The sequence below is a fragment of the Oryzias latipes genome, chromosome 15 (genome assembly GCF_002234675.1).
Source record: "Oryzias latipes chromosome 15, ASM223467v1".
In the NCBI taxonomy this organism is placed as follows: domain Eukaryota; kingdom Metazoa; phylum Chordata; class Actinopteri; order Beloniformes; family Adrianichthyidae; genus Oryzias; species Oryzias latipes.
The window spans coordinates 6,437,930-6,498,877 of NC_019873.2; the positions used below are offsets into that span (position 1 = coordinate 6,437,930).

The following is a 60,948-nucleotide window of genomic DNA, read 5'->3' on the forward strand; positions in this document are numbered from 1 at the left end:
AAACAACAACAACAAAAATGAACAAAAAAAAAAAAAAAACCTGCTATTTTACTATTATGTGTTTAAATGGGGGGTTGACTTGTCTATATACTGTTGAAATAGTCAATAAATGGTTGCCATGTTTCAAAAAAAAGGTTTTCTTGCTGTTTCAATGAAAATTTAATCTTTTCTAAATGTAAGTATTGCATTATGTTTCTTATCAAATTAAGATATGTGGTTAAGATAACATGGTTTAAGTGTCTTTTTTTGTTTTATTTTCAGCTTTTTTTTTAATCTATGCATTTATCATTTCTGTATTGAGTTTGACAAATCTGCGTACATTCTTTATTGCTTTGACTGCAATATTTGAAATAAATCAAATCAATGAATCAATCAATAGTTGGGTTTACTGATGACAAAGTGATTGTGAGACGGACGCGGCGCTCTGTCAAAATGTCTGTTTTTGGTTACGAGTTGCAAACCATGTAGGTGTTCTATAAATAAGCTAACATGGATACCGTGCAGGGGCGTCGGACTGGGGCTTTTTATGTGTTACTAACAAGGTTGGGAGTTACAGGTACTGTAAAGAATACACTATCATGGCTAACGCTTTTAATAGCGACTCGTCGCATTTCGGGCAGACACTCGGCAGAATTGCAGGTTACTCCCCTAGGGCGGGTCAGTTAATTAACCCACCTGCTTAGTGTCCTATTTAAGTCAGGTGTGCAATTGTTCATTCTCTCTTACCTTCAGCGCTCATTCTTTGCAGTTCCCTGTGCTCGCTGTTCTCTTTTCACTGTCCCACCGGTCCCTGTCGGATCTTGTTGGATCTTCATCCTTTTCGCAGCAGCGCTGGGGTCCTCTTCGCCGATTCACCGTGTTCGTTGTTCTCCTTCTGCGTCATGGTGTCCTCCCCCGTTCTTCTGTTTGTTGGTTCCCCCCTTCTTACGGGGGGGGGGGACATCCGTCTCCCCGCGTCTGCCCCTGTGTTTCGGCTTCCGGCTCGTGGCGCGTCTTCGGATCCGCGGCTCTCGTGTCGCGTGCCTGCGTGTCGCGTTGGGTGTCTACGGAGCAGTGTCCTGCCTCAGTCGGGTTGTCTGTGGCGATCGATCTGGAGATGTCTCGGCGTTTTTGGGTGCCGTAGTCGCCGGAATGCTTGGTGAGCGGCGTGCGTTGGCTTCGGCTTCTGTGCTGTGTTTTCTTCCGGGTTTTCCTGCTGTCGCTGTCGTCTGTGACGTCACGCTCCTAAGGACCCTGGGACTTGCAGTTCTCTATAAGGCACAGTGCGTTTTCAGACTCTGGTCCGGTTTCTGCTGTCTGGGCTATTATTCAGTGGCGGCTATTTGTTTTGCTTTCTTTGAAGCTGTGTACAATTGCTAGTTGACCTGTATTTGGATGGGTTGGTTTATTGGTAGGTCTCTTTAGTGTGAGGGGGAGAGGAGGTAAAGTGGCGAGTGTTCCCCTGGCTTTCGGCGGAACTAAATTCTGCCCCGTTGTGTGTGCGTCTGTCAGTTTGCGCATGGCCTGTCCACTCACGCACACTGGTGTTTTGTTTTGTTTTTTGGCGTTCTGGTTGTGTGTTCTTTGGTTGTTTGGGGATTTGTCGTGGGGGGGTTCATGATGGGCTTTTCCCAGGGGCCGTTTCTGTTTTGGATCGGCACTAAGGTGACACCCGAACGTTCATGTCGACGCGATTGTGTGGGAACTGTCGCGCCTCGGTTCCTCCGCTTTGATTTTGGCATCGGCGGCTTTTTTCCTCGTGTTCCTTCTGATTTTCGTTTTCGCTCGGCTGACTATGCCATCTCTATAAGTTGTTCTGTCAGACGTTTTGGATTTCGGTTCCGCTATATTCAAGGAAGACGGATGGGTCTCCGCCATCCGGATCATTTGTTTCTGCTCGGATCTTGGTTTTGATGCGCGCCTCTCTGTCCCTATGTAATCTTCGTGTTGTGCTGCACGTCGTTCATCCTGTCTTTGGAGTATCCGGACGTCCTTGGTTACTTCATTTCAGTGGTCTGTGCTTTGTTTCCACCTATTCCAGCACCTCTATTATCGGATGCAAGAATCAAATCCGGCCGAGCCGCACTCCGTTGCTACGTGCGATGTTGACCTTCCTCATCAACAATCTCCTTGGTTCTCGGTTATACTTCCCAGTGCCTGCTCCTCCGTGACCTTCCGCAGGTGCGTCCCTTTGGAACTTTTGAAGGTTACTTCTCTTACCACTGGTGTACATAAAATTTGGTGTTAAGTTTTTGTGCAGGTTCTGTATTTCACTGTCACTTCTCTGTTGGAATTTTTGATTATGGTGGTTTCCATTGTGCGATGACTCCACAATGGGACTTTTTCTTAACTTCTACCGAATTTCGCTTCTCAGTATTGTTCTTTTAAAAGCAGTGTTATTCCATTTTTTCTCAAGCATTTTAAAACTGATCAGTTTCTGAGTTATTTGTATGTTCTTTGCCAAGACTAATACTGGTTTTGTCTTTATCTATGCATCGCATCCTGAGCCTGCGAACGCCTACTCCCCGGTCAGCTGCTCCATTTCTGCCGATTTTCACCCCTGCATTCCCTGGTCTGGTGCTGCAACGATGACTGCTCAACGCACCTATTGCTGCACTGAAAGGGAAGAGGTGGTGGACCTCCTCTGCGTTCCAAGGACATTTCTGGCTTGAATCAATCTATGTCAGCGGCGGAATGAGTGTGAAATTCTTGGATTATAAATGTTGGAAGAAAATTATTTGTCAGGTGGAAGCCTAAAAAAAAAAAAAAAAAAAAAAAAAAAAAAAAAAATTAAGGATGTTCTTGGTTTGTATTGGTATGCGATGGAGCTACACAATTGGTACGTAAGTTCATTTATATGTTAGTGTAACGGAACTCGACTTCATGGAGGTTTGAGGGCGTTTAATTGGTATGCCAAATGGGAGAACTTTGTGGCCGTTAGGCTCGTTGTGGAATTGTCGTTGGGAGTTCGTAATAATGGAAGTTACTAAGCCTGCGTGAGTAGCATGCCTAATGGATGTTGTGGCGTCGAGCCCGTCATAGTGTGATGGCAGCTTAGATTAATGGATGTTACTGAGCTTGTGTGAATATTATGCCAGATGAAATGTTTATGGCCGTTAACCCCGTCATAGTATGAGATGGAAGCTTCGTATATGGGGTTATTTCAGCATGGCATAGAATGTCATGTATTGGATGTAAGTTTGTGTCATCCTAGGGTCGTTCATGGCGGCTAAAATTGAAGTTCCGCACAGCGTTTTGCGGACGTGGGCTTTACGTTCTAAAATCAGGTATGAGTACTTCTTCTGTCGGCTCCCATTTCATTTCTTTCCCTTTCTCTTTTAGGTAGTATGCTCCCCTGGTGAACGGGAGCGGCCCAACGGTCAATGGTGCCGGGGTAAACACATAGCAGATACACTAGATAGCATGTTCCCTTCGTAGAGTGGTTATCGAATGGGAGCGGCCCAAACGGTCAATGGTGCCGGGTAAACACATAGCAGATACACTTGATAGCATGTTCCCTTCGTAGAGTGGTTCTCGTATGGGAGCGGCCCAAACGGTCAATGGTGCCGGGTAAACACATAGCAGATACACTAGATAGCATGTTCCCTTCGTAGAGTGGTTCTCGAAGGGAGCGGCCAAACGGTCAATGGTGCCGGGTAAACACATAGCAGATACACTAGATAGCATGTTCCCTTCGTAGAGTGGTTCTCGAAGGGATCGGCCAAACGGTCAATGGTGCCGGGTAAACACATAGCAGATACACTAGATAGCATGTTCCCTTCGTAGAGTGGTTCTCGAAGGGAGCGGCCAAACGGTCAATGGTGCCGGGTAAACACATAGCAGATACACTAGATAGAATGTTCCCTTCGTAGAGTGGTTCTCGAAGGGATCGGCCAAACGGTCAATAGTGCCGGGTAAACACATAGCAGTCATACTGGAAAATGAAATGAAATGAAGTGAAAATGGAATGCCGCCGAAAACACACCTCATCTTATTTACACACTGATTATACATTCACATTTTCTTCTTCTGGATGATCTTGGGTTGGGGGTTTGTTACCCTAAAGCGTAAGGAAAATAATTATCCTAAGAGAAGTCCTTCCTCAAGTGGAAGCCGCGAATGATGAGTTTAAAATGCATGGTTTTTAAATTGAATCAGGTTGTGTAATCTCGTTTGCTCCCCTCCAGTCTTCTCTCTTTCTCTTCAGATAGTATGCTCCCCTGGTGAACGGGAGCGGCCCAACGGTCAATGGTGCCGGGGTAAACACATAGCAGATACACTAGATAGCATGTTCCCTTCGTAGAGTGGTTCTCGAAGGGAGCGGCCAAACGGTCAATGGTGCCGGGTAAACACATAGCAGATACACTAGATAGCATGTTCCCTTCGTAGAGTGGTTCTCGAAGGGAGCGGCCAAACGGTCAATGGTGCCGGGTAAACACATAGCAGATACACTAGATAGCATGTTCCCTTCGTAGAGTGGTTCTCGAAGGGAGCGGCCAAACGGTCAATGGTGCCGGGTAAACACATAGCAGATACACTAGATAGCATGTTCCCTTCGTAGAGTGGTTCTCGAAGGGAGCGGCCAAACGGTCAATGGTGCCGGGTAAACACATAGCAGATACACTAGATAGCATGTTCCCTTCGTAGAGTGGTTCTCGAAGGGAGCGGCCAAACGGTCAATGGTGCCGGGTAAACACATAGCAGATACACTAGATAGCATGTTCCCTTCGTAGAGTGGTTCTCGAAGGGATCGGCCAAACGGTCAATGGTGCCGGGTAAACACATAGCAGATACACTAGATAGCATGTTCCCTTCGTAGAGTGGTTCTTGAAGGGAGCGGCCAAACGGTCAATGGTGCCGGGTAAACACATAGCAGTCATACTGGAAAATGAAATGAAATGAAGTGAAAATGGAATGATGCCGAAAACACACCTCATCTTATTTACACACTGATTATACATTCACATTTACATTTTCTTCTTCTGGATGATCTTGGTGTTGGGGGTTGTTACCCGAAAGTGTATGGAAAAAAAATAAGTGTCTCAAGGAATTGAACGGAGCCTTATGCCAAAACGAAGTTGTGAATCAAATTGTGAATGTCAACCTAAAGATGTTGTGAAATAAATATTCTTCTGCAAGAGTTGTCTGACTGAAATAGCGACTCGTCGCATTTCGGGCAGACACTCGGCAGAATTGCAGGTTACTCCCCTAGGGCGGGTCAGTTAATTAACCCACCTGCTTAGTGTCCTATTTAAGTCAGGTGTGCAATTGTTCATTCTCTCTTACCTTCAGCGCTCATTCTTTGCCCCTCCCTCCTCCCCGGCTTCCACCTGTGGGCTCCGTTACGGGGGTTGTTACCCGAAAGTGTATGGAAAAAAAAATAAGTGTCTCAAGGAATTGAACGGAGCCTTATGCCAAAACGAAGTTGTGAATCAAATTGTGAATGTCAACCTAAAGATGTTGTGAAATAAATATTCTTCTGCAAGAGTTGTCTGACTGAAATGTGGCTAACATGTAGCGTGTTACAAAGAAGTTCTAGAATGACTGTTAAAGCATTTAAGTCAGGGTTAATGGTTGACAAAGTGTGGATTATCAGAAATTAACGCATGACGTGGAAGCCTGAACCCTCCGACCCCAAGCGGAGGATCGAATCAAATCAACCTTAATTCATATAGCACTTTTACAACACATGTCACTCAAAGTGCCTTGCATAAAATGTAATCAAATTTAAAAACAAAATGACATGACAAACAAATAATTAAGGACTAAAAACTGGTTAATATGAATTGCTTTTGTAAGCGACCATGGTATAAGCGGGTTAATTCGAAGTGTATGTTAGTACTTTTTAAAGCACTTTGCGTTTACGCGCTTCGCGTCGGACGATTCAGGCTTCCACGGCGTGCGGAAAGTAATAATGCATACTTTGTCGGCCATTAACCCTTACTTAATGCACACCCAGCAGCCAATCAGAATCCAGAATTCACCCGGACCATGGTATAATAAAGTCTGACCCGTACACACCAGTTATTCGCCAGCGTTTTTCGTCACGTTTTTTGTGTTCACACCCAGGCGATTTTCGCTGACGATGAGCCGAGCGAACATGCAATTTCATTCCCTGACATTAGATGGCGCTTAATGTAAACAGAAATACTCCTGTACACAAGGTGGCGCTGCGCAACTTTACGCTTCTTAAAGTCGCTTTTCACTGAGAAGAAGAGAGCAAGTTTTAACGCGCTTGTCAGAATAATACAAAGAAAACATGAATATTTCCATCACCAGTAGCTCCAACTGGTGCTTGGTTCGGGGATATTTTAGAATGTCCGTCATTATTTCTTCGCGGCTTTGTAGATGCAACTCGGCGTCTATCTTCTTCGCTGGTATGTGTGCTCAGCAAGGCAGTTTTGTGTTTAAGCGCCCCCAAGTTGTGTTTTACTGTAACTTCAAAAGCTCCAGACACGTGTGCAAAAGCGCCATTCTCATTGGTCGAATAGATTTCGACGCAACGCGTCGAAAAAAAAAAACGAACCCGAGGCGTTTTTTTTTTTTGACGCTTTGGCGCGTGGCGTTTTTTCGCGTCGGTGTGCACACACACATTGTTGCCCTTTTTTCAGTCCCGAGGCGTTAAACGTCGGCGAAAATCGCGGGCGAAATTCGTCCCGGTGTGAACAGGCCTTTACTTAGAATTCTGTGCCCTTCTAGTGACATGATGTGCCCTAATCATTGTCTACAAAAAGAGGACATAAATCTTTATTTTTGTTGTGTGTGACTTTACTGTTTTCCCTTGCAGCAGTAGTTGATGCTGCAGAGATGAGTCAGTGTCCTTCCTTAGCGGTTCACAGATGAAAACAAACGACTCTTTGGGTGAAAGCCAGGTTCTACACAGGTCCACTGGCTCATTAACCAGCATCTAGTTAACCTGCCCTATTTGCTGTGATAGAAAATGTCCCTGAGGTGCTAGTTCTGCTACTTTGTATTGTCCCAGAGAGGAAAAAGGCAGTTATTTTCACATTTGGTGATCTCACAAAAGCCTTTCTGTGCTGCTGGCTTTGTTAGACATTATTAATGCTTTAATGGAAACAGAGAGCATCTCTTAGTCAGTTCTTGTTGTCTTTATTCCAAACAAGAACAGGGAAAAAGTGTCACCACATTATAAAAGAATACTCCGTTCTTTCAAGATCCCCACAAAGGAAAGAAGTGGCCTTTTTTTGTGCGCATGAAACACCCACGGTGTATTTACTGTCAGCTTGTAGGCAGCAAACTTTCTAGAGGTAGCTACAATTTGCAGGAGGTGTTTGTTAAAGGAAAAGCTTTCATCAGCAAAGTGTATCTGTGGACACCTCTGTGGCGTCAGGTTGGGAAACAGGAGAAAGCCTGAAGAACAAACACAAGAAGTCACTTGTACTGAAATAAATAAATGGCTCATTTTTTTGTTAAAAACAAAAACAAAGAAAGGTTCAGTTTCTCTTACTCATGCTATCCAAACACGAACAAAAGCAAGAAGCATTTATGCTAAAAAAAAAAAAAAAAACGTAGCATTTAACTCAGACTTCTCGCCTTCAGATTATGTTTGCAGTGCAACAAAGAAAGGCTGAGGGGTTCAGCAAGTTTATGCACTACTGTACGGATGGCATTTCACCTGCTCTCTCAGCACAGGAAATCAATACAGCAGCACAGTTTAGAAGCCCACACACTGAATCCCTTCAGCAAACAATACTTATTTATTGATATGTTTGTTTCACGTGTGGGAGAAGCTGCTTCCCCAGCTGTGCAGCAGTCAAAACTGAGAAAGTGTTTAGTAATCAAAGGTTACAGAAAGGGCATCTAATGAAGTTGTTATTAAGACAAACAGCGGCTTTGCTAATATACTGACATGTATTATCTTTTGTAAAACATAAATGTATCGCCAAAAGTAAACAAAGTTGTTTGTCTTTTTTATTTGGAAGAATGCCTCCTGGTAATGACTCTTTATGTCATATATGACACATTTCCATGCACTGTTAATCTTCTAATCCAGACAAACACATTTGTGTAAATACATATAAGTGTGTAGTTGTTAATGCATAGCATTTACTGTATCATAAATAAATAATGTACTGCAGACTTATTGTTAAAAAAATGGTTTATAGTGAATCAGAAAGAGTTTTTTTTATTGCATTTGTATTACAAAAATGTCGTATTACAGCATGAAAAATAGTTCCTCTGTCATTTTTCGTTCATCAGCTTGTTCAATTGGACACGTGTGTTCATTGTTAACTTCTTTGTGTGCCGACAACAGATTCGTTCCGGGTGCGTTCTGTATGAGGTTCTTTTTGAGTGACTGATCTCTCGCCAGTCGAGGAAGGCACATTAGCAGCTGCATCCACATTTACCACATCCACCGTCTGAGCGCTAACACCATTCTGAGTTTAAATACTGGAGGATGGAACTTAGTTATGGGAACACGCATGTGCATTGACTAATGTATCCAAGAATGTGCTTTTGCTTAAAGGCAAGGATAGTGATTGGCTGACGGCAGTGGGTTTATTTTTATTGCCCCTATGTCCAAGACGGATCATCCCAGTCGTTGCTTTGAATCTGATTGGTGAAAAATAAAGCCTGACACGTGACAAACACGCTGACCCAACAACAAAATGCCAAAAAAGGACACAATGCTAATTGCTGCACACATTTGAGCTCTGATAAAGTGATATAGATTGTATTCTCGTTGTTCTTTTTTGATTATATCACACACACACACACATGCACACGTGGTTTTAAGGAAACTAAAAGAACAAGCGAAAATACTTTTTAACAGAGGGGTCGATGAGAAAGCGCCACCCTCTGAAACATACCTTCAGGGGCTTTTTGGGAACTGAATTTGGTACTTTCACTGGCATTTGTGTCAAATTCGGGAAATAGAGTTGCTCAGTAACTGTTGATTTAGGAGGCAGCGACTTGAAATTTCAATAACTGTTGCTTGAAAATACATTTCCCACGTTTGACAAACCATCCGTTGTGACGTGCAACAAAATCGACCAATAAGTGAAAGAGAAAATCCCATCAGCCTGTGAACGCTTGAGAAAATCTTGATTCATTGAACCCTTTAACACTGAAGCTGTCACCGGTGACACCTAAACAAGTGCTATGATTGCTGCACTTTAAATGTATTCAATGCACTAACATTTGAAGGGTTACGGTCGTAGAAAAAATGTAAACACTGCAACTTTGCTGTGAATTTTTGCCGCTCTGCAAAAACTATGTCCTAGAAAACGACACAGCTAAATCATAATTAAAAGACTACTGAGAACGCTTTTTACAATGAAAGTGGGACTTTAAACGACAGGTTTGTGGAAATGAGGAGACACATTCGTAGGTGATGCTGAGACGCGTGTCAAACGTTTTTTAAACAAAATAGAACAATTCTTCGTCCAGTTTGAGTGAGCGTTTACTCAAACGTGCTGGGAATAAGAAAAAAAACTTTTCTTTGTAAGGTGGGTGGAGGGGGGGCTGCAGGTCCTTTTTTTTATTCCTGCTTTTAAGGTAGACAAGATGATTATGCATTTCTTTTGTAGGCACCCAGGCGAAAGCAGAGAGTGCAGCCATGCCATCACAGTAATTTGGTGTTCAAACTGGAAAAAAGGGCTGGACTGAAGGAAAGATAAATCTTGACACTTGCTACAGGTAGGAGCAAAGAAAAGGGGGGGCCAAAAGAGACAGGTTTCAGTTTCTGTGTCTCGGAGTCCCTGTTGATGTCTTCATGCATGAGATGCCCTCAAATGGCTCTCTGAAATGCCCCCATCTGTAATTGTAGTCTGCTGGCTGCAGTGAAGACAGAAATGTCAGCGGGGCTTGATGGCAGATTGCCAGAGGAGCTTTTCTCAGACTCTGTGTGGGCTCTGCTTTTTGTTCTGATGTGTCCATGAAGACAGTTTGTAGACTTTGATGGTTGCTTCACATGTAATGATGCATGTCTTTAGGTGTGTGTTTGTTGTTTTGTTGGCATTGTCAAGTGAACTCACTTATTCTGCCCACAGTTTTGTTTTCTCCAGAAAACTTACAAATCATATAGTTCAAGTTGTTGATGTTGGAAGTTTTTTTTTATTGTTTTTTTTAAGATAAAATGCATATTGACTTTGCATTAATTTAATTATTTTATTATTATTTTTACCTAAATTCGAGGCCTTGCATAATGTTACATGTCCATGTTTTCATTCAATCATGAAAATGTTTTATTAATTCTTTGATCAAAACGCGCCACAGGACCCCTCAATGCATTGACTTAGGATCGAAACTGGCACGCGAACTGAATTTGGTGTGAACATAAGAGATCGCCCAGGCAACCCTGTGGAGGAGGCTGATTTTGGCCACTTGTATTCAGGACCTCGTTCTTCCAGTCATGACCTTGGTTGTCCCCGAATTCCCACCCTAACCCCTAACTACTAAAAAACTATATAGAGCAGGATTATGTAGTGCCGCGAATTTTAAAAGCAATTCAGGCACCACGCTCACTACTTTTTTTTTAACGCCGTGTGTGATGTCATCAAATTCACGAAGGTAAAATCTAATTAAAATGAGCGTTTTGTGACGATTATTTATGAGTCCACTGTATTCTGAAGATAAAAACATTGATGGTTTACCCCAAAAAAAAAACATTTAAATAAATTTTTTAGGTAAAAAAAAAACGATCCGACGCAATGCATTGCGGTCTATAGTCACAAATGTAGTAAGCATCAATGCACACTGCATTTTCGCACAGACTTCTGAGAAATTTCTAGGGCCCTTGATTTGGGAATTGTAGATTCGGACAGCATTACAAAATGGCGAATGTCCTATATAATGCACTATATAAGGGTTAGGGTGGGAATTCGGTCATACCCCCAGAGTTAATGACCGTAGGTGAGTAGTGGAACGAAGATTTACCGGTAAATTAAGAGCTTTGCTTTTTGGATCAGCTCTCTCTTCACCACAACAAATACTAATTTGTCTTTTCGTTTTTTTATGTAAACAATTTTAAGTGTCCTTTGAGGAATTTCATTTTGACAATCCATAAACACAGTTTAAAAAAACACTCTTTATCATCATGTGTTGTTACTTTGTTTTTTCAATAGTCTAGAACGGGGGAGCTGTCAATCAACTGGCTGCGCTAGAGAACTGTCCATGTCCCATGTAGCACACGACTCCGAAAAGTCTCACAGAAGTGGAGGCAAATAGAGAAGCTGAGAGCGCAGCCTCTTTCCGGCCTATCAAGGCCATTTATGCCCTTTTATTTAGAACACACACCACATTGAACAGTGCACAGGAGTCATCAACCTCTCCCCCTCCAACACTCATGGTGCAACATAAAGAACCAACATAACAGGAAGAATAAACTAAGGTGGAACAACAAAACTGCCACATGAAAAGAAACCTGGGCAAACAGAAACGCTCATGCTGAGCCCTAATAAGATCATCATCCCACATCCCACAATCGCCTGCTGCTAACAGACCTAAAATGCACATGACCGCCACTACAATTTCAACATTTCTGTCAACAAACATTTGCGTCATAGCCTGCGACACACGTTTCTACCAGCAGGGCTTTTTTATCTTTATTTTTTTTTTACTTTTAGCGGACCGCTAGGCAGGTGGCTGATGTAAATCCAACCAAAGTCAGTTCCGTGCATTGATCTCCTGCTACACAACACAGTTCGATGGCTGTCCAGGGGTGACGTTTTGCGTCACTTTGTCGTCTGTTTAGAACACGTGAAAAATTCCTGAAAGACCTGAACTAGCCGCAACTGGAAGATACTGTGGCTCGAAAAGCTGCACTTTTTGGTGGATATGACTGTGAAAACCCCCTAAACAGCTGAATGAAAGTCTGCAGGCGCTGCAAATGCTTGAAGATGTTCTGTCATTCGAGCGCAAGCTGACTGTCATGGGGCACGCACGTTCCATTTTATTGTTTTTTTGTTCGAATCCTCAAAATAAAAATTACATGAAAAATCGGATTTCTTTAATTTTATCAAAACCATGAAACATAATTCATTGATATTATAATGAAGTTAAACTTGCACAACAGAGCAGTCATGTGACGCGTTGTTCTCCGCAGAATGCACTGCAGGGCAAATAAACATTTAATCGTTAATAATGCTCATTATGTATTTGTAACAACTTAGTCATTTTGATAATAGGCTAATATAGCTAATATAGGTACATATTGCATGTGTTGCCTTCATTATAAGGCCTAAATAGGGCTTTTAATATTTTGCGGCTCCAGACATATTTTTTTGTTTGTTTTTTTCGTCCAATTTGGCTCTTTCAAGATTTTGGGTTGCCGACCCCTGGTCTAGAACATACGTGATTTACAATTAAACAATTTGATTATATTCCATTTAATTCTTGTCTATGAGAAAAAACAGAACAGAACAACAGGCAATTTCAAAGTCAGCTATGAGACAAACGAAAGTACAGGAGAAAATGGATTCAGTCAAGCATGAACATTGGATGTTTCAGTTGATTCTTTTCAATTTATTTATGGCCTAAAGTGTAATTAGTTTCATAAAATTTGTTCAAGGCGTGTAATTTCTTCCACGTTAAAGATTAAAAAGTAATACATGTTTCTCTACAGTAGAAAAAACTTTAGGATTATATACAAAATTACAGTAAACTTTTTGAATAAAATACTCAAACCATTGCAACAAGTTTTTCTGGTAATAAGCAGGTATTGATGTTTATCTTGGCATTAAAGGATTCAGAAATAAATCACCTTTAACTGGATTTTCAACATGGCAGAGAAACCTTTGGGGTTTCTTTTAATCTGGAGGACAAACTGTAAAAAAAGGATCCCTTACGGTTTGTCAAACGGCCTTCAATCCTATTGAACGACTTTTGATGGATCGTGGACAGATGAAATGTCTTTCTGAAAGCTGCCGTCGTCTCCACATCCATCTTTCCACGCCAACTGTTGGACCTTCACCTCCCTTAAAGGCCCCCTTAAATCATAGATGAAGGTGGAATTAGCAGAAGTTTGAACTGTCTAGTGTCTAAATGGGGGGTGGGGGGTCCTATACTTAAACTGTTAACTACTCTCCACAGCAATTCCGGCATTGATTTCCTCTGCTTGTTCATTCTAGTTCTTCCTGCCCTCTAAAGCCCTCTCTTGAGGAAGTGAGTGATTGTTTTACTTTGTGTGTAAGGATTTCTGTTACACAATTCCAAGGCTGTTCGTTTCTCTGAGCTGTAAAGATAAAACTCTTTCTCAGAAATTCACAGCAACAAACAAAAAAAGATGAAAAGAGAAGAACTGCAGTTTCCATTTGTTGTTTTTCCATGAAACCTGCAGCAGGGGGCAGCAAGAGAGTATGTTTCAGAGCTTTAGGCTTCCAAGCAGTGCAGAGAAAATCTTTGAAAAGTAAGGAGAATCTACTGAAACACCTAGGTCCCCAATGATCAGTAACAAAGAATGGATTTAGACGTGGAAAAAGTTTGCAAAAGGCCTCCAGTCGTACATTTGGTCCCTCCCTTTGGGGGCCTGGCCATCAGATAATCACTGGTTGTACCCGAATTCCTTCACTACACACTATATAGTGCAATAAATAATGCCCTATATAGTGCATTATATCGTGCGTTCGCCATTTTGTTGTGCTGTCCGAATCTACAATTCCAAAATCGAGTGCCCTAGAAATTTCCCATTAGTCTCTGCAAAAACCAGTGTGCATTGATGCTGACTAGATCAGCGAATAAAGACCACAATGCTTTGCGTCTGAACAAGTTTTGCAAAGAAAATGTATTTAAATGTATTTTTTTAATGTTTTCATCTTCAGAACTCAATGAATTCATAAATGATCGTCAGAAAATGCTCATATCAATTGGATTTTAACTTTGTGAAATCGATGATGTCATATTCGGCGTTTAAAAAAGAAAAGTAGTAAACATGGTGTCCAAAATGCTTCTAAACTCCGGGGCACTCAATAGTCCCCCACTATAAAGTTTTTTAGGGAATAGGGTGGGAATTGGGACACAGCTGTTGACTATAAAAGTGGTTTAGAGGTGGTTGGAATCCTTGCATGTTGGTCTGTAAATAAAAAATTGTTAAATAAATACAATACTTACCTGGCACTTGTCTACCTTCCTTAAAGGCCCAAAGTGTTTTAGAGTGTCTGAATTCCCACCTTAACCCCTAACTACTATAAAACTATAGTGCCCTGAGTTTTAAAAGCAATTCAGACACAATGCGCACGACGATAATTTATGAGTCCACTGTATCGAATTACATAAATGCCAAAAATTGAAAGGGCGTAAAGACAACTAAGCGCGCGTATTTAGAAACTGAGTGAGTGAACCTTAAAACTGTGATGGCGCAATTCTAACCAAGCGACCCCGTATTTTACAACTGAACGGCTGAAATCCTAACTGAGCAGTGATCCTGCTCGGTCAGTTCTCCTTTGCGCCCTCACTTGGATTTACGCTCAGTGTTAAGGGGGCGTTTTTGTCACTTGGGGGCAGGAACCTTTCTGGTTGATCTGATTGGCTGAAATTTGCATGTCAAGCTGCGGGGCGGGACTTTCATTTTGGGGCTTTAATAGAAAATGAACAGCGGCTGTAACGTGGAGTAAAAGCATTAAAACGGTAACAAATGCAGTGAATTTCACATGAGAAAAACTTACAGCACAAAAAAACCTGCTGCACTTTCTTACCTTAGTTTTGGGTCGTTGGTTAATGTTTTAATCCACGTTACATCCGCGTTTTTTTTTCTATGATTGCCTCTAACAGGGGGGGGGGGGACAAACAAGTTTGACACAAAGAGCCGACATTTCTAACTGTGATAGTCAAAGAGCCACAACACACACTGACCTGCCAGACACACACACAATTAAAGCCATATTATTTCTCATAACCCCTCCTCTCCTTGCAACAGCACTGGATTAAACGGAGCCGTTTCAGTTGAGTTTTTTTTCTGTATTTAACGTTAACACACATACCGGTGAAACGTGCACGCTGGTGTGTGTTTTAAAAAGGCAGCGAGCGCAAAACTGAGTTGGTTGTGATTTATTTTTTCAGTCATCAATCAGCATTTAAAATCCATCAAAGTCCTCATCTTCTGCATCTGGAACAGCTGGACTACATTTCTATCAAACACGCCAGCTTCCCTTTCCTCATCATCCGAGTCCCTCTCTTTGCTATGCGGATCCAAAGAACAGTGAAAGCAGACACCTCAGGCCAATTTTAAGTCCTGCAGTCCAGAAGTGTGGCGTAACTCGCTGGCGCTGCGTCCCGGTAAGGGGGGAGGAGGACAGCTTTTCACGGTCATCTGCTGGAAGTTGCAGCGCTGAGCCTCGAGTCGATCTTCCTACACAGGCCTTTCCTTATCCGCGGAAACTCAGCTGCTGCTGCTGCGTCTTCTTGTCTTTTCGGAGTTGGTTTTCCAGCGTCCTCACTTGTGAACCATGGATTCATTATTTTAAATTCTCTGGCAGCTGAGGTTCGATAAAATCTCCACAGATTCAGACTTCCTGCTTCAATAACTCTTCTGATCAACGTTCAAATGTGTCAGCAAGTATCTCAATCCTTTCGTATTAACACAGAGAGTGAACCACAAATGCATTTCTGAAGAAAAAAGATCGTTTTTTTTAATCAGAATTGTTCGCTTCAAACGGTGAATGCAGACATGCAGCAGCCGGCTGTCAAGGGACCATCAACAAAGTGCAACCTCTGTGAACTGTGAAACACCACTGGGTAAAAATCAATAATCTTACAAAAAAATCATAAAATGATCATAAAGCATATTCTTGTTACAATACATATTTTGTAGGAAAGTCCATCTTCATTTTATCTTGTTGCATATACTTTTTCAAATTTTAATAGATATGAATCATGACTAAAGTTATCAGTAACTTGACATGACCTTATTGTCATACTAAAATAAAGAATGTCAATAGTTCACTTTGTTTATTTATAGGAATTTTTCATATTTACAAATGGATCAGATTTGGTCAAAAATCCTCAATAGCTCTGAAGATGCCAGAATTTTTTTTTTTTGCATAATCTTTATTTTAGTAGGAAAATATAATATAATAAAATAAAATAAGGTCATGATTAGTCAGTACAGGAATTTTTGTGTCAGTAACTACAGCATCTTCAAAGCCATTGAGCATTTTTGACCATATCTGGTCAATATTTAAATATGAAAAATTCCTAACAATAAACAACGTGAATTATGACATAATCTTTGTTGCAGTAGGACAATAAGGTCATGATTAGTCAATACAGGAGGTTTGGTGACAGAAGCTTTAGTATCTTCAGAGCTATTGAGTATTTATGTTATGATTCATATCTCTATTAAATTTTAAAAACTATAAGCAATAAAATGGAGGTTGACTTTCTAACAAAATTTAGTATAATAAATAATAATGTAGCATGACTATGCTGACGAGTCTTCATTACCAGTTCATATAAATATAGACATTTATTCGCTTTTTAAAAGTTCACTGATTTTGACAGAATGCTGTTTCACAGAGGTTGCACTTTTTTGACGGTCCCTTGGCAGCCGGCTCGCTGCTCTGTCTGCATTCACAGCTTGAAACGAACATTTCTGATTAAAAGGCAATAAAAACGAACTTTTTTCTTTAAAAATGCTTTTGTAGTTCTCTCTCTGTGTTAATACAAAATGAGTGAGATACTTGCTGACACATTTGAACGTTTATCAGAAGAGTTATTGAAGCAGGAAGTCCGAATCTGTGAAGATCTAATTTAACCGAACTGCTGCTGGTCTATTCCCGTGTTCCTCCGCGTAGCTGATAGCTGCAGTTTAAACTATGCCTCATAATCGTGTGTCTTTGCATTTCCAGGGTTTCCAAACGAAGTTGTTCTGCATTATTCACATATCTGCTCCTTTGTACTATGGGGGGGGGGGGGGGGGGTGTCTTCTTTCACGGCCTTATGGTTGTGAAAGTACTGAATATAGAAAATATGATAAAAGGCAGAGAGCCGCACGCAGTTCAAGAGCCGCCTGCCCCCCCCCCCCGCACTGAAAAATGAAGGTCCCGCCCCTCTGCCTCGCCGATAGGCCATGCAAATTTCAGCCAATCAGATCAACCAGAAAGGTTCCTGCCCCAAAAGTGACAAAAACGCCCCCTTAACTCTGAGCGTAAATCCACATGAGCGCGCAAAAAGGAATTGACCGCGCAAGATCACTTCTCAGTTAGAATTGCGCCTGCGCGGTTTTAAGGTTCACTCACTCAGTTCCTAAATACGCCTGCTTAGTTGTCTTTACGCCCTTTCAGTTTATGGCAGATTTGTAATTCCATACCACTGTCTTATGAAGATAAAAACATTGATGGTTTATTAAAAAATACATTTTTTGGGTAAAAAATGTTCCGACGCAATGCATTGTGGTCTATATCAGTGTTTTTCAACCAGTGTGCCGCGGCACACTAGTGTGCCGTTGGAGATGGTCAAGTGTGCCGTGGGAAATTGCCCTCATTAATCATTAACTGATCTAAAAACATTTCCCATCTCCAGGAAATCAGCACTTTGTTCATCCAAACTGGCCCTGATAAAACACTGAGTAGTTAGGAATATAAAAGATCTTAAAATTACTTTTTCTTTGTGTTTATTTAATTCTATTAAAGACATTTTGATAAGAATGATGTTACCGCAATTTACCTGCAGCTATGACAGTTTGCGGAAAAGTCCCGCCCCTTTAACTGTCTCCACCAATCATTCTTGAAGGCTTAATCACATGTCATCAGTCTGACCAATCAGAAGTGGTTAAAGTCTTCACTTCCTTGTTCTTAATTCTGCTGATAAAGTCGCTCAGTTCTAACAAAAATACCAGCTAGGCTCTTCTTTAGCGGTGTAGCTTTCCACAGAGTCCGTTGTCAGACCGTGGAACAAGTGAACAATACAATGAAGCTCAGAGACGCGAGTCTTTCTGCAAGTTTTCGGCAGTTTACACACTACATCTCCCATGATGCATTGGCTTAAAGGGCCAGCGTCCTTGAGAAACGCCTTGAAACCACAACAAACAAACAGTTTCTAAATTTTCTAATTTAACTTTCATTTCATCTCTTAGAAAAAACAGCCGCAACTTCCTGCTTTTCCGGCCACAATTATCACAAAAATGCACGTGAGATTGCGGGCGGGGGGGGGGGGGGGGCTGTCGATCAATACAGACCATGAATTGCTGTTTTTTTTTTTTTTGGATGCTGGTGTCCCGCGGGATTTTTGTCAAGGTTAAAGTGTGCCGTGGCTCAAAAAAGGTTGAAAAACACTGGTCTATATTCACCAATCTAGTGAGCATCGATGCACATTGGTTTTTCGTAGAGACTTCTGGGAAATTTCTAATCTAGCCACAAGGGTTGCAAGCAAGTTACTTCTGTGCCGGTCCCAAGCCCGGATAAATAGAGAGGGTTGCGTCAGCAAGGGCATCCGGCGTAAAAATTGCCAAAATAACCATGCGAATCATCCACAACACTTTAGACATACCGGTTCGGTCGAGGCCCGGGTTAACAACGACCGCCACCGATGCTGTTAACCTACAGGGTGTCGGTGGAAATTTGACTACTGTTGGTCGAAGAAAGAGGGGAGGCAGAAGGGTCCGTGGCCAGAGAGAGAAGGGAAAAGGCAGGAACATAGGTTTGAAAATAGGGACTCTTAACGTTGGCACAATGACAGGGAAAGGCAGAGAGCTGGCAGACATGATGGAGAGAAGGAAGGTAGATGTACTGTGTGTGCAGGAGACAAAGTGGAAGGGCAGCAAGGCACGTAGTATTGGAGGAGGATACAAACTGTTCTATCATGGTGTTGATAGGAAGAGAAAAGGGGTAGGAGTGATTCTGAAGGGGGAGTTTGTAAACAGTGTTCTAGAGGTGAAAAGAGTCTCAGACAGGATGATGAGCATAAAGTTAGAAATTGAAGGGGTGATGGTGAATGTAGTCAGTGGGTATGCGCCACAGGTTGGCTGTGAGTTAGAAGTGAAGGAGAGATTCTGGAGTGAGTTGGATGAGGTCATAGAGAGTTTTCCCAGAGGAGAGAGAGTTGTTATTGGAGCAGACTTTAATGGGCATGTTGGTGAGGGCAACAGAGGTGATGAGGAGGTGATGGGCAGGTTTGGTGTGAAGGAAAGGAATCTGGAGGGACAGATGGTGGTGGACTTTGCGAAGAGGATGGAAATGGCTGTAGTCAACACTTACTTCCAGAAGAGAGAGGAACATAGAGTGACATACAGAAGTGGAGGTAGGAGTACTCAGGTGGACTACATCCTGTGTAGACGAGGTCATTTGAGAGAGGTTAATGACTGCAAAGTGGTGGTAGGAGAGAGTGTAGCCAGACAGCACCGCATGGTGGTGTGTAAGATGACTCTGGAGGTCAGGAAGAAGAAGATAGGGAAAACAAAAAAGAAGACCAAGTGGTGGAAGCTACAGAATGACGAAACTTGTGAGGAATTTAGGCAGAAGTTGAGACAGGTCCTGGGTGGTCAGGATGAGCTTCCAGATGACTGGGAAACTACAGCAGAGATTATCAGGTAAACAGGTAGGAAGGTGCTAGGTGTGTCATCTGGAAAGAGGAAAGACGGTAAAGACACTTGGTGGTGGAATGAGGAAGTACAGGAATGCGTCCAGAGGAAGAGGTTGGCTAAAAGGAAGTGGGATGTAGAAAGGACTGAGGAAGGTAGACAGGAGTACAAGGAAGCGCAGCGTAGAGTGAAGAGAGAGGTGGCAAAGGCCAAACAGAAAGCTTACGATGAGCTATATGACAGGCTAGACACAAAGGAAGGAGAGAAGGACTTGTACAGACTAGCCAGACAGAGAGACAGAGATGCGAAGGACGTGCAACAGATAAGGGTGATTAAGGACAGAGATGGAAAGGTGCTAACAAGAAAATGACAGGGAAAGAAGGGAGGAAGATGTGGTTGTTGCGGAGCACGAAGTAGCAGAGATTGGAAAGGATGAGGTTAGGAAAGCTCTAAAAAGGATGAAGAGCGGAAAGGCCGTTGGTCCTGATGACGTACCTGTGGAGGTATGGAAGTGCTTAGGAGAGACAGCAGTGAAATTTCTAAAGAGTTTGTTCAATAGGATTTTAGAGAGTGAGAAGATGCCTGAGGAATGGAGGAGAAGCGTTCTGGTCCCAATCTTTAAGAACAAGGGTGACACCCAGAACTGCAGCAACTATAGAGGAATAAAGTTGATGAGCCACACAATGAAGCTGTGGGAAAGAGTAGTGGAAGCCAGGCTTAGGAAGAAGGTGGAGATTTGTGAGCAGCAGTATGGTTTCATGCCCCGTAAGAGCACCACTGATGCCATTTTTGCTTTGAGAATGTTGATGGAAAAGTACAGAGATGGTCAGAAGGAGCTGCATTGTGTGTTCATAGATTTAGAGAAGGCGTATGACAGGGTGCCGAGGGAGGAGCTGTGGTACTGTATGAGGTCGTCTGGAGTGGCAGAGAAGTATGTCAGAGTAGTTCAGGACATGTATGAGAGAAGTATGACGGTGGTGAGATGTGCTGTAAGTCAGACAGAGGAGTTCAAGGTGGAGGTGGGACTACACCAAGGATCAGCTTTGAGTCCTTTTTTGTTTGCTATGCTGATGGACAGGCTGACAGACGAGGTAAGACAGGAATCTCCCTGGACAATGATGTTTGCGGATGACATTGTAATTTGCAGTGAGAGTAGAGAGCAGGTGGAGGAACAGCTGGAGAGGTGGAGGTTTGCTCTGGAAAGAAGAGGCATGAAGGTCAGTCGTAGTAAGACAGAATACATGTGTCTGAACGAGAGGGATCAAGGTAGAAGCGTTAGGTTACAGGGGGCTGAGGTGAAGAAGGTGCAGGAGTTTAAGTACTTGGGGTCAACAGTTCAGTGTGATGGGGAGTGTGGAAAAGAGGTGAGGAGGCGAGTGCAGGCAGGTTGGAGCGGGTGGAGGAAAGTGTCAGGAGTGTTGTGTGACAGAAGAGTCCCAGCAAGACTCAAAGGAAAGGTGTACAAGACAGTGGTGAGACCAGCTCTGCTCTATGGGTTAGAGACGGTAGCAGTGAGACAGAGACAAGAGGCTGAGATGGAGGTAGCGGAGATGAAGATGTTGAGGTTCTCCTTAGGAGTGACCAGGTTAGACAGGATAAGGAACGAGTACATCAGAGGGACGGCTCATGTTGCCTGTGTTAGCGACAAAGTCAGAGAAGCCAGACTGAGATGGTTTGGACATGTTCAGAGGAGGGATAGTGGATATATTGGTAGAAGTATGTTGGAGATGGAGCTGCCTGGCAGGAGGGCAAGAGGATGGCCAAAGAGGAGATATATGGATGTCTTAACAGAGGACATGAAGTTGGCTAATGTTAGGGTAGAAGATGTCCATGATAGAGTGAAGTGGAAAACGATGATTCGCTGTGGCGACCCCTGATGGGAAAAGCCGAAAGAGAAAGAAGACTTCTGGGAAATTTCTAGGGCATTCGATTTTGCAAAAGCAGATTAGGACAGCACTACAAAATGGCAAACACCCTTTATAGTGCACTATATAGGGGTTACGGTGCGAATTCGGTCATACCCACAGTTCCATTTACACACTGATGGCAGCCCCACTGCCGAACACTTTCACCAACCTCTAACCACCAGGAGCAATGTGTGTTCTCAGGAAAATAACAAAAAAAAAATCAAAGCAAGGAAGAGAAAAGTATGATGGGTTTAACACAAAAACATCATTCAGGTTCATGTGATTGTGATAAAGGAGATGAAGCAGTGAAATATGTTAAAAACCCTTCAGGATTTAGGAAGAAAACAAAAAGTAAATCAGGAAAAACATATAATACAAACATAAAAAATGTAAGTAATTTTTATTTTATTTTATTTTATTTTATTTTATTTTATTTTATTTTATTTTATTTTATTTTATTTTATTTTATTTTATTTTATTTTATTTTATTTTATTTTATTTTATTTTGTACTGCTGAACGCCGTTCCATACTCCGGCGACAATGCACTAAAACTGCCAGATATCGCCCGCCTAAAACCGAAAGACAAGGAAGACCACCAGGGGCAGTAGTGGTTCGCCAGTTTAGGTAAACTCACAGAAGAAGTTGACGTCCGAGGAGGGAATTTTAATTACAAAAAGCTCGGTAAACCGTGCATTTAACTCCATATTTATGTAACTTATCGTCTTTTTTCGCCGTTCTACCTGACATGAACAATATATTCCTAGTCTTAAAATGTCACGTGACATATACATGTATCTGACGCTAAAAGCTTAAGATAACCGGTGTTGCTAGCTAACTCGTGACAGTCAGACACAGTGAGGACGCAGTTGCTCTGTTAAATTTAACTGATCATAACCGTTTGTTGTAACTTTTTTATTAAGTGTATGACTTTTTAAAAGTAGTCTGTGTTCTTAAGAGACATGCGTGTAACTAGAGTCACTCTCACTTTATCTTCACTATCACTATCCTAGTATTGGGGGGGTGTTTACCCCCAAAGAAAGAGACTCGCATTTTTTTTTTTTTTAATGGATAGCAAGGTGTCTAAACTTGGATGTTTGTCATTGTGTCTCTGCACTCACTCAGTGTCACAGTGAGTGTAGTAAAACTCATGATCATGTTTACTTTCCTTTCATTTTCCCTCTACTCGATGTTTTAGTTTAGCTTAAACCAGTTCTTTTCTCTGGCCTTCATTACTGTAAAGGGATGAGTGAGGAAGACTCCAGGAGAGGTTCATCCAGGGGCGGTGGTAGAGGATGGAGAGGCAGCAGAGGAGGATGGAGAGGAGGAGGATGGAAGAACAGGCCATGGAGAGGAGGAGGATCCACAGGGGGTGGAAGAGGCTCTGCAGGAACTTGGAGAAGGGGTGTTGGAGGCGGAGGATCACCAAGTCCGACCTATAGTTCTCAGAGAGGTGTGTGCCATGTTTTCTTCACATTTTGATTTTACGAAGAAGGAAACTGCTTGAAGAAACGTTCATGTTGCAGAAGAAAGACACGGTTGACATCTGTGTTTGCTCCCTCTGTGGCTGTTTCCTGGTGACGCCAAGGGGTTTAAGCATTCTGCCCTCGTGTATATTCATACCTAAGCAGCGTTACCTGTGAAATGCCTCATGTTCTAAACATGTGGTGTGGAAAGCATGAGGAGGAAAAACCGACTTTTCCCTAACAAAGAGAAGAACCACAGGAGATGAGAATTTATGTTAGACTTCTGCAGAAGGAGAAGCCCGTCTGTCACAGCCCAAAGCTGTCACAGAGGAGTTCTGCCTTCCCAGTGTATCCAGTCTGGTTTTATTGGTTGATAATATAAAAGTGGGTCATTCAATCAAGCAGATCAAACAGTATGTCTGTTTGACGTCCTGTTTGATCATCTCTCAGCGTCACGCAGATGGTTTCAAAGTGATCCACTCCTCCTCGGATTTGACTCCTTGACTGCTTCTGGGGGCCCCAGAGGCGACATTGAATCTTGTGCTGTCACAAAACGGCTCCTAATAGTACAGAGTGAGGCGTTAATAATTGTATTCATAGATTTCCCTGTGGAGATTCACACAGGTTTTCCTTTCCGCTGATAGGAAATTCCCCCAAAAGATCATCTGGTCTGAAATTTTGTGAATCTTTATATTTTAAATCAGTTTGAATTGGAAAAAAAATCATGTTTTGTCTTAAAAGAACTGAGAAAAACTAAAGTTATGGCAGAACTAATATCTGCTTTATTTGCTAAGTTTCTTGATGTAAAATTAAATATATATATATATATATATATATATATATATATATATATATATATATATATATATATATATATATATATATATATATATATATATATAAAATTCTAATTTTACATACATATTTTATATTTTAATTTAATCCACTTGAAACACAGATATTTAGGCTTTAAAAATTATTCATTTGAATAATTTTGTTTTGGGTCAAAATGTGAGGAGTCTTTCCTAACATGACAATCTATAATATTCTACTGTATAAAATCTGTGAGGTAAAGATTTAGTATTATTCTTCACCCCTAAATATGAAATGGAGGTGTTTTCAGAAGCTGCTTTTTGTCCCCTTCAGTCCCTTTTCAGACCACTCTGGACGCCTCATGCCCATACAAAGGTTGGAGCCTCTACTTCACTGAAGGTATGTGCAGATGAAGATGTAACGCTCACATAAGGTTAAGGTCTTTTTCTCCCTTTAATGTTTATTTGAATTTGTAGGATTTATACAGAGCTCCCCCAGTGTGGAGAAGATCAAAGTATTTGAGAAATATTTCACCTCCAGGATTCATCTTTTTGACAAAGTCAGTCATATTTGATCTCGTTACTTTCCTCCACTGGCGGTCAGTCTCTGTTTGTAAACTTCCTGATGTGTTCAGGATGAGATCGAGCGCCAGGGCAGCGTGCTGGTGGACTACGCTGACCTGACCGGAGACCGAAGCGTGAGTCAAGCGCTCCCTGATGTGGTCACGGCACTGAAAGAGCAGCCGGAGGTGATGCTCAGCTGTTTGGGCTTGGCCATTCATCAGGTACACAATCTGGCTTTGTGTTTCACTTTTACACACAGTCATCCCTTCAAACTCTGACAAGCTGCGTGTGTGTTTCAGGTGTTGACAACAGATTTGGAGAAACAAGCTGCTGAGCTGCATGACGAAGAACTTCCCGTTTCTACACCAATCATCAATATTCCTCATATTAGTGCGAGGTAAAGCGAGCAGCAAAGCTGCTGTGTTGAACAGCTGGAGGACTGGAGCAAAGGTGTCGATTGTCTGCAGGCTGTACAACTACGAGCCCCTGACGCCGCTGCGCACGCTGCGCGCCAGTGTGTTCGGGCGGCTGGTTTGCGTGAAGGGAACAGTGGTCCGAGTCAGCAACATCAGGCCGCTGTGTACCAGGATGGCTTTCAGGTGCCAGACGTGCACCAGCGCCATGTCTCTGCCGCTGCAGCACGGAAAATATGCCACGCCCACCAAGGTGCACACTCGCATGTCTAAGGGTGCGGTCATGTCATGAGCATCTTAAATGTTTGGCCTTTTTCTTTTCTGTTCTCTCCATAGTGTATCCAACCTGGCTGTCGCAGCCGCTCGTTCGCCCCCCTCCGCAGCTCTGCTCTCACTCTCACGGTCGACTGGCAGATCATCAAGTAAGTGACGCTGTTGTCTGAACACCAACGTTCACATGAGGCCAAACATTTACAACTCAGACGAGTTTGGTTTGATGGGGTAGGCCACCATACATCTTATTTTCTAGATAATATTCAGTCTCACACCATACAGGAAAAGGTGGAGTAAGATTAGAGCAGCTAAACTTCTCCCCATTAAAGTCACACTCCAATCATCTTTTTTTTAAGTGTCCCAGTGGTCTTAGAATTATAATTATGCCCAGTTTTAGCCAAAATCCAAAAATGTGGATGTCGTTTTCTTAGACATATTTTCTGCAGAGCGGCAGGAGTTCTCCCCTCTGAAGTGTGGGTGGATCCTGAAACCTGCTTATCTGTGCAAATGAACTTGTTTTGTTTCTGTATCACAGTGGAGATGCTTTTACAATAGATCCAAAGGTGATGGGAATGCCACGGGAACTTCTAGGAAAATCTCTTTGCTCAAAAGCCTTTGAGAAAAGAACGATGGGACTTCTGCTGGTGTTTATGTTGGAGTTGATTGAAACTGTGGGTAAAGATGAGATGATGGGGAAACCTCTTTGAATTCTGAGCCTCTAACTGTAACTATTCCACTCTGTTTTCAGTCCTCACTGTGGGTTTTTCTGGCAAGTTGCATCTTTTTGCAACAGTTGTAGTCATTGTCTTGATTAAAAACAAACAATATAACTTTCCTTTACAAAGTAAATGTTTTTCCTCCCCATTTCAATGCAATTTTATTTATATAGCCCAATATTACAACAACAGTTGTCTCAATGGGCTTCATACCTATAATTTTAAAATGAACATGAAATTATAGAATTCCATGGGTAATGGCTAAACCAAACTAAACAGACTAAACTAAACTGGGCTTTTCTGCCCATTTGAAGTCTTTCTATAGTGGATCCTGTAATCAAATTCAGGGTTTACTGTCAGTGAAGTCCTGTTATTAAAGGAGTGCTTGTTTCTGCCTCAGGGTGCAGGAGTTGATGGGTGGAGAGCAGAGGGAAACTGGACGAATCCCGCGCACCGTCGAGTGTCATCTGACCTCCGACCTGTGCGACAGCTGCGTCCCTGGAGACACGGTTATTGTGACGGGGATTGTGCGCGTCAACAATGACGGTACAGACACTCATGCAGAGGAGCTGCAATAAACACTTTCTGGAAAAGAAACATGTTTTTGAAATGTTTTTACAAGTGTACAGTGTTCCCTCACCATATCCCAGTTCAGCTTTCGCAGTCTTGCTGTGCGGCAGGTTTCTTCCAGAGCGGTGTTGCACGCCTTTTTCCCTCTTTCTCTCCACAGTTTTCTGCGTCCGGATTGGCCGGAGACCTTGTCAGTCTTTCGGTTCCACGCCGTGTCTCTTCCACAAAGACGTCCAGTTTGCCAGTTGCATGAATCTGTGATCGCAATCAGAATTTTGGTTTTTTTCCTAAAATCCTGGACTTATTTTTTGACTTATTATTGATTTGATTTGAAATGGTTTATTTCAAACAATCAAAGCAAGAATAATGCCCAAAACAACCTTTGGGAGTTTAAACAAGCGAGAAAAGTGTGAAACTGTTCATGAGGCAGAGCCTTAAAACACCAGTAATCCTACTTGGCGGATATCCTCCATCACAGGACATTAAAGGAAGGTACCCCGCGATAAACGAGGGAACACTGTAGTTGTCTAACGTTCATACAGCACAATATACCTTCGCACTGCTCAACCATTATGGAGAAATTCTTCTTTAACAGCTGTCAGAGGTTCTGACAACAATCTGATGTTCTCTAACATTTCCTCTTGATGTGCAGCTACATGACTTCATCACAGATGTGTTGAACTTCTCTCCATGTCCTCTTTGGGTTCAGGCAGCTCCAGAGGAAACAAGGACCAGTGCATGTTTCTCCTCTACATTGATGCTACTTCAGTCAGCAACACCAAAGGTATCGTCTGTCAAATGCTGATGCAAACTCAATGGGTTTTCACCTTTCTGCCTTTTTGCTCCGTCCTTCAAGATGGATCTTAAGAAACTTAAGCTCCTCCTCCTGATGCAGGAGCTCTCCACACATCTGGTCAGGGCACACTTCTGTTTTCTGGTTGGAGCTTAGAGGAGATCATTCTTATTGCAGCTGCTTCACAGCAAACAGTACAGCATCGTCTGCATAAAGTAGAGATAAAGTTCTGTGGTCCCCGAACCAGACTCCCTCCGGCCCCTGGCAGCCCTTAGAGATTCGTCAGGACTCCTTCAGCTGGACAACATCCAGTGTTTCTCACAGTCACCAGCAGGTTTGTGGATCACCACCTCGACAGGCTCCAGAGACCTTACCACCTTAAGTGTGAACTGCAGCGTCAGCAATGGAGGTAGAAAAGTTGAACCAGACAAACTCGATGAGTCCAGCCTCTCTTGGCTAAAAGCTCTCCCAGATGTGGGAAGTGGGTGCGTGTTACAAAAGACGATGCTCTTAAACTCTCAGATGCCTCCTGGAGAGGTTTTTAGGGACTGCACCACCAAGAAGAAGTCTCAGGGAGAGGGCCCGGGACAGGCTGGAGGGACCCTGTCTCTTGACTGGTCTGGGAGGGCCTCAGGATTCCCCTGATAGAGAAAGGAGGACGTTTCTGTGGAAACGGAGGTCCGCTTAGACTGCTGGGAAATGATGGATGGGTGTGTTTTCACCTTCTGGTTGACAGGCAGTGAGTTTATTGTTTTAATTGCAGGTCAGTTGTCAAAGTCTGTTGGTGAGGAGTCCAGCGGGTCACTTGAAGATCGCTCAGGGGGAGAGGAGTTCAGTCTGAAGGAGCTGTATGCCGTCCAGGAGATCCAGTCACAGCCTGACTTACTGAGACTTCTTGTACAGTAAGTAGTTAACAATTACCTTAATATGAATCATTTATCAATAAAGTTGTATTCATGAATTGATTTAGTCTGATTAGAATGCATTCAGTTAGATTCTTGGTTCCTTTAACAATGTTTTTAAATCCTTTCATGCCTCCAACGTCTAACATTGATGTCTAAAGGAACCCAGTGGCGATGTAATGTAGATGTTTCTCTTAGTGACAGCAGCTGACGTCTGAGCTTTCTGTCTTTCAGCTCTCTGTGTCCTGCTATCTACGGCCATTCGGTGAGTTTTTCTCTGAAGGGTTTTACCTCTGAGGTCTTCGTGGTCGGTTTGACCCTCGGCTGTGGCCCGTGTACCTTCTCCGGATTCTGTTCCCGGAGTGTTGCGGTGTAATCTCGCGTCCTTGGTGCTCGTATGCCCTCAGCTGGTGAAGGCTGCTCTGGCTCTGGCGTTATTTGGGGGCAGACAGAAGCACATGGGCAAGAACAGCGTTCCGGTCAGAGGAGACCCTCACATCCTGATCGTGGGAGACCCCGGACTGGGAAAGAGCCAGATGTTACAGGTAACAGAGAGGAGGAAACTCGCACTTTGAAAGTTTTCCATAATGCTTTGACCCAAAATTCTGAATATTACCTGAAATGCTGCGTTTCCCTCGAACGCCATTCGCTTGTCAAGTTTTTGTCCGTCTTTTGACGCTCGTCCAAATATGTCCATTAACTTGACGCTCACGACTGATGTGGGAGGAGCTACTCTCTGAAGTTTTTAGCCTCCTCCCTAAATGGAAGCATTGACTGTATATCTAATTTACAATGCATGAAAGACACGGATGATGTCAAGAGATCAGGTTGATTTATTTTAAAGAGCTCTACAGAAACATCTGTAACCACGTCTCCACGTCTGGGTTCATGAGATCTTTCAGAGATTCTCCCAATACGGCGAGCTTCACCACTTACTGCTGGAGCTGCGTCTGAATGGCGACGCTTTCAGCGCTACTTCTGTCTCCCTGTGACCCAGTTTGACGACTTCCTGTCCCACATCAGTCCCAGGAGGAAAAATGGAAAATATGAATAAAGTTGGAGGATTTTCTTCATTGTTGTTTCGTTACAAATAAGAACATTTTTATAGAATTCAGATTCTCCTCCACGTTGGTTTTGGACTATCTGCTGATGACATCATCAACACATCACGGGCCAAAGCGGAGTCCCTGATTTGTTGATGCGATGCGTCTTCTTTGCCAAAGTTGAATTATTTGCACTCTGCCCACAACGCCGAAACGCGCTCCTGCCAGACCGCCGTGCCACACCTGACGCTCCGAACCCGCCGCACAACCTGTAAATGCATCTGTACATCGAACGCAGCATAAAAGGGTTTCAAGCTTAAAGTCATGTTCTTGTCTCTGCAGGCTGTGTGCAATGTTGCTCCAAGGGGCATTTATGTATGTGGTAACAGTACCAGCACAACAGGCAAGTTATGTCCTCATTAAAGGTTTGTGTTTTCTTCTTGTTAAAGTAAAGCCACGTGAGAAATTGACTGTGTCCAAATGACAAAAGAAAGCTTCTCTCTGAGAAACAGGAAATAGATGAACACCATGAAGCTGTTTATGTGCACATTTGGTTTTTCAAAAGGATCAAAGAAAGGGCAGACAGTCATAAGACTGAAAAAAATTGATTTTTCTTGCAGAAAAATTGCGAAGAAAGTCAACGTTTTTTTTGTGACAATAGTTTTTAGCATCCAAAGTTGCTCAGTTGCTGCAAACAAAAAGTTAAACAGAGGAATCACAGATTTTCTGGACCAAGAAACCAGAACTGAAGACTGGAATTAGATGTTATCAATGAATCAGAGTTTGAAATCTTTGTTTCACATAAGTGTCAAAATGGCGAAAGGATGACTCCACAGTGTGTGACATCAATGGTCAAGCACGGAGGAGGAAGTGTGATGATTTGGTGGGTCCAGAATTGTCACTTGTTCAGAGTTGGTCCTCCTGAACCAGAACTACCGCTGCGTTCTGCATCATCATCAGTTCTTTGGGGTCTGAACCCAGTTGGTCAGTAGCTCCTCCTACAACAAGAGATGAACCCATTTTTGTCTCATAAATCTGTTTGTTTTGTAAAACAAACAAAAATAAATCATTTAAACTTGACCTGAGCACCTGAGCAGGACTTTTGAACATGGTTGTAATCCTGCTGAAGTTCTGTTTTTGTCTTTTCTCTGCAGGTCTAACGGTCAGTTTGTCCAGAGACGCAGGAACAGGGGATTATGCACTGGAGGCTGGCGCCTTAGTGTTGGCTGATCAAGGTGGATAATACAGGAGCAGCTCTGGTTGTAGTTTGTACAGTTAATGTTTATATGGAACATTTAGTAATTACTGTTAAAGCTTTCTACAAAAACTGCCAAATCAGCGATTAGATTCCTCTTTTGTTGGGCCAAGTCACAACTGCAGCTCATCTTTTCCTGTTGATCGTATTTCTCTGTAGGTTTTTTTAGCCCAAGGTCTGGCCTAGGGCTTAAAGTTTTCAATAAAACCTGGTGAAATCAGCATTAAGCACTCGGCTACGTAGGTGCACTTTAGTTTTGAGGTCCCTTTTTTACTGCCAGCACAAAAACCTAAAAAAAACTCATTTCACTCAACCTTTTTTCGAGTTTTTCTTGTTCAGGTAGATTTCGTAACTATCCAACGAAAGAAGTCTTTTAATTTTCAAATGATGGATAGCCCTTGTGCTTTCCTATGGGGTCCAGATTAGGGTTGGGCGATGTCCCCTAAATTGGCCGTTGACGATGTTTGCTGTCAACCATCGGGATGGACGATGATATTGTCGGGGGGGCTATTTTTAATATTTCGCTCTTACATAATTGCTATTCGTTATTTTACTTTATTACTTTATTTTATTTTATTTCCCAACTAATGACTCATCCGCGATTATCCAGTATAAACTGAGGGAAGTGACTTTAACAAAAAAGTAACAAACAAACTAGAAAAGCAATGGTCCGCTCCCGCATTTAACTAGTCAAGTGGACCGGCGGAGCGCAGACTTACAGCTTTGTGTTTGAGGGGAAGGGGGGGGGGATGACCCCACCCTTACATTGACGTGTTCTCCCTACCATGACAAAGGTGGATAAAGGTGGAAAGATTTCATGTAATCCATGGACACCAGTGAAGATCACAAATCATTGAAGAAAAAAGGTTCAGAGCACTGTCTAGTGGGTCTAGATGACCCAACTCCCATCGTTAAAGTGCCTAGGATAGCACAAGGGTTACAAATGCATTCATTCATCCCAACAGAAGCAGTTTTGACTCTTGTCTTTGCGCCTCTGCGTCTGTCTCGTAGGTCTGTGTTGCATCGATGAGTTCGATAAGCTGGGGAACCAGCAGCAAGCTCTGCTGGAGGCCATGGAGCAGCAGTCTGTGAGTCTGGCGAAAGCCGGGATTGTCTCCTCTCTTCCTGCCAGAACATCAGTCGTGGCTGCCGCTAACCCTGTAGGAGGACATTACAACAGAGGAAAGACGGTCTCTGAAAACCTGAAGTGAGTTCAGGACAACTCTGACTAACTGCACAGCTTCTACCGGAACATGATGGTTTTTCCTGTGTTTGTCTGCAGGATGGGCTCTGCTCTCCTCTCCCGCTTCGATGTTGTGTTCCTCCTCCTGGACATCCCCGATGAGTCACATGACCGCTGCCTGTCGGAGCACGTCATGGCGAATAGAGCTGGGAAGGGCAGAAGCAGTGGCGCCGTGGTCACCAGGGCCAACGGTGAATCAGAGACCTCCATCCTGCTGCAGCACTCAGACATGCCGCTGTCTGAACGACTGCAGGTAAAATGTTTGTTTGGACAAATGACAAAGATCTTCACTTTTTTCCTTACTCGTTTAAATCTCTACGTAAGTTTTTTTATTAGAGGAAAAAAAACTTTACGGAGAAAAGAAGCTATACAATGAAGGAATAAATCAACATTTGAATTTATTCTGCTTGAGAAACTGCAGAAAAGTTCTCTTCCGATTCCATTCCTGTAGATTCCAGCAGGGGGCGGTAGAATAACTAAAAACCACACCAATTTGAAGCATCACCTTCAAACCAGCATATAAAAATGACCTCTCCCGTCCCAGACCTTGGAGTAATATAGATCAAAACCGGGACTGATGGCCTAAGTTTTAATCCTTGATAACCTTTCAAGATCATAAAAGCTCTTTGCTGTTAGCTTTTAAAGGAGCTAACAGCAGTCAGGCCTTCAGCACGGGACTTCAGAGGATCTCCTGTTTCTCCAGACTCACTGTTCCACGTCTGTTTGAAGGTCCCTGCAGGTCAAACTCTGGACCTGATTCCTGCATGCTTGTTAAGGAAGTACATCAGCTACGCTCGGCAGTATGTCCATCCCACTCTGTCCCCTGAAGCGGCCCAAACCCTCCAGGATTTCTATCTGTCCCTGAGATCTCAGGCCAGCTCAGCCGATTCCACGCCCATCACCACCCGACAGCTGGAGTCTCTCATCCGGCTGACTGAGGTAGGCTTCCACAATGGATCCTGTTGCTCCCAAACAGAAGATGAATGTTGCCGTACTGTAATTCTCTGGGGTAACGGTTTGCTTTTGTGCAGGCGAGGGCAAAACTAGAGCTCCGAGAAATGGCTACCAGGGGCGATGCGGAGGATGTGGTGGAAATCATGAAGCACAGGTAGCAGCAGCTGTCACTCTGTCTTTACACTCCACTCAGGAAGTTGAAGGTCCTTTTTAGTCAGTTTCTGGAATTGTGAACGATTTGTCACTGCAGTATGTTGCTGTTTTAAGGCTCTACTGCAGGGGTGTCCAATTCCAGGCCTCAAGGGCCGGTGTCCTATAAGTTTTCCAATCAACCTGCCGTTGAAGCTCCTTATTGGCTAAACACACCTGATCCAAGTAATCAGCAGCAGATGAGGCAGGGTTTCTGGAAAACCAGCAGGTTGCCGGCCCTTGAGGCCTGGATTTGGACACCCCTGTGCCCTAGTGTCTCCTACGTACTCCTGACCTGCAAAAAGATTCCAGTTTATTTACAGATTGGAGCTTAGAGGAGTGGATGCAAACAACAACCGAGAGAGTAGCAACAGCTTTTTTTTTACTATACCACACCTGCACATGACGTCACAGCGCCTGTAGGAACACACTTTCACCATTTTGAAAGTAAAATTATGGTAGTCGAGCAAAGAGCGTCACTGCCCCAGATGTTTGATGGTCCTTCTGTGTTGTTTCTGCCACAGATCAGAACAAACGTCTGGGGTCTCGTCTGATGGAGAAATCAGTGAGATAAGACGCATGAATCTGGAGTTTTTGAACCATGATGAGATTTGGTGCCCTTTCTCTACACCAAAGTCACAGATTTTACCCGTTGGACGTATCAAAATAATTTGTGCCTGACTGTGGACAACGATGCAAATGTGACATCACTGCAAAGGGTCTATAGAAATTCAAATTTGATGGAAAAAATGGGTTTTGTATGAACAGAAATATACAGATAGTGTTCTTTTATTGACGGGTATGCATCATTCTGCTAATTTTCTGTAGAATATTTAAACTTGGCTGATTCATTCTTTCCATTTTATTTGAAGTGTGTAATAGACGGTGGGCAAAAAAGTATTCAGTCAGCCACCAATTGTGCAAGTTCTCCCACTTAAAAAGATGAGAGAGGCCTGTAATTTTCATCATAGATAAACCTCAACTACAAGACAAAATGAGAGAAAAAAATCCAGAAAATCACATTGTCTGATTTTTAAAGACTTTATTTGTAAATTATGGTGAAAAATAGGTATTTGGTCACCAAAAACAAACAAGACCTGTAACTTCTGTAAGAGGATCCTCTGTCCTCCACTCATTACCTGTTTTAAAGGCTCCTGTTTGAAGTGGCTATCTATATTAAAGACACCTGTCCACAACCTCCAACAGTCACACTCCAAACTCCACTATGACAGAGACCAAAGAGCTGTCGAAGGACACCAGAGTCAATGTTGTTGACCTGCACCAGGCTGGGAAGACTGAATCTGCAACATTAGCAGCTTGGTGTGAAGAAATCAACTGTGTTATTAGGAAATGGAAGACAAACAAGACCACTGATAAACTCCCTCCATTAATTTCACCCCGTGGGGTCAAAATGATCTCAAGAACAGTGAGCAAAAATCCCAGAACCACACGGGGGACCTAGTGACTGACCTGCAGAGAGCTGGGACCAAAGTAACAAAGGCTGCCATCAGTAAAACAGTACACCATCAGAACTCTACTCATTGTGGTTGGAGGAGAAAGAATGCTGAGTTGCGGCCAAAGTACACCATGCCTACTGTGAAGCATGGGGGTGGAGACATCATGCTTGGGGCTGTTTTTCAGCTAAGTAACCAGAACAACTGATCCATGTAAAGGAAAGAACGAATGGAGCCATGTAGAATCAGATTTTGAGTGAAAACCTCCCGAGCATTGAAGATGAAACATGGCTGGGTCTTTCAGCATGACAACCATCCCAAACACGTTGCCCGGGTAACGAAGGAGTGGCTTCATAAGAAGCATTTCAAGGTCAACCAGTATCCAGATCTCAACCCCACAGAAAATCTTTGGAGGGAGTTAAAAGTCTGCGTTATCCGGCGACAGCCTCAAAACATCACTGCTCTAGAGGAGATCTGCATGGAGGAATGGGCCAAAATACCAGCAATAATTTGTGAAAACCTTGTGAGAGGGTGTCTGTTTTACCTGCTGGACTGCAGTCTGACACGCGCCACGGTGTCCCGTCCATTTATGACCGAGGAGCCAAGCGCCGCTCACCACACTCGGCGTTATCCTTACGCGATCCATAAGAGTGCGTGTGTAAGCCGCAAAAAAAAAAATACCAGACAGATTTTCTGTTTTTGTTTCTCATTTTTTTCTCTGATTGTTGAAGTACACGTGTGATGAAAATTACAGGCCTCTCTCATCTTTTTAAGAGGGAGAACTTGTACAATTGGTGGCTGACTAAATAGTTTTTTGCCCCACAGTATTGCTAGCTGTTTCTCATGGACGGCCTTGTGACGACGCAGATGACGCTTCCCTCCATGCTCGTGTGTTTCAGTCTGGCTGACACCTATTCTGATGGTCTGGGAAACCTGGACTTTGAGCGCTCGCAGCTCGGCTCCGGCATGAGCCAACGCAGCGCTGCAAAGCGGCTGGTCAACGCGCTGCATTCCCACGCTCAGAGGACCGGCCAGAAGCAGTTCGACCTCCAGACGCTTCGATCCATGGCGGATAAACTCAACATCAAGGTAAAGGAACAGAAATGGACGAACATGAACACTTTAGCCGAAATGTAAATGTATATGTAAATGTATTAAAAATGTATATATTTTAAAATAAAACTTAAAATTTACACCATAACTCTAAATTATAATTAGGGTCAAAACAAATTTGACAAAAAAACTGATAAGGATTATACATTTGAAGGTAAAATATTAATGTTATAAATGTACATTTTTCTGCCCTGCAGGCAGTAAAACAGCTGCAGGCTTTATCACAAATAAATAAACAATAGATCATTTGCTTATGAATGTAAAGACGTTTATGAAAGGATTTTTAGTATTGGTGTCGTACAAAATTAGGAAAACACCAAATATTTTTGGAGTAATCTCAAGTAGGTATTTTGGTTTTGTTTTTAATGTTGTAATAACACCGAAAACATTATATTTACAAGAACAGCTTTTTGCCAGGAATCCAGCTCTGATAAAACGACACCAGAGCAAAGAAAACAGTTTGGTTTTGGCTGAAAAGCACACATTTTATTTTTATTTCCAGGCTTTGTTTGTTCTGCCGCATATTCATATTTCTTTAATTTTGACAGAATATATTTTTATAGAGAGAAAAATAAGTTATTTAAGGTTTGAATTTATTTATGCTGGAACAATATTCCTGTCTTTTCTTTGTTTATATTTATGTTTAAAAGTTTAAAAATGTAGTTTTAGTGAGTTCAATCATTAGCTGTGTTTATATGGACAACAGTAATCGGAAAGAACGCCTGATCAGAAGAAAAATGCGTCATGTAAACCGCCGTTCAGAGTAGTCTGCCCCGATCAGACTCGTTCGGGTCCAAATTTCTTTCCGATCGAGAAAGGTGGATTATGCTGATCGTTTATCCGATCGTTGTTCATGTAAACGGTTCATTCCGATCGTGTGTCACGGCTGCTCTGGTTTAACGTCATGCATAGACGGTGTTTTGCTCCAGAGAAAGCTTTGGAGCTCAAACAGGACCCAGTGAGAAGCGCCGCTTCGCTCTCGCCCCGCTGGCTCTTCGCCTCTCCCCTCTCTTACACCCCTCACGAGGGGGTTGCCGGGGAGAAGCGTTTGTGCCCCGTGACGTCTGGACCCTGCGGGGTCCGGGCTCTGGTGCCGGTGGACCGAGTGAACTTTTCTCTGAGCAGAGCAGCCGGATTGATAACTTTGTTACGTGTGCGTTTTGTTGTTTTGTTATGTGTGGGAGACTTGGGATTGCGATCCGTCCCGCCGCTCTGGATTAGCGTCTGCCGGACTCAGGAGAACAGTGTGTCCGAGCATAGCTCAGACTTCAAGCCGCTGTGTGAGCTTTTCAAAGCAGAAATGACGCTCAGTCCTTAGAAACCGTTCAAACAAACACCTGGATTTGTGTTTCCAGTTGTGTCCCGACTAAATAAAGGCTGATGCTATTCCCACATATTTACGTGCAGCCAGGATCCAGATTGCAGCGTTTCCCGCATGGATTTTATGTTCATCAAAGGCTAAATGTTGTTAGTGCGTGTTAGCCTTCTCCTAACCCTTCTTCCAGCTCCGTTCTTCAACAGAAAAAGCCCTGACCAGTGTCTCGCTAACAAACTATTTCCTCTAAAACTCTCTTATCTTCTTCATTCCACCACTAAGTCTCTTAATCTGCTCTCCTAATTCCAAATATCACAACAAAGACCTCCCTCCCTTGATCGCTTTAGCTGTAACTGTCCATTCATCTGGATGTGGAAGAACTTCCTCATCTCCTAAAGCCTGTTTCAACTACACAGCACTTTTTTAACGCCAGTCACTTGTTCCTTTGCTCTGCCCTCCTCATCACCATCCTGTGCTGTCTGGCTGCACTCTTCCCTGCAGTGATTTTGTACTCACTGATCTATTTCAGATCACTTTTCCACAAAGATGTAATTAACTTAGGTGCTTCCCCCCCTTCACTCTTATCTCTGCTCTTCCCTTTTTGTAATAATAAAAAAAAGGTCTTGATCACTGACATTTCCCCTTTTTGAGCAAAGTGTCTTTCTGCATGTATGTTCCGAACACCAAGGTATTCTAAGTAAATGCATTATGTATGCATTCCTGTGTGAAATCAAATAATATTTCCTATTGATATGGTTGATATTTACTCTGCATAATTTTGATTCATTTCAGGTGGGGGATTTTCAAGGTCTCCTAAGTTCACTGAATGAGCAGGGTTTCCTGCTGAAGAAAGGACCCAAGCTGTATCAGCTGCAAACCATCTGAGCTGGTGAAGAGCAGCAGGCCTGTGGCTGCAAAGTCAGTGTTTAGGATGAACCCCAAATCTATTTATCTTGATATTTGAAAACATTTTCATTCATACGCCATTAGTTGGTCATGCTAAGGCCTCGCAAAACTGTAACATAAAACAAAGAGGATGCAGATGAACACTTTTTGATGAGTCTGAACTGGCCAGTATCAGTTAGACTTGAAGGGCTGTTGAAACAATTTTGAAAAATATTTGGAAAATTCAGATGTTTTTTTTATGGCACTGTTCTAAAGGATTTATTCTTATTTCACATGTTTCTAGGCCTAATAAGTAAGATAAAAGATTATCTAGTTTTGTTTATTTAATGTAAAGTGCACTTTTAAATAAAGACAGTATTTGTATATATATTCTTGAACAAATGTTTACTGGCTTTGATTCTTACAAATGGAGATGATTACAATACATTTTATTTGAAATTTTACCTTGTTTTTTGTCGTTTATTTTAATTTAAAAAAATTAAATCGATAATTGTAACATATGTAAAAATATATCTATGTTATAACAGTTACTTGATTTAAACCTAAAAGTAACGTCCTGACTGAACATTTTCATGCTGTCGTAAAGTATCTGGACACACAAAAACATTTAACGACACCACATCCGCTTACGGCAGCATGGCAGCCTGCAGGATTGAGCGAGGTTCGCTTGAGCTTTGAGAGCGAGCGCAGGTAGAGTCGCGATGCCCGCGCGGGCAGCAGGTCTGTCTACCGCGTGAAGAAGATGACGGCGACGTGCTTCGGGCGAATTTCGGTTCCCTTGCTTCGCTCCGCTGCGCGTGCTCCCTTCGCGGGTGTGTGTCGCTTCGAGCCCGCGACATGGCGTCTTAGACACGCACTTGTCACGGATCGTGCAAGATTAACGCCGAGTGTGGTGAGCGGCGCTTGGCTCCTCGGTCATCAATGGACGGGACACCGTGGCGCGTGTCAGACTGCAGTCCAACAGGTAAAACTGACACCCTGTCACGCACGCGGAGCTGTGCTCGAGCACTGGATAGGAGGTCACGGGGGGTCGAGTGCCGGGTTCTCGTCCTTGCTGCCCCTTGGAGCGCGAGGACTGTGCAACAAAAACGCAGATCCTCCGGACACCCCGGTTTCAACAGACCGGGAGGAGGGGGCGGAACCGGGCCAAGGCCTGTTCAAGTTCAAAGAGCTGGTGAGTTTGACTTATTGATTGATATCTTAACCTTACCGAGTCAACAGCCCGGAAATGAACAGCCAAGCCAAGTCATAATCTACGGAACTCTGGATGTGACATTCTAAAAACAAAACAAAAAACCTGTTCCCTCAAATTAATAATTTGTGGGCATAAATTGTGTTACTGGACATGACTTTAAAAAAAAGATTAATACAACTGAAGTGAACAGAACAGAGGGTGAAAAGGTTAAACGTGGAGAATTTCAGATGAATGTAAACAGTAAATTTATAGTGATAATTGAATTTCTGTAAACATTAAAGGGTAAACCAGTGCTTCACAATTCTTTTTTGCCAGGCGCTCCCACCACACACCCCCACACTCAGTCACCGCGGTGACTATAAATAAGATCAGTATCTATAAAAATTATGTAAGTATACCTAAAATTGTATCTTTTAACAATAATAAAAAGAACAAAGCAAAATAAATCCACTTTCAACAAATATTAACTTTATTTAGCCACAGAAGCCCTGTTAGTCTAAAACAGAAAAAAGAAGCTTAAAGTGCCTGAAATAAAAAATCTGTCAGTCCTTATTTAAACTAGAAACATTTGATGCTGAAAAAAATAATTCAATCAATAAATATTAAATGTAAATTGATCTGAAACATTAACACAGCAGCACCAATAGGGTTGTGCCGATGGACGATACAATCTTCCATCGTGATGGGTGACTGACATCACGATGGAGAGACACCATCGTTATGCCATGCCCCGCCACCCTTCGAGTTGACACCATAAGACGCGGTTACATGTGCAAAATATCTTGATAAGGATTATTGGTCGGATTAGAATCCAACCGTGTAGATGAGCCCAGAAAAACTTTTTCAGATTATAAAATTAGAAGATTATAAAAAACATTCACATGGGTCACACTTTCGGTCGGAATAAATCATTCGCACATGCGCAGTAGTGTTTTTAAAAAACGGAAGAGAAACTTAGTTCCGCAAGCGGTTACATACATAGATACGTCAGCTCGATTATTTTATTATTATTATACAAGATGATCTCCTAAACGTGCTTTTATTAATGTTACGGTTATTATGAAGCGCCTGTTCGCTCATCATTTTCATTTTATTCCGTGTGGTCAGAGCTTTTTCTGTTGAAAAACGGAGCCGGAAGCCAAGATTAGCAGTATGCTAACACGGGCTAACAACATTAGCATGAACATAAAATCCATGCGTGAAACGCTGCAATCTGTATCTTGGCTGAACGTATATGTGGGAATAACATCAGCCTTTATTTTGTCGGGACACGACTGGAAACACAAATCGACGTGATTGTTTGAACGGTTTCTAAGGACTGAGCGGCCTTTCTGCTTCGAAGCTTACACTGCGTTAGCTAGCGCTCCGAGCTCTGCCCGGACACACTTTTACCAGGAGACACGGTTCTCGTAAATTCCGGTTGCTCGTTCGCATAGAGCTGCAGGACGGATCGTATGGAGTGATATTTCTGCCACAACGTTGAACACAAAACTTTCTAAGTTTTTTGCTCAAAATTGTTTTTTTTTGCTTTCAAAAACGTTTTTTTGCTTTCAAAAATGTTTTTTGCGTTTGCAAAACACATTTTTTTGCGTGCGTTGTGTCAAATCTCGCTTTTGTCTTCTCTTTGATTTTGCTCACTACTTTGAGCGCGACTTAGCGTGATATGACTGCCACTGGCATCGCCAAAAAGAAATTCGCATGCGTTGTGTCATCTTACTTTTTTCCTATCTTTGCTGAGTTAAGTTTCGGTTTGACGTGACCAAGCTGCCATCAAACAGCTGCTGATTGGTCCAGATTCTAACCAATCAAGTTTCTCTGTCTCATATTGACGGTACGCCCAGGCAGACATGGACTTTAGACTATATGTGTCGGTGTTCGTACGGGTTTCTGCTGTTTTCAACGATTCTGGCCCGTTTCTCTCAGAGTAAAACCCAGAAGGAGCAGCAAAGCAGCTAAAATCAAACAGAGTTTAGTATTTATTCATGTCAGTGTAGTGATGAACGTGTTTAAAATGTCTGCAGAAGAAAAAAACATGTCCAAACTCCGACTCCGTCCAGCAGGGAAGCAACACTTTTTAAGATTAGTATCTGAACTATTGTTTCATTTTAGTCAAAAATGGTAAAAATATTAAGAGAAAATAGCATTTTTTATGACTAATATTTTTTAACTTTGGACAAACGCTTACAAGTTCTAAAACATAAATGATAATAAAAGTCATAAAATGCCTCTTCTGTGTTATATACATTGAGTCTCCTTTGGTGAGCCATTATTCTTCTGCTTATTATTGCTGTTCATCTGATCCCAAACACGTGTGCAGCATTAAATAATATGTGCTTTGAATCTTTTATTTTTGTTTTAACAAACAGACCTTAAAGAAAATCACACTTTTCACTAATATTTTGCTCTGCAGGATTCACAGATCACACAGACCTGTTGATTTAATGTCAGCAGATAAACTTTACAGTTTCAGGAGATTCTCGGCCATAAATTCAAAAATATGACTTAATAAAAATGAACTAATGCTAAAAAAAGAAAGTATGAATTATTGTTAAAATTATATTTAAAAAAATGAAAACGTCTTCATCCAAAAATACAAAAGTGAGGGTAAAAAGAGCTGGTTCAGCCTCTGAGCCTCGGCAGCAGACACCATGTTAGATTCATCTGGCAATGTGATTGGTTAAAATCTGGACCAATCAGCAGCTGTTTGATGGCAGCCTGGTGACGTCAAACCGAAACTTAACTCAGCAAAGATAGGAAAAAAGTGAGATGACACAACGCATGCGATTTTCTTTTTGGCGACGACAGTGGCAGTCATATCACGATAAGTCGCGCTCAAAGTAGTAAGCAAAATAAAAGATAGGACAAAAGCGAGATTTGACACAACGCACGCGAAAAAATATGTGTTTTGCAAACGCAAAAAACGTTGTTGAAAGCAAAATAAAGTTTTTGAAAGCAAAAAAAACAATTTTTGAGCAAAAAACATAGAAAGTTTTATGTTCAACTTAGAAGGTTTTGTGTGCAACGTGGTGGCAGAAATATCACTCCATAGGATCACAGTCCTAAGTCTCCCACACGCAGTGGCGGTTCTTGATATGGGCGATGTGGGCGGTCGCCAAGGGCGGCACTTCATAGGGGGCGGCATTTGTCGTACCCGATGCGTTACAATGTACTACTATATTCACAGAGGCGGCTTAGCGCTTTTAATTTGAAATTGCTTCAGCTACCGACACTTATCAATTTAATTTAGACACATCAGACTCTTAAGAATGTCTTGATCCTGTTACCTCTTCACACTCATGGTACAAAAAAAAAAAAGATGAAATAACTCAGAGTGAAACAACGTAAAACAGGCACATGAAAAAGAATTAGGCAGAACAAACACCCGTGTTCAACCCAATTTCAACAAAAGCAGGCAATGGGGATTATTTCCCACAATTACTTGCTCCGACACAGCAGACCCGACGCGCACGTGACCACCGCCCTCTGCTGCAAGATGCTTGCGGCCACACCTCTTTGCGGTAGTCTTTGGAATATAAGTCAAAAAACTCGAGAAGGGAGCGCAACTCGCCGGTGGCTGGCTGAATCACACTAACAGGTGATTGGGAGTCTTTTTCTATCTGACAATCAACTCTGGGCCGCAGCTGCGCCTCCCGTCATAGAGAGAGCACCCAGGCGCAGAGAGCGAGAGAGGAGGCAGGAGCTTGCAGGGGAACGGGGGCTTTAATAAACAAAACTAAGGACACAAAACTAAAACCACTGCAAATGGCAGGCTAGAAACTCGAAACACTCGAAACGGGGAGAGCAGACTAACATACTAACTAACATACTATGGACCAGCCCAGGAGGAAGGGAATGACAAGACATAAATACATACAGACAACCGAGACACAGGTGAACACAATCAGGAAGGATGGGGAACCAAAGTAAAACTCACAACAAAAACGAAACAGGAAACCCTACAAAATAAAAAAGGAAGTTAAACTCAAAACATGCCAGAACAAAAAGGACACAAACCACGTTTTTATTTTGTATTTTTTGATGTTTTGGTTTCCAATCTCAATTTGCATTTATTTTTTACTTCTCTTTTTGATGGTCATCCTAATTTCCAAATGAGCGTTTATATAAGTGACAAACAAATAACTCAACTTCCAATCAAATATGACCACCACTAAAGTGGATTTCCTAAACAAACCAGCTGGGTGTGACGTAAATTTTATAAGTTGGAATGTAAAGTCTTTGAACACCCCAGTCAAACGTAAAAAAGTAATGAACCATTTAAGCAAATTAAAAGCAGGAATTGTTTTTCTTCAAGAGACTCATCTCCGAAATTCTGATCACTTTCGACTTAGGGGTGGGTGGATTGGACAAGCATTTCACTCGAACTTTCACTCTAAATGTAGAGGTGTGGCTATTCTTATTAATAAAAACATCCCATTTGTAGTGTCCAAAGTTGAAACAGACTCCTCTGGGCGCTACTTGATTATAACAGGCAGACTATACAATACACCGAGCCAGTTTAGCTCGTGCTGGTTTGCGGCGCCTTCCGTCCGTGAAACCCGGGTTCGACTCCGGGCTCCTCCCTGTTCCCTTCTCTACCTCTGCCGGTTCCAAGCCCGGTTTGAGAAGGTTGCGTCAGGAAGGGCATCCGGCGTAAAACATTGCCAAATTTACCATGCGACTCGTTTGCTGTGGCGACCCCTGATGGGAGAAGCCGAAAGTGGAAGAAGAAGACTATACAATACACCAGTTGTCCTAGTTAATGTCTATGCATTACACTGGGACGACAGCTCTTCCTAAATTTTTTTGCCAAAATCCCAAACATGAACCCTCATCACTTAATATTTGGAGGAGATATGAACTGTGTACTGTCACCTAGTTTAGATCGTAGTTCGTCACGATCTGCATCCCTGTCCAGTTCAGCTATTCAGTTACAACGCTTTCTTACTACAAACGGCATTGTTGACACATGGCGATTCCTAAACCCCAAATCTAAAAGTTATTCTTTTTTTTCTCCCGTCCACAGGACATATTCCCGCATAGATGACCTTTTTTTGGATAAACGGCTCCTCTCCCTGGTTAAAAGTGTGAATATCAAGCTATAGTTATCTCAGATCATGCCCCTCAAATACTCACACTATGCATACCAGTATCATGCAATAATTACCGCCCCTGGCGGCTTAATAATACATTACTTTCCGATGAAAACTTTACTAAATTTATATCCTCTGAGATATCTTTCTTCTTGAAATATAACCAAACCCCTGGAATGTCTTTTTCTATTGTGTGGGAATCAATGAAAGCATATATTAGGGGACAAATTATATCACACAGTGCGCAACAGCGAAAATATCACAGTTTAAAACTAGAAAAACTAACCAATGAGATACTTAAATTGGACACGGCACTTGCAGTTAGCCCGTCTGATGACATGTTCAAATTAAGATTAAATCTTCAAACAGAATTCAATTTGTTGTCAACCAAACATGTTGAAAACCTCATTAACAAAACACAAAGTAAAATCTATGAACATGGTGAAAAAATAGGAAAACTTTTGGCCCAACAACTTCATCAAAAAACTGCTAGCAGATGTATTATTGAAATAAATGATCACTTGGGTGCTAAGCACAGAGATCATTTAGAAATAAATTGCTTTCATAAGTACTATTCAACATTGTATAAAACAGAATCTCACAATGATAGAACTTTATTTGATACATTTTTCAGAAAAACAAATGTCCCCTTAATAGAAGATAAAATATCCTCAGAGCTGGACAAACCCTTCTCTTCCCAGGTGCTCATAAATGCAATTAAAACTATGTAAAATGGGAAGAGCCCTGTACCTGATGGATTTTCAGTTTAATTTTTTAAAAAGTTTGCAGACCAGCTTTCCCCAATCTTACTTTTAGTTTTTGAGGAGTCAATTACTACAGGCTGCCTCCCCCTGACTATGCGACAAGCAGTCATCTCTCTTATCCCCAAACAGAATAAAAACCCTCTCGAATGTGGCTCATATTGTCCTATTTCACTTTTAAATGTGGACAACAAAATTTTTTCAAAAATATTAGCAAGCTGCCTAGAACAGGCTTTGCCTTCGATAATAGCTGATGACCAAACTGGTTTCATTAAAGGCCGCCAATCATTTTATAACATTAGGCGTCTATTTAATATTCTTTATGTTCCCACTTCACCCGATATTCCAGAAATATTGTTGTCTTTAGACGCTGAGAAAGCCTTTGACCAAGTGGAGTGGGACTATATGTTCTACACTTTAAAGCAATTTGGTTTGGGCGAAAAAGTTATCTCTTGCATTAAAGTTTTATACTCATCGCCTCTGGCAGCTGTTCGTACTAACAATAACCTCTCTTCTTACTTTCCCCTTCAACGTGGCACTCGACAAGGTTGTCCTTTATCACCTCTTTTATTTGCCATAGTGATTGAGCCACTGGCTATAGCAATACGTCATGAAATCAACATAATAGGAATACAAAGATATGGTACTGGGAATAAAGTATCCCTGTATGCAGACGATATGCTTTTATTCCTGTCCAACCCTTTAAAAAGATTACCAGTCACGTTAAATCTCTTATTAGAATTTGGTAAGATATCAGGATACAAAGTTAATCTTCATAAATGTGAAATTATGCAAGTAAATCCAGAAGCTAAGAAAATAAATTTGGACCCATTTCCATTTAAAGTTAGTCCACAAAAATTTAAATACTTGGGTTTTTGGATTACACACTCCTTTAAAGATATTTTCAAGGCTAACTACATCCCATCATTAACTCATCTTAAGAAAGATCTAAAATATTGGTGTCTTTTACCCTTTTCACAGGGAGGGAGAAGTAACACAGTCAAAATGAATGTGCTCCCAAAATTTTATATGTATTTCAATGCATCCCTTTGCATTTATTTAAATCTTTTTTTACAAATGTGGATAAATTAATATCAGTTTTTTTTGTGGAATAAAAGAAAACCTAGAATAAGCAAAAATATCTTACAGCAACACCGTCAACAAGGTGGATTATCCCTTCCTAATTTCCAATATTACTACTGGGCTGCCAACATTAGATCCATGTTATATTGGAAAGATTTACAATTTAACAAATCCCCAAACCCAAAATGGTTATATATGGAGGGAGCTTCTTGTCCTCATTCCTCTCCACAATCATTGCTTTGTTCAGAACTACCTTTTTCTGAACCCATATCGAATTACACCTCAAATCCCATAGTTAAACAATCTCTGAACATTTGGAGACAATTTAGGCAAGTGTTTCCCCTGAAAAGCCAATCAAAATGTACACCCACAAATAAAAATCATAGGTTTATACTCTCGACTACAGTTAAAGCTTTTTGGAAATGGAGCAGAAGAGGCATTGTTTCATTTGAGGACCTATTCATTGATGGTATGTTTGCATCCTTTGAGCAACTTGTAATTAAATATAATATCCCCGCTCCCATTTCTTTAGATACCTGCAAATTCAAAGCTTTATTTCAACTTCATTCCCTCATTTCCCGTCCTGCCCACCTGACTCACTTCTAGACTCCATCTTGAAACTTAAAATAAACGTCAGGGGAACAATTGGGAACATTTACTACATGCTAAACACATACAATGCAAAACAAAAGACCTCTAATATTGCTAAAAACCCAATGGGAAGAGGATTTAGGCTTAAATATCACTGAGAAGATATGGGAGAAAGCCCTAGACAGAATAAACTCTTCCTCAATTTGTTCACGTCACAGGAATACTCAATTTAAAATTGTACATAGACTCCATTGGTCTAAAGCAAGACTTACAAAATTCATTCCAGATGTTAATCCAATTTGTGATCGATGTAAACAATTAACGGCCACCACCTCACATATGTTTTGGTCCTGTGCAAAATTAAGTTACTTTTGGCAGTCAATATTTAAAGTATTTTCAGATGTTTTACAAAGGCCTATAAAGCCTTCTGTAATTTCTGCAATATTTGGTGTAATTCCACAGGATCTTAATCTCAACCACAAAGCACAAAACATAATTATCTTCGGGACCTTAATTGCTAGGAGACTTATTCTTCTCAAATGGAAGGATGACTTTCCTCCAACGTTAAAGATGTGGATAAATGATCTCTTACAGTATTTGGTTTTGGAGAAAATTCGCTTCTCTGCCAGAGGTTGTACACAAGATTTTTATTCCACTTGGAATCCCTTCTTAAATTATATGAAGAATTTAGACGTCACTGCTATTGGAATATTTGATGATTGACTCTGCATTTTGGAAATGTGCAATTGAGAGGTTTATTTCTTTAGACAATGTATATTTTACAAATTATTTGCAATTTGAAAGAGTGGTGCAGTAAGGGGAGGGAGGGGAGGGTGTGAGGGGATCGGTTTTGTATACTTTGTCAAACTTAAATCCTTGTACCCTCTGTTTAAAGTTGAAATACCAATAAAAAGACTTGGTGTAAATAAAAAATGTCTACAATAGTTAATAAAGAATGACATTATTAGCATAAGCTGTGGAATCTAAAGGCGCACGATGATCCTGGTGTTGCGCAACAGAGCCAGCGCTTGCAGCTCTTCCTGTGCGCCGTTCCACCTGGCAGCCTGAGCCCACACTGCCCCTCCCCTTTCGTTCTCACACATGTGTGTGTGACAGGAGCAGCTGCAGGGACGGAAACTCACAGTTTCCGGCTGTTACAAACTCTGTGATAGAACAGATAATAGGAAGTCAATAGAGGCGCAGATTTTTTTCCAAGCACTGAGCCGCTGTCACCGCCGCCCCCCGTTAAATTTGCGCCCCAGACAACTGCCCGTGTTACCTGTGCCTAAAACCGCCAGTACCGCAGGCCCCCCCTGGCATGGCATCCCCATTATTGGAGAAGCACTGGGGTAACACCAACGCTATTATTCTGCCAAAGGCTGAGTTTTCCGTGGATTTATCTCTTTTACGTCATAAAAAAACAACTTGAAGTTTTAGGACTCCAGATAAAACTCCACAGATAAACGGCGACTTATCTTGCCCTACTTTCTTTCGATGTATTCCAACTCACTTATCTCAGACGAAGTTTGATAAAAATCCCAGTTTTGATAAGGGGGGGGATGCCATAAAAGCTGGATGGAGAAATTCTAAACTCTGGAACGTCACTGCATAGTCGGGGGGCCATTGGGACATGTTCTCCAAAAAGGAATTGCAGATCACAGCGCAGCACGTCTCACCTGTTCTGGTTCTGAAACTTCAGGTAATTTGGATCTTTATGTGGGGTCAGAAGAAGCTAAACCTCTGCTCTGACCAGACTCTACATTGGAAAAACTGTAGATTTAGTGTCTGAGGAATGCTACTGGCACCCACTCAGATAAAATATGGTTTCCTGATGACGGAGGACATGTTTACGTAGAAAATTGATCTAAAAATTGCATTTCTGAGTATTTTTATAATGCCAATCATTGTGAATCAGGAGCAGACGAAAAAAGTCAGTCAGAAAAAGCCTTTAGTGTGACGTAGAAGATAACTAAAAAAACTTAAGAAATGAAGTAGCAGGAAAAAGAAGTAGTCCAAGCAACTGTTCTATTCAGAATCAAGCGCAGCATTCAGAGATTAGAGGTATCTATGAGGACGTTTCCTTCCACCCTTCTATCGTTTCTTGTCTTCCGACAGTATGAGAACCCGTGGACGATCCCGAACCTGCTGTGCGTGTGCCGGATTCTGCTGGCTCCCTTCCTGGGTCACCTGGTCGTCCAGCAGCGCTTCGACCTCAGTCTGGCTTTGTTCGTGCTGGCTGGAGCCACAGACCTGGTAAGGCGGGTGCTAACACGCGCCTTTGAAGAAGCTGGATTCTGACCTGTGAACTTTCCTGGCTTTGTGTCTGTGGGTGTGCTTCAGTTGGACGGCTACATTGCCAGGCGGTGGCCCACTCAGAAGTCGGCACTGGGCAGCGCTCTAGATCCGCTGGCCGACAAGATTCTCATCAGTATTTTATACGTCAGCCTCACCTACGCCGAGCTTATTCCAGGTAGGAGTCTGGCAGCGTTTGGCAGCGTTCTCGTGGTCACGCTCGTACTTTGTTCCTCTCTGAATAGCTGTGCTCCTTTGTCATGCGTGGAAATGTCTCTGTTTCAGCCCCATTGACAGCTCTGGTGATTTTCAGAGACGTTGGTTTGATAGCCGCCGTCTTCTGGGTCAGATACAAGACCGTTCCCCCACCGGTAAGAAGTTCTTCTTACTCTAAACGATGCTCAGCTTTTTTTATTTTGAAAATGTTTGACTGAAACCGATGAAGTCCGTTTGAAATGATTGGGAGGGTTTTGTCAATGCATTCTACTGTAAAAACCAATCATTAGTGTTTGCACATGACACAAAAATGACTGGACCAAACACAAAATGAGGCTTTGAAATCATATTTGGAATCATTTGTGGATTTCTATATTGAGAGAAAGTAGACTTCTTCAAAAACCTGGGGGGTATTCCAAAAAGCACGTTATGCTAGTTACCACAGTAGGTTTGAGGATAATTTGATAATTTTTTTAGCTTTAGGTTCCAAAAACAGAGGGTAGGTATCAGGGTAGGTCAAGTTGCCATAGCAACTCATGCTCTGAACATAACCTGGTCTGGAGCAGGTTTAGTTGAAGGTTAGTTTGTTTTCAGAGAGGGGAAGCAGCATGGCGTGTCCATTTGAAGATAATTTAGTGGATGAAGAAGCTCAGTTAATACTTTTTCCACCATGAGAGGGTGATAAAACCACGTATGGATGTTTAAAGATAAACTATTTTACTTTGATCTAACTTAATTATTTGCTTCAGTTAAGATTAATCAAAAATAAAACGTAGTTTTCAGACATTTATTTTACTTTCATTCAAATTAATTCAATTAAGTAGGTGTAACTTTGGTGCTGCTGTTAGATCGGCAGCACAAGGAATTATGGGATACCATTCCTTTGCCTGTCTGGACGGATTTGGGTTTAAGTGTGGGTTTTTGACCAGATGTGTTTTGTTGTTTAGCTGTTTTACTGTATTTTGCCGAGTTAGTTTGTCCTATGTTTAATTCTTTCTGCACCATGAGTGAGAGGGAGGGAGAGGATGATGAGATTATTTAGCACCACTACTGCATCAGTATGGTAACAGAACTGAAGATAGTCAGTCATGAAAGTTAAATGCATAGTATATATTATAAATCCACACATCATTTATTTTAACTTTATAAAAATGAGTATATCTAGAAGTACAATAAATTAAGATGGAAAAACATTTAATCGAATTGGAGTAATATGACATTTAGTTAGATAAATATGTAATTTTTAGTTGTATAAACACTAATTAAGTTTTATAGACGTAGGAAATTAGGTTAAATAAATTTAACTCAATAACTTGTTACCAATTGAAGTAATTCATTTAAGTTTGATAAGTTGTGTGTGTGTGTATATATATATATATATATATATATATATATATATGTATGTATATATATATATATATATATATATATATATATATATATATATATATATATATATATATATATATATATATGTATGTATATATATATATGTATATATAGAGAAACTCTTGCGTTTACTTTGTCCGTTCTTTTTCTCCAAGCAGAAACTCTTTCTTTTGCTGATGATGCAGCCTTGTTACTTTTTTGATGGTTGTACAATCTTCATACGCCGTCATTAAAAACTCCGACTCCGTCTCACTGAAGTATAGCGCTGACTTCTTTTCTCCACGCGTTTCCATGGTGACTCCGGAATTCGGCGATCCATTGAGAATGTCTTTATGTACCTGCTGTGCACGTGCGTTAACCCAGGGTTACCAAGTGGAGCGTAATTACACTAACTCATATATGTCTTTTGGAACCGACATACCCAGAATAAGCAAGTTCAGGCGGATTTCAGCCAGAGTTCAGGCTTAAAGTCAGTAAAAATTAAAAGTTTTTAGTTTGATGAATCCCAATGTTTAAGGATGTGTTCATGTAAACGAAATGAACTGAAGGTTTTGTTCTGGAAGCTCCTGATTTAAAGAAGCCGTCAAACCTCAAACATGACATCAGCTCGTCAGAAATGTACATAATGTAACACAAAACGGTACACAAAAACACACTCAGGGACACTTTGCTTCTTCCTTCCTTTCATTTTCTTCTCCTCCTGTCTCTCAGGTGACCCTCAGTAAGTTTTTTAACCCCTGCTACACCACAGCCCAGCTCAAGCCCACCCTCTTCAGCAAGGTGAGACCCCCCCCCCCCCCTTTCTGTCTGAACACATTTATCTCTTTTAAAAACGTGAAAAAATAATTATTCGTCCAGCAGATCTTTGGAGAACTCCTTCAGGTTAATCCTGTGGTTGTGTCCTCATGGAGGAGTGTCTGACCTCCAGCCTGGGAGGCTGCATTTCACGGTTTGGTCATAAGAAATACTGTAAACATGGCGTTTGGTAGAAATCCCCTCAGCTGAAATAAGGGTTGCGTTCTGCAATCGGTGTACAATTCTGAAGATTTTCGTTCCGTCGGTCTCATGGTTCACAAACTGATGCTCTTCTTTGAAGGTTTGCTGCAGAAAAGGTGCAAAAATGACGGTTTTCCACAGAAACACATCAGTCCTCCACACCAACTGTTTTCAGCCACAGACCGCTTCTATGTCAGACCATGTTATATGAGGCTGAAGTTGGTGTTTGATTTATAGTAAGCTCAGAAAAATCTATCATTTTGAATTGAAAAGGTGCCGGATGAAATTTAGTTTCATAGACAAATCAAAGCTGTCTGCAGGTGTTTTACAGATCATGACGGTGCAATCAAACACACTTGTTGATTTGTAGAAATGTCATAAATACAACATTACAGGGGTTTTTCTCATACACCCTATGATCCGGATCTGGAGTATAAGTCGCACTTTTGGGACACACGTGCAACGCTTGTCACGCCCCATGCCATTCACATGTCAGGTTCACGTCTGCTGCTGCTTCTCTGACGTGCTCAAACCTGATGCTCAATGCTTATCCAAAAACATGTTGATAAACTGGACACTCCTGCTGCATGTGGGAGGAGCTACGGTCACGTTTTTAGCCTCATTGACCTAATACCGGTACCTCCTTAACGAGGGACTAAAGACACTGATGAGAGGAAGAGTGCTGCAAAAACACCAGGAATCGCGTCTCCATGTCTGGGTTTATGACATCACTCAGAATCTTTTTTTTGTCTTCTGGGAGCTTCACCGTTTCCTGCTGGAGCTGCGTCTGACTTTCAGCAGGACTTCCGTCCCGCTCACCCGGTTGGAGGGTTTGCTGTCCTGGAATAGTCGGAGGAGGAAAAAGAAAAAAAAAAACGGATTATAATGTCTCCATGCAAATAAGAAAGAAATAAAGGTCAGGAGGAGAAATATCAGATTGTCCTCCATGGAGGGCGCTTCTTTTTCTGTGTTGCCGTGAGTAGCAAATACTGATACACTCACCTACAGCGCCCTCCAGTGGTTAGTGGGAGAAAAATGATTATATGAGCCTGTTTATGTTGAAAAAAATCCCATAAAAGTCTCTCCTGAGTATAAGCAACTACTAGGAAACTTCTACAGAGCCACCGCAGAAAGCATCCTCCGTCTGAGTGCTATGGTGTGGTACGGGAGCTGCATCACCCCAGACAGGAAGGACTGTGGAGAAAACCGCACAGGAAGTTGTGGGAGGAGCTCTCCAACAACTCGACTCAGTGTATGACAGCCGGGTCAGACGGAAGGCTGGTCGTATAGCTGCAGACCCCACCCACCCGGGACACCAACTGTTGGTACCTCTATCCCTCTGCAAAGAGATGCAGGATCATCAGAACTCACACCAGATGCCTGTCTACTTTAGTTTTGCTGTAGGAAGTGTCTCTTTTACAAGTCTAGACAAACCAGCAACTCACTCAACAACCTTCCTCCTGTCTGTGGGGACAGACTTTAGTCCTAGATTTCTTCCCAAACTCATACTTGTTTTTTTGGTTTTTTGTTTTGTATGTTCATTCTTTGAGGTGTGGTGGCTTTGCAGAGGTTTTCTTCTCCCCTTAAACCTGTGACTGTCTCCTCCAGGTGAACACAGCCATCCAGCTCTGCCTGGTGGCAGCGTCGCTGGCAGCTCCCGTCTTCCACTTCACAGACAGCGTCCTGCTTCAGTGTTTATGGTAAATTCTTGTCTTTACAGGCCTGTTCCGCCACAGACAGGCGGTCCATTTCTGTTCTTGTTTATTTTTTTCAGGTCTGAGTCGGTTTGTGAGTTCAAAGTATTTACATGAGAATGTTAGAATGTTATTACACTTATTTATGCACATCAGACTAAAAAGGGTTGATCTGCTTTGCGTTTGCAGAGATGACGTTATGGAACAGAAAAAAATACTCTCATGTGGTTCTATTGCAGTTTATGTGGTGCAGCCGTGAACCTGAACCGACCGGAATGTTCTGTCTGCGATCTGGTGCTGCCGTTTGGGATCCCTTAAGCCTAAACGCCGCTGCGCCAACAGAAACGTTAATTCTGAGCCAGAGATGAGCAAATGATTTTTATGAATCCACTGTGTCCTGATTATGAAAACGTTGATTATTAATTAAAAAAAATACATTTAGATACTTTATTTTGGCAAAAATTGTTGAAACACAATGCATTGTGGTCTATGTTCACCAATCTGGTGAGCCTCGATGCCCACTAGTTTTCCAAAGGGACTTCTGGGAATTTTTTCAGGGCACTGGATTTTGGAATTGCAAAATAGATTCCGAACAGCACTACAAAATGGTGAACTCACTTTATGGTAGGCTTTATAGCAGACTATGTAGTGAAGGAAATTAAGACCGTAAATGCAAAATAGAGAAGAAATAAATCATACACAAGTCCCACTTTAACGGTTCTCAACATTTCCACCAAGTCCGGCATAAGACCGAGCGGCGCTTCTTCCTCTCCATTGCTGTCTGTAGCAAACACTGATCCACACGACGACAGCGCCCTCTAGCCCTGTTAGTGGGAAAATATTGAAAACACAAGCCTTTAATTTTTTGTTTTAAATCACATTTAAGTCACACCTCAAATCAAACTACGCAAAACAACTGACTTTTTTCCATATACTGTATATACTGCAACTTTCATCTTTCTGTTGATTTTTGCCATCAGATGCTCTCAGCACTTGGCCCTCTGTGTTAATGCTAATTGTTAATTAATCTATTCTATTAGTGCAACATGAACAATTCTTCAGTTAATCACAGCGTAAACAACATGCTAACACGTCAGCTATGCTTTTTATATCACTTCAAATCCATTGAATTCTTCATCTTCTGTGTCGCCTTGGAAGAATTCAGCCAAACCCGGCATTAGACCGAGCCGCGCTTCTTCTGCGGTGCTGTCAGTGGCAAATACTGATCCACACGACTACAGCACCCTCTAGTGGCCGTTGCTATTCATTTAAAAGAAATTCACGTAGAAGGCACAACGGAGCATAGCCAAATTATGCGGAAAAAAACAAACACAAACAACTTCTACTCTGAAAAACACGGTGGTTATTCCGTTCAAGAAGACTGGGACTGTTCTCAACGCCTGCAGCTCCATCAGGTCATCAGGAATACAGTAAAAGCGATGTTTGCAAAGAAGAATGACCCACTTCCTCCATAAGTCGACGTCTTTTGGAAAAGTGTGAAAACTTACGGAGTTCTATTTATCTATTTATTTGCGGTCAGGGACGGAGCGATGGGAGCTGGATGGTGCTGTCCTCTGGTTTTTTGGGAGGCAAACTTTGTCTTTTTGATGTCATTGTGTAAACACACAACAGCCAAACATGCAACACCAAAACAAAGGAAAATCAATGAGAACAGACTTTTTTTTATCAATGTATGCAGTTAGACACAAACAGAAGTAACTTATCTGTCTTCATTTTAACCGGAAAAGTGTCACAGCACTGACCATTGCGCCCATTACCTAAATCAGGTGTGTGGAGCTGATCAGACTGTTAAAACGCCCGAGTCGGCAGGTAGATCTGCAGGTCCAGAGCCGTGCAGGTCCTTCCTTTGATGTGCTGATGGTTGATTCCTCACCAAACCGATCATTAGAAATGGTTTGAGGTCGGTATTGAAGTATGCTTGTCCTTACAGGTATGTTACGGCGTTGACTACCGCCGCGTCGGGCTACAGCTACTGGCATTATGGCCGCAAGACCGTCCAGGTGTTAAACACCAGGTCGCCATGACGACAGTAGGAATCCAGACTGAAGCAGGAGGCAGCGTCTGCAGAAACACTCGCATCGACTGAATGACTGACGGCTACACAGAGCCCCACCAAGAGCCCCGAGAACGAGCAGCTGGGCTAAGCGTTTCTGGGTTGCCATGGCAACGGCGCACAGAATGATGGTTTAATGCAACACTACAGTGATAGGACCTCTGCCGCCAAGAATCAGACGAAAACAACAAAACGACCAAATAAGAAGATCAGCCTCTTGCTGACATGCCAATCATCCGCTGGAAGCCTCTGTCAGGCAGCAGGATGGGATTGACCTGATGATTGTCTCCTGACTCAGATTTGTAAGCTGAGGATTTAGGATAAAAAAAAAGATGTTTGTTTTTTCTGTGGGTTTGTGACAGCTCTGAATGCAAAGCTGTTTCTGTCAGGATTCAATGCTGAGGGAAGAACATCTGAGCCGGCTTCACAACACCCACCCCATCCTGGTCCGGCACACCAGGTTTATCATCCAGAACTCCTGTTCAACCTCTGTTAAATCTTGTAATAAAAAAGGCTCCCAACACTTCCTTTGACCTCAGTCACTTCTCATCCTGGTGCTATAAAAGCAAGAGTGTTAGCTTGTTTGCTGTTTACTCTCAGCGCTTTCCCTGATTTTAATTTTTAAAGCTAGGAAGGGAGCAGCCAGGAGGATGGAGACCCCAGCAGGGTGGAGACCCCAGCAGGGTGGAGACCCCAGCAGGGTGGAGACCCCAGCAGGGTGGAGTCCCCAGGAGGGTGGAGACCCCTTTACACCCGGGATGCGACGTTCACACCAGGCATAAGACTCACATTCAGCATATGGTGTTCACACTGAACACTTCATTTCTCCTTCAGGATCACAAGTCATTACCAGATCCGAGCCCCTGATTGGTCAAAGTTCAACCTGAATCAATTTTCAATGCCTGACTGAAAATGGTCGTACAAACTTGTGTAGCGAAGCATCAACACAAGAGTTTGAAGGTGGAAGGCCAAAATGCTCATATACGAGCATTCACAGGCCGGTGAGAATGACGCGTTAGTTTTCCCCTCTGAGCTGCACAGTTTCCTCCACAAAGCTGGTGTGATGTAAGAAACTGATGCCTACTCCAACTGTATGTTTTTTGCTTTCAATTATTTATTTATTTTGCTTTCAAAAACTATTTTTGCATTTGCAACACAAACGCAGGCTGTTTGATGGCAGCTGTTTCACGCTAAACCGCAACTTACGTGAGCAAAATCGAAGATAGGAAAATAGCAAGATGAGACGCACAACACATGCGAGAACATTTGGGTTGCAAACGTAAAAATCTTTTTTGAAAGCCAAAAAAAAACAAAAAACATTGAAAGCCAAAAAGAAAAATTTAAAGCAAAAAAAAGTTGGAAAATGAACTGAAAGCACATAAAAAGTATTTAAAAGCAAATGTTTAATATTTTATTTGCAACTTAGATTTTTTGTTTGCAATGTGGTGGCATAAATATTACTTCATATTGTTTCTGATGTGTGATTATTCCATCCTCAGGAGGAGACAGCAAAACACTTTCATGTTTAGCAAACTCTCAGTTCAGGGATTACAATATGGCATCTCGTTATTTGAACACTTTGGAGCTGCTGCTGAACTGAGCGTGTAGAATGAAGAACAACGGCAGATGAAATCATCAGTAGTCTCAACAGCTACACTTCAGGAGTTTTAATCCAGGACTGTGGTGCAGTAGTAGAGCGGTCAACCTTTGATCTTAGCTTCAGTTCCCGGCTTACCCACCCATGTGTCAATGTTTCCTGGAGCACTCAACCCCACATATTATTCTGGTATGTTTAGGTCGGTGCCATCGAATGGCAGTGGAGCCTCCATCAGTGTGTGACACTGAAGCACTTTGGTGTCTTAACCCTCTACAAGCATTTGTATTGTGTTTGATACACGCACTTCTGAGACACCGTCTTTTTTATGATCCAATCTTTCCTTAAAACCAATTGTTTTCTGCCCTGTAGTTCATCATCATTGGCAGCAGAGGAGTTATTATTTATTTCAAAATGGCTGCTTCCATTAAATCCCTAAAACACTTTTGGCGGGAAAGTTTAACTAAAATTCTTGTAACCCTTGTGCTATCCTGGGCACTTTAACATTGGGAGTTGGGTCATCTAGACCCACTAGACAGTGCTCTGAACCTTTTTTCTTCAATAATTTGTGATCTTCACTGGTGTCCATGGATTACATGAAATCTTTCCACCTTTATCCACCTTTGTCATGGTAGGGAGAACCCGTCAATGTAAGGGTGGGGTCATCTAAGATAGCACCAGGGTTACAGGACATTTTTTTTGTTTTGAAAGAATGCAAATTATGTTGTTATTATTTAAAATACAGTTACATCAAGTGAAAAAAAAATGTGTGGATCAAACTTGAGACAGTGGGTAAATGAGCAGCTTTTTTTCCACTCGTCAGTATTTTAGCATCTTATACTAACATTGTTGTCAACAAAAACTTAAAACACCCAATGGATCAGAATTGACACTATTTATACCACATTAAATAATTATATAGGAAAATTGTTTTTCTGGATTTCATCTAAGGGTTTAAAAAAAATTTAATAAAAAATAGGAAATTTTCTGTCAAATATATGATGTTATATATATATATATATATATATATATATATATATATATATATATATATATATATATATATATATATATATATATATATATTATATATATATATATATATATATATATATATATATATATATATATATATATATATATATATATATATATATATATATATATATATATATATATATATATATATATATATATATATATATATATATATATATATATATATATATATATATATATATATATATATATACACACACACACACAGTGCTGGAGGACAGATCCTCATGGGAGGACAAACCCCTGCATGGGATGTACCACCGGACCATAACTGAAGTGGCTGATATCAAAAAGTCCTACCAATGGCTAGAAAGGGCTGGCCTACAGGACAGTACTGAAGCACTCATCCTGGCAGCTCAGGAACAAACCCTGAGCACCAGAGCGATAGAGGCTTAGATCTACCACACCAGACAAGACCCAAGGTGTAGATCTACCACACCAGACAAGACCCAAAGTGTAGATCTACCACACCAGACAAGACCCAAAGTGTAGATCTACCACACCAGACAAGACCCAAGGTGTAGGCTGTGCAAAGAGGCGCCTGAAAGAATCCAGCACATAACTGCAGGGTGTAAGATGCTGGCAGGTAAAGCATACATGGAGCGCCACAATCAAGTGGCTGGAATAATATACAGGAACATGTGTGCAGAATATGGACTGGAAACCCCAAGGTCAAAATGGGAAACACCTCCGAAGGTGGTAGAGAATGAGAGGGCAAAGATCCTGTGGGACTTCCAGATCCAGACTGATAGGATGGTAATGGCGTACCAACCAGACATTGTAGTGGTGGATAAAGAACAGAGGAAAGCCGTTGTGGTGGATGTGGCAGTGCCAAGCGATGGGAACATCAGGAAGAAGGAACATGAGAAACAGGAGAAATACCAGCGACTCAGAGAAGAACTGGAGAAAGCCTGGAAAGTGAAGGTGACAGTGGTGCCTGTTGTAATTGGAGCACTCGTGGCAGTAACCCCCAAGCTGGAGGAGTGGCTACAACAGATACCTGGAAAGACCTCAGACCTCTCAGTCCAGAAAAGCGCAGTGCTAGGAACAGCTAAGATACTGCGTAGGACCCTCAAGCTCCCAGGACTCTGGTAGAGGACCCGAGCTTGGAGGAGAAACCACCCGCGGAGGGTGAGAGGGGCGTTTTTTTTTTTTTTATACATAATCCTGTATAAATTCAGAGGAAAAGATGGACATCCTGTAAAAACAAAAAGCACTGGCTTGTTTCCAACAGTATTGTTCTGCTGGTTCTTCAGCAGCAGAAAGAGCAGGTTGGTGTTTCGGTGCACAGAAGCGCACCCATGTGAACGCAGCATAATGCTGAAGGTCCATGTCCATCCGCAGAGACGAGATGTTTTCCTCCTGAACAGACGATTGAAAAAACATTCAAGGTGTGAGAAGGGCATACAAGCTCACTTGTGGCATAGAGAAAGACCAAACAGTATTGTCCGTCTTCCTAAGACCTGGACACATCACTCACCTATTGAACAAAGAATCTCAATATGTTTAGGTAAAAGATCATTTGTCTCCCTAGGAGTTCCACTGGGATGTGTTCTGGGCCTTCAGTTGAAGCGCTTTTTTCTTTTGTCCTTTTTGTTTTTTTCTATTTTTAAGGGTGTCAATTCATAATCAAGTCATAAAAAACCTTCAAAGAACTGGTTTGTTTTGATGAAAAAGAACTGTTGAAGCATGCACCAATCATCACAGCACATGAATACATTGAATTCATCCACACACCCCATTCACAAATCTGAAATCTCTGTTTTCTAGAGTTCGAGATATTTTGGGTGTCAAATTCCTACATTTGTAAACCAGACATTTTTGTCCGAGACATTTCTGGGAAATGACCGTAAGAAGAACTTAAATATAAAAAACTGAATTATACTAAACTATTTTGGGCTTCCAGCTCAAAAAGAAACGGCCATGATTTTTTTCTTGTGTTTGAATCTTAAAATAAATCAAGTAAAACACCCACACAGATTGGAAATGTGCATTCATTAATCTAGATTGTAAAAACAGAAATGATTCCACAGAATGAACAGAGTTTGATCAGATCAGGCCATCACCATTGATCCAGTTGGGATGCGATCCGTTGGTGTTGTCAGGGGTATAATGACTGCTTCATGGTTATACAGCCTCACCAGTCTGTTTGCTCAACGTCTGCTCAACTCCTCCCACCTGGTAAAAAGATGACCAGTGTTCTTCACTTCCCTCTCAGGAGACGTAAAGTTAAACCCGATCTTTGGATGAGGTCGTGACTCTCGTTTGTCGCGTTTGAACCACCTCCCCACAAAATGATGACATCACAATGGGTGAAACCATCAAAAACAAATGAATGGGGCCAAAATATGAGCTCAAAGTTATAAATCAAGTAATGAAACCAAAACATGTGTCTAGGACATCCAAAGGAAGTTTTGAAATTATTATGGGATGTCCACGGGACCTATGGCTTGGCGGCCATTTTGGGGCAAATTGTAAATTTTTAGCGATTTTTCACATTTTTGCACAGTATGAGTACAAAAGCCTGTGTTCAAGAAATCTTCACGAAATGTCACTGACCAGGGTGGGAGGGGCTCGGGAAGAGGCCGCCGTCTCTAAATTTCCCAAAACAGTCCCCCTTAGTAGCAGTTACAACATTTAATTTCTTCTGAGGAGTCTCCATCCAAACTCCTCGAGCAGCACTGGGAAGCTACTTGGTAAAAAGTGTTGGAAATAAAGTTGGCCGATTTTGAAAAAGTGTGTTTTTTTTTCCATAAATGTTTCACTTGCAGCCACTCAGCCAGTGAGGGCTGGTCAGGAGGGAGCCGCTGGGGGCTTCAATTGTCCTTGTTTCTGAACATTTTGGCTGTGGCATCATGTTAATAGAACAGAAGGATGAATCCATTTACCCGCTTTTTATTTCTGTGTGGTTGAGGAGAGATCAGCCCAAAGAAGTTCCACATTATCTTAGTGTTGTTTGTCCAGCGCAATGAAGGAAACACCTCCAGAAGGAGTTCCACACGTATGAGGTGATTGTTGTTTGGTCATGTGATCCTCTGCAGCTGATTGGACGTCTCTGAGCTACTAAGAGACTGTCAAGGAAGAGACAAAGCTGCAGAGACACACAGCAGTCAGACACATTTGATTCGGTGCTCGCTGAACTTTACAATAGAAAAGCCCCTGGTGACGTTTAGAAATTCTGCTCATGAGTTGGTAGTACAACATGCGAGTTTCCACGGTTTAAGGGGACCCGCTTCAAATTTCAGCTCAGGAGGATTTGGGTGAACAGCCGGGGGCAGCAGAGACACCCACTTATCCCACTCAGGTGTTTTTGCATTCTGCCTGACTGAACCAATCCAAGATTTGATCAGGAAGCGGAGCAGGGAGAGAAGGAAAAGAGGCCGGGTGGATCTGCAGAACCAGACATGGACAGCCCCGCTTTAGCTTCCTCTGTGAGTGTTAATGATAACAAAAATACAAACATTATCAATCATCTAACTTGTGGTGCACCTTTCATCAACATGCAGAGAGCACAAGGTGCTTGACATGACATATATATTAAATAAACATAAGTTAAAACAATATAAAGTTTTAAG

At 42.0% G+C, this 60,948-nt stretch overlaps 2 protein-coding genes and 1 long non-coding RNA gene across 5 annotated transcripts; all 3 read left to right on the forward strand.

The window, feature by feature from the left end:
* Positions 1-44: 44 nt before the first annotated feature.
* Positions 45-2,769, forward strand: LOC111948849. The gene is made up of 2 exons (XR_002874842.1): positions 45-1,138; positions 2,021-2,769. It is a non-coding gene; the product is annotated as an uncharacterized LOC111948849 (long non-coding RNA).
* A 19,132-nt stretch (positions 2,770-21,901) lies between these two features.
* On the forward strand, positions 21,902-37,782 carry mcm8 (minichromosome maintenance 8 homologous recombination repair factor). 3 transcript variants are annotated; one of them, XM_023963136.1, is made up of 21 exons: positions 21,902-22,042; positions 22,602-22,811; positions 23,971-24,036; positions 24,114-24,196; positions 24,272-24,421; positions 24,500-24,597; positions 24,668-24,866; positions 24,950-25,035; positions 26,003-26,148; positions 26,882-26,956; positions 27,729-27,867; positions 28,102-28,132; positions 28,275-28,412; positions 29,253-29,313; positions 30,065-30,145; positions 31,177-31,372; positions 31,448-31,661; positions 32,138-32,347; positions 32,440-32,516; positions 34,905-35,094; positions 37,226-37,782. In XM_023963136.1, exons 2-21 carry the CDS (start codon positions 22,604-22,606, stop codon positions 37,316-37,318), a joined length of 2,541 nt encoding a protein of 846 aa, XP_023818904.1. In that variant the 5' UTR covers positions 21,902-22,042; positions 22,602-22,603; the 3' UTR covers positions 37,319-37,782. The 3 variants fall into 3 exon arrangements, with proteins under 3 accessions (XP_023818904.1, XP_023818905.1, XP_023818906.1); XM_023963137.1 differs by having other exon boundaries at positions 21,907-21,985; XM_023963138.1 differs by lacking the exon at positions 21,902-22,042 and adding an exon at positions 22,472-22,490.
* A 167-nt stretch (positions 37,783-37,949) lies between these two features.
* On the forward strand, positions 37,950-55,246 carry crls1 (cardiolipin synthase 1). The gene is made up of 7 exons (XM_023963139.1): positions 37,950-38,513; positions 48,175-48,312; positions 48,400-48,529; positions 48,637-48,722; positions 50,668-50,736; positions 52,561-52,652; positions 54,598-55,246. Exons 1-7 carry the CDS (start codon positions 38,082-38,084, stop codon positions 54,689-54,691), a joined length of 1,041 nt encoding a protein of 346 aa, XP_023818907.1. The 5' UTR covers positions 37,950-38,081; the 3' UTR covers positions 54,692-55,246.
* The last annotated feature ends 5,702 nt before the right edge of the window (positions 55,247-60,948 follow it).

Coding starts and splice junctions, on each gene's coding strand:
- crls1 (XM_023963139.1), top strand. CDS start 38,082: ATGACGGCGACGTGCTTCGGGCGAATTTCGGTTCCCTTGCTTCGCTCC. Junction 38,514..48,174: donor TGTTCAAGTTCAAAGAGCTG/GTGAGTTTGACT, acceptor GTCTTCCGACAG/TATGAGAACCCGTGGACGAT. Junction 48,313..48,399: donor TGGCTGGAGCCACAGACCTG/GTAAGGCGGGTG, acceptor GGTGTGCTTCAG/TTGGACGGCTACATTGCCAG.
- mcm8 (XM_023963136.1), top strand. CDS start 22,604: ATGAGTGAGGAAGACTCCAGGAGAGGTTCATCCAGGGGCGGTGGTAGA. Junction 24,598..24,667: donor ATTCCTCATATTAGTGCGAG/GTAAAGCGAGCA, acceptor GATTGTCTGCAG/GCTGTACAACTACGAGCCCC. Junction 32,348..32,439: donor CTCTCATCCGGCTGACTGAG/GTAGGCTTCCAC, acceptor GCTTTTGTGCAG/GCGAGGGCAAAACTAGAGCT.